The sequence below is a fragment of the Primulina huaijiensis genome, chromosome 18 (assembly GCF_012295235.1).
Source record: "Primulina huaijiensis isolate GDHJ02 chromosome 18, ASM1229523v2, whole genome shotgun sequence".
NCBI lineage: Eukaryota > Viridiplantae > Streptophyta > Magnoliopsida > Lamiales > Gesneriaceae > Primulina > Primulina huaijiensis.
In genome coordinates, this window is record NC_133323.1 from 19,333,399 (window position 1) to 19,397,862 (window position 64,464).

The 64,464-nt window shown below is 33.9% G+C and overlaps 1 protein-coding gene across 1 annotated transcript; it reads right to left on the reverse strand.

Annotated features, from left to right (window-relative positions):
- Window positions 1-20,986: 20,986 nt before the first annotated feature.
- On the reverse strand, window positions 20,987-49,724 carry LOC140964301 (THO complex subunit 2). Its single transcript, XM_073423952.1, has 34 exons — window positions 49,360-49,724; window positions 49,048-49,173; window positions 48,215-48,256; window positions 47,506-47,565; window positions 47,350-47,412; window positions 47,165-47,245; window positions 43,377-43,448; window positions 43,253-43,300; window positions 43,084-43,152; window positions 42,792-42,925; window positions 40,974-41,049; window positions 40,469-40,662; window positions 40,184-40,264; window positions 39,787-39,994; window positions 39,451-39,693; window positions 39,277-39,357; window positions 39,074-39,193; window positions 38,926-38,985; window positions 38,176-38,303; window positions 35,006-35,102; window positions 34,794-34,922; window positions 29,478-29,581; window positions 29,131-29,311; window positions 28,776-28,957; window positions 28,033-28,639; window positions 27,778-27,882; window positions 26,713-26,868; window positions 26,536-26,616; window positions 25,695-25,911; window positions 25,475-25,581; window positions 24,327-24,438; window positions 23,258-24,237; window positions 21,556-21,848; window positions 20,987-21,400 (listed from the first exon to the last, which is right to left on the reverse strand). Exons 1-34 carry the CDS (start codon window positions 49,486-49,488, stop codon window positions 21,331-21,333), a joined length of 5,436 nt encoding a protein of 1,811 aa, XP_073280053.1. The 5' UTR covers window positions 49,489-49,724; the 3' UTR covers window positions 20,987-21,330.
- Window positions 49,725-64,464: the final 14,740 nt, after the last annotated feature.

Sequence of the window (64,464 nt, forward strand, 5' to 3'; positions counted from 1 at the left end):
TTGAAATTCATAAGAAACTTGAGATTAAGTGGATATGTGTGTTGAAATTATGTTATCTAAGACTATTTGGGTTGTGTAAGCTTGAATTACAAGTTTATGAGATATGTGTTTATATGAAAATTTTAGGCGAAATAAAAACAAAAAAGAATTAACTGTGTTCAAAATAGGTTACCAATGAACAAATATGAAGATTTTTATCGAGTAAGTAATTTAAAATCTCGATAAGTTGATTCTAGAATGCTATGGATTATAAGTGAAGTCAAATTATTTGAGTTAGTCCAACATTAACAAGAGAGAACTTATTAAGTTTTATGCGCTATTGTTAATTAAGCATTAATGATACGTCAGAATACGACATTCGTTCCAATGAGGAAAGTCCAAGTGTCTTAGGCCCCAACTAAATTATAATTGAGAAGAAAATAGTTTAAGCATGTTATTGATGCTAGAAGTGGTTTTATTATATAAGTAGAATATCGATGTTGTATATTTTGGGTGTTATGGATTAACATTACTCGAAATTTGAGATTTGCAACAATTTTATATTTTGGATGTATTTGTAAATAGTTAAATTACGTTAGTTTGGTGCCGTAAGATAAAGGTTCGATTCAAGAATCTTATACTAATATTATTATAGGGTTGAGATAGGGTTTAATTATTAAGTATATTACACAAGATAGAAGTCGATTACTAAATTTTAGAGCTAAGACCTCTTAAGTTGAATTGCATAAATGCTAATATAATATGTTGATGAACATCTTGGGTATAGTATAAGGAAAGTAAGATACGATAAGTTTGGACCTCCATTTCTAATACTAGGAATTGTGAGAAAAGTCAAATTTTGAGGTTATAATAAAATAAAACTAAATCACCATAGGTCGTTTTAAGTTGTTATTCGCAAACGAGGATTTTGAAGGCAAATTTAATTTGGATTGAGGAGACATAAGGACAGCCTAAAACTTATTTTATCAGAGTGGCGCAGCGGAATCTCACAATACCCCATACTTCATTCATCCTGGAAGTACGAAGATGTATAATGATCTGCAGTCATTGTATTGGTGGCCAGACATGAAGCGAGACATCTTGTGTTTTGTGTCCGAGTGTTTGACATGCCAGCAAATTAAGGCAGACAATCAAAGGCCAGCAGAAAAGCTTAAGCCACTTCCTATTCTTGAGTAAAACTGAGAAAATATTACCATGAACTTTGTAGCAGGATTGCCAAGGACTATCAAGCAGTTCAATGCTATTTGGGTGATAGTTGTCCTTCTTACGAAATCAGCGCACTTTCTACCTATTAAGACGACATTCACCATGACACAGTATGCCGAGCTGTATATTCGAGAGATAATTCGACTGCAAAAGATTCAATTCAATACAAGTAAAATTGTAAATTTAAGTGGTTTCAATTATCATACGTGAAAGGGGAAAATTAAAGAACTTTGTATATGAAGGATTATTATTTGCATATATTTGAAAGTACAAATATATTTGATCGAGTTTTTCTTGCACTAAGAATTATCAGTAAAAATAATAATAAAGCTTATGCTCGAATGAATAGCAAGTGCACGAGTTAAGTTATAATATAGTGTATAAAATACTAGTATCGTTCTAACACATATTGATTAGAATTTTCCTCAAACACAATTCTTTAGTTAATTAAAACGTTAAATGAATTAATTAATAAACTAAATTAACATTGAAATAACAAAATGAAACATAAACAATTTAAATAATATAAATTAAAATAATATATAAACAATTATTAAGATATAGGTTCATTTAACCCCCTTAATTTTCATAAATTATTGAATTTCAATTCTTAAGTCATGATTTTGACGAAATTCTTTAATATATCAATATACTACGTCAATTTATATTAATATAATTAACAAAATTCAATAACCAAGTGTCTTTATGTTATTTAACAATTGAATCGCATTAACGATCCGTGTAACCCTCTAGCTTTTGATTTTCAATATATGACTATCAACATGTACATAAACCATATGTCTGTGCAAGTTCTATATCTACGAATTATGTTCTTTGTTCCTTTGTTTGAAATATTCTCTCACAATATTAATCATTGAAGAATTTATCTACGCTTCAACAACCCGAATAAAATCAATAACACAATTAATAATGCTCAAAAACCAAATTCAATCTTTAAAAATAAATCACAACATAAATGTTTGGGTAGGATCCTCTAAATCCTCAATCGATTTCTAGTTGCAGCTCCTTAAGTTCACTATCTGAAGCTTTAGTGTAATTCCTCCTTTTCTTCCAACAACTGCCTCCTCCCCTTCTAGGTTTTTCATTTTTCCCTATTTAATATCTCCGCTCATTGAATCAAATCAAATTACTTTTCACAAAAGTTTTCTTCGCATAAAAGCTTGTCTCCCATGTATTAAGGCTTAACAAAGCATCTTCAGCCTTTTTCATCGTGCAACTCCTTTTTTTACTCAAAATATTCTTTCATCTTTTTGGCTAAAGATTCGCATACATGGTTTTATATTTCATGTGTCACACTAGGTCACGCTGGGACAGTATTTTTTGACCACCCTAGTGCGACCGTTTCTGTCAAGTGCTATTGTTTTCTTAATTCTCGCTGTAACGTCCAAAATGCAATAACATAATATAACTGTATGAAAATATAAAGAAAAGAGAAAATGACTAACTAAATAGTTTTAATTGCATAAATTAATTATGGTGTGCATGTTTACATGTTTAAAATATGGTTCATATTAGAATGCATAAAACTGTGTTTTAAAGATTATTCGAGACACGATCGAGGAACGGAGACCGGGGACCATAGGAGGGAAAATATTTTTTTAGATAATTATTTTTAATTGTTTAATATATGGTATATTTTAATGGATATTTTCCAAAATGAGGTATTTTGAGATGTTTTCACGCGCCAAGTCGATTTTAAACCGGTAATAAATTTTTGATGAAAATAGGGGCTTTTTGAGAACTCGGCTAATATTTTCACAAACTTTCCTAAGCAAAATATTTTAATTATTATCTAATGGGCCTAATGGACGTACTATACTAGGTTAATGGGCCTAAGCTTGCACCATGTGTTTTATATCAAGCTTTAAGCTAATAAACCCTCACCTAAACACACATAACTCATGCACACATCACAAAAACAGAAACTAGGAATCTTCATCATCCAAGCACCACACACACATTTTTTTTAAGGGTCATGAAGTTCATGTTTAAGGGATGGACAAGATAGGGTAGCAATATGAACAAAAATTTGAGTTTCTATGGGCTAGGGTTCCTTGAAGGACACAGATCTTAGCTACTGTTAGAGGCATGTTCAAGGGTCCTAAGAGAGGCTAGTAAAGGTCCCAGGTTGATCGCATGAGGGCTGGTTCGAAGGCTATGGCTGAACCGTGATCATGGGAGAGTCGCACATGGCTTCTTGTGCACGGATGAGGCTGGGCTTGCGTGGGTCGTTATGTCCGGTTCAGTAGCTTGTCTAGGGTTCAATCATGATCCTAGGAAGGGTTCATAAGGGCTGGCCTGGTTGTTGGAGGGCTAGGGTCGAAGGGGATGCATGGCAAGTTAGATTAAGGTTTTCGAAAAATAGGGGAAAAATTCAGTAGCTGTTCTAGGAATTTTCTGTGGTTATAATGGGCCTGATTTGGATTGTATATGGTATGGTTAGGTGTTAATAAGTTTTGGTTCAAGTTTGGTAAGGTTTGGTTAAGTTTCAAGTCAATTCGGGTTAAAACCGGGATGTATGTTAAAGTTTTAAATATGAATTGGGAAATTAATCGAGAAGCTTAAGTTCACAACTAAGAAATACTTATGGGTGTATTTTAAGATGTTGCGTTAAGTTTGGATGGATTTGCGTCGTCGTTTTAAGGTATAAGGATAAATTGGGAAAGTTAGGGTTTCAAGGGCAAAACAGTCATTTTACACCTGAAAAATATTAGACGTCCTGGCAGTGCCCTGAATGCTGTAATGAATGTTAAAACGTTTATTTTGAATGTATATGGGATCTTATGATGAAACGTTAATGCTAAAAGACATGTTGCATGCTTGGTTTAAAAGAAAAATGATTTATATATGCATGATTTTTTATAAGTGATGTAAATATGAAAGGTTGAAAAAGGTCAATTGTGAGGCACGAGGCCGAAGAGGGTGGGGGGTGATCGCCGGTGCCATGAGGTTGCACGAATAATGAGGGCCATGAGGTTGCACGAATAATGAGGGGCTCCTGGTAGGCTTCTAGGCGAAGAAAACATGAATGAACCGATCTTACACCGGAAGAAAAAGGATTCCAAAACTGTTCAGGTATGAGACTATGCAGTTGAGTAGGGCTTAAAAGATTTGATAGGTAGTACTCATATCAAGAATGTGCATCTTCTTTTTGGGATCTCATCACATAAGAACTTCAAAGTTAAGCATGCTTGACTTGGAGCAATTCTGAGATGGGTAACCTCCTAGAAAGTTTCTTGGGGTGCGTTTGATTGATGATATAAGCACACTGGAAAGACTCGTCTTGGTACAGTGTGGACAGTCTTCTAATCTGGGGCATTACATGAATTGATTGTGACTAATATGATAATATGATGATACGATGATATGTAAGGGCAATGCTCAGTTGACGGGTGAGAGTGTCGCTGATGTCCCCACTGCCCGGTACTGTGGTTATACGTAGATGGATCCATCGGCCTACAGATGATACGAAAGTCACAATTGAGGATCTGAATTCAATAAAAAGGGAAACATATACGTATATGATGAAAGGAAAGAAATATATAAGATGAATGGAAAAGTTTATGATGAAAGCAAAATTTTTTAAGTTTATGCATATTCCTGAAAAGTTATTTTATTAAAAGTATTTTTTTTATTGCATGTGGATGTATATGTATTACTTGCTATCATGGTTAAGGTTTGCTGAGTCATTAGACTCACTAGGTGTGATCGATGCAGGTGAGTATGATGTTGATGTTAATAGAGGATTTGATGGTTGAACTAGCTGAACTGAAGGTGCACACAATCCGACGACCGTCACTAGTTTTTCGCAAAATTACGTTTATGATTTAAGTTTACTTTAAAGATTTTATGACTTATGATTGTTTGAGTGGTTTTGAGAGATTTAAGAGTTTATGCCTTATTTTGAAAAATGCTAGTTTTATGTTTGGTTGGATGATTTATGATTTCACGTTTTGAATTGCATTTTTGGGATTTTCAAACAATAGGTTAGTTGGTATTTAAATAGCGAAAATATTTATATATATATGTGTGTGTGTGTGTGTGTGTGTGTGTGTGTGTGTGTGTAGTGTTTAATCTACTTAACTTAAGTCAATAGCATAATAACTTCCTGAATAAAGTAGGTTAATTCCAACATACAATAAAAACAATTTCTGTATATTTCGTATTCTATTGGGTACATAAATCGAGAATTTGTGCATATATTCCGAGCGAAACCACTATAATAAAAATGCAAACTCATATCTCAATTTAATGAGTAAGAGTTGGAAAACCAACTTCTGACCATTATTTTAATCTACTTAACAAAAGTCAATATCATAATAATATATAACATAAAATAGGTTAATTACAACATACAATCAAAACAATTTCAGTATATTTCGTATTATATTTCGTACATAAATTGAGAATTTGAGCATATATTATGAGAAGAGCCATTATCATAAAAATGAAAACTCATATCTCAATTTAATGAGTAAGAGTTGGGAAACCAATTCCTTACTATGATTTTAATAAACCTAACAAAAGTGAATAACATAATAATTTCTTGTATAAAATAGATTAATTCCAGCATACAACAAAAAATATTTCAATATATTTTTTATTTTATTGAGTACATAAATCGAGAATTGGAGCATATATTATGATGAAATCAAAAGCATAAAAAAATAAACTTATATATCAATTTAGTGAGTAATGATATGAATCTTCATACGAAAGAAAGTCAAACAAGATTGATTGGAATCGCGCCCTCAATTCAATAATGTTTAAAAGATCCATGTTGTGTTATCCAGATCTTTTGAATCAAGTATTACGTGATATTCATATCTAAACTACGAAAAGCTTAGCAACAAATAATCATAAAAAAAACAACCGACACTCGAATGAACGTTCAAAGAACTCGCCTTTGACAATCTGCGTAAGAACGATCGACAAACACCGCAAAGCATAAACTTTGATGAGTTCGATTTTTGATACAAAGCAAGAAGTTTTTTTGTTGTTTGATAGAAAACTCAAGAACAAAGTAATTCAATCTTCAATAATCTGAAAAGTTGTGCCAAATTTCGTCAAAATATGCTTACAAAATCAAAAGATATCAAAAGATAAGTTCTCAAATTATCTAGGACTCAAAATAAGATAAATCTCTATTTTTCTACAGGCAGAGCGCCGCGACGCTGATCTAGTAGAGCCTAGGCGCTGAACCTTCGGCAAAGACAGCGCCTAGGCGCCTAGTCGCTACAATTCTAGCACCTAGGCGCTAGGTAACTTTCACCTAGCACGGCGGCGCTTCTTCCAGGGCACCGTGGTGCTGGTCCACCCACATTACTCTGCACTTAATAGCATCCGTTTGGATTTCAAGCTCACTTCTATGCATCAATACTTGCAAGTCCTTGAATCTATTCATCCGCCCCTCGTGATTGGTCCTTCCGACAACTCTAAAGGACCTCACGCTTCCCTCGGAGCTTGACCTACCATGATCGCATCATCCTCCCCTTCTTGAAAATGATTTGTCCTCAAATCTTTGCTACTTACACAAAAATGAAGCAAGTTAGTAATAACAAGTATTTTATGATTAACATGCTTACCTTTAAGCTCAAGTTTGTAGGTGATATCGCCCCCGTGCTCCATTAACGCTTTGAACCCTAACTCCATGGTTGCTTTCACTATCAACTCATCAACTTCAACATACACCAAATAACAAATGACACAAAATGATAAAATATCATTAACTATCACAAATATCAGATTCCTCCCCTTCTTAGACCTAGTTAACATAAAAATAAAATCCATACATGTGTACAACCATAGTTCACTAGGAATAAGAATTATCCTATGCAATATACAAGACTTTAGCCTACAAGCTATTTTCCTATATGCAATGCATGTTTCACAATCCCACTCAATATGCTCCTTGATATGCAACCAACACATATAATCATGCATTATGTCAATTATCAAACCACCAAAATAATCCTCACTATCACATAGCTCATGCAATGAATATAGAATGAAAAATTTATTCTCTCTAAACATATATTCATCATGAATGAAGAAATTATCATATTCTATCATGCACCTTTCAAACCATCACCAACCAAGTATAAATCTTGCAACTAGGACCCACTAAATGTAATATACATGCATGCTATCATTTCTCAGATCACACGAGTTTAATTCCAATGCATTCAATTCATTTCCATGACAATGTCTCATCAATTTGACAGTTTTTGAAAACTCAAAATCAATATCAGCTGAATTTGATTAATGCAATATATCATCATCCTCAATTCTATGATACTTAGGCAAAAAAGATAAATCACAGTCATACCTCCTAAATATCACATGTTCAACACGTTCTCCAAACCCTCAAAAACGACAACACAAGGAACTAAGGTAATGAAGAAAGTCATACTTCATAGTCGTTGCGGTGGCAACTACTCTTACCTCACGATGATTGCTCTCAATGTCATATGAATCATCCCATTGCATTTTTATACCATCAACATTTGATTGCCTCTTCAGCACAACTTCATCAAAATCCTGTAAAGGAAAAATAATAATGCTCGGGATTGAACCGGCTATATCATCACAATGAGAATAAACCACGTTGTACAAAGGTACATGAAAGGGCTTATGCAAGAATAAATAACTCTCTAACTCACTCTTTTGAGTCATCAAATTATTTTTCTTTTTGCCTCTTTTTCTTTTTTTTTTTCTTTCCTCTCATCATTTTCTTCTATTTTTCTTTCTATGGTCATCTCACTCTCTTGTTCACTCTTTCTTTCGACCATATCTTTTTCTTTTTCTAAGGTCATCTCACTTTTTTGAACGCTCTTTTTTTCGACCTCATCTCTTTTTCTTTTCTTTAATTAGTCTTGCAATATTTGTTTTGGGGACAAAGGAAGTAGTACAATCGGTTCTGTGTTTAGGAAAAATAAGTACTTATTCTTGTAACCATCATGCGTCACTTTTCTATTGTATTGCCAAGGTCTACTTAACAAAATATGGCATGCATGCATTGGCACAACATCACATAACATCTCATCCACGTATTTCTCAATCGAAAAAGAAACCAAGACTAGCTTGTTCACTTTCACTTCCGCACAATCATTCAACCATTGTAGCCTATATGGTTGAGGATGCTTCAACGTAGCTAAACCCAATTTCTCCACCATCTCAACACTAGCCACATTATCACAACTCCCTCCGTCTATAATAAGATTGCACTTTTGATTTACAAAAAACCTAGTATGGAACAAGTTCTCCCTCTTATTGGTATCCTCCTCCTAGACTTGGGTACTCATGATACGCCTAGTCACTAATGCTTCACCTACAACAGCCTCATACCCCTCATCAGGATCCTCCAAATCCGGTATCTTATCATCATCACCATTGTCATCTCCATCACTCTGAGATTCATAATCCCCATACGCATTCATTATCATTACCCTCTTGTTAGGACATTGGCTAGCGATATGGCCAACTCCTTGACACCTAAAACACTTGATATCTCTGGAACGATTAATAAGAGTTTCAGATTTACCTTGTACTCCTTGTTTAGGTGCCTCTTACTTAATTTGTGCTTTGAGCTTGTCCATTACCTTTCCTTCTTCAAGTGTAACAACGTTGGAATGCCATGACGTTGATACATTATCCCCTTGAGTGGTGCGGCCAACTCCTCGCTTCTTAAGTTGTTGCTCCACCTTTATCGCCATCTACATCATCTCATCTATATCCAAGTAGTGTCGAAGCTCCACTTGGTCTTGAATTTCCTTGTTTAAACCACATAGAAAACGAGCCATAGTAGCCTCACTATCCTCCTCTATATTTTCCCTAATCATGACTACTTCCAACTCTATATAGTAGTCTTCGACACTCTTTACTCCATGCCTCAAAGTTTGCAGCCTCTTAAACATCTCTCTATAGTAGTAACTGGGCACAAACCTCTTTCTCGTGACGCTTTTCATCTCCGCCCAAGTTTCTATAGGTCTCTCATTGTATCTTCTCTTTGTGGTCACTAATTGATCCCACCAAATAAGTGCATAATCTAAAAACTCAACCACCGTCAACCTAACCTTTTTAAGCTTGGAGTAGTGGTGACATTCAAACACAAACACTACCCTTTTTTTCCAGTCTAAGTATGCCTCCAGGTCAGATTTATCATGGAACTATGAAATTTTCATCTTAATACTATCCATATTATCATTCTCCCTATTGTCATCATTGTATCTACTCCGTATGGCTTCTCTTCTTCCTCTATCAAACCCTCTATCTCGTCTGTTCCTACCCAATTCTCGCTTTGGCTCTCCTCGTCTCCTCCCAAATCATATTTCTCCTCTTCTTCTCCTCTACCCAAATCTTTAGGCTTAGATTTATTTCAACTAGTACTAACTTTAAGCCTACTCATCCTCTCATGTAACGGCTCCAAATCGGCCCTCATCATCCTAGAGAAATGACCGAAAAACACCTCCATTTGAACCTTAGACAACCTTTGGTTCGAACTATCTCATACCTCTCTCTCCATTTTCCTTTCGGACTTTGTACCTGCAAGAAAACGTTAGTAGAAAACAAAATATTCCTCACCTGAATCCTCACGATCACTCCAAAGAAAATTCACTCGTCTCTCTTTTTTTTGTCCTCTCCTCACTTCAAATACTCACCAGTCACTCCAAAGAAATAACGCTCACACTCAAGAATTTCACTCGAATTTGAGAGTTCTCTCGAAGATGTGCTCAAGATTTGTATTTTTATATATATCAAACAATAAAGTTCAACTCGTGAACAATAGTGATCGACTCACTTAGAATGGGTAGACAAGTAATTTGAAATTTTTTTTGACTGTGAGAGACTATTGAATATGACTCACAATAGAGAATAGAACAAAATATCAAAATCAAATTATTGCCATACTTCGAAATTTTTGTACTATTTTTTTTTGTCACAAGGATGATTGTGCACTCGAAATTCCAAAGAACAACCACAAAATTCTTAGAATCACAGATTCACGAAAGACGAAAAATGATAGAAAGCATATCTGGAAACAAACGAAGGATAACACAAATCTGAGAATTAAGAACGAGATACTTGAATTCAATGAGCCAAAGCTTGGATACCAAATGATATGAATCCTCGTACGAAAGAAAGACAGACACGATTATTTGGAATCGCGCCCTCGATTCAATAACGTTTAAAGGATCCGTGTTGTGTTGTCCCGACCTTGTGAATCAAGTATTGTGTGATATTCACCTTGAAATACGAAAAGCTTATCAACAAATAATCACAAAGAAAACAACCGTCACTCGAACAAACCTTCAAAGAACTTGTCTTTGACAATCCGCGTAAGAACATTTGACAAACACCACAAAACATAAACTTTGATAAGTTTGATTTTTGATACAAAACAAGAAGCTTTTTTGTTGTTTGAGAGAAAACTCAAGAACAAGGTAATTCAATTTTCAATAATCTGAAAAGTTGTGCCAAATTTCGTCCAAATATGCTTACAAAATCAAAAGATAAGTTCTCAAATTTTCTAGAACTCAAAATAAGGTAAATCTCTATTTTTCCGCAAGCGGAGTGCCGCGGCGCTACAGGCACTCAAAACTAGCGCTTAGGCGCTTAGGTGCTAGGAAACTTTCACCTAGCACTACGACGTTTCTTCCTGGGCGTTGTGGCGCCGGTCCTATGCATCACGACTCCTTTGAAGCTTGGAACCTTGCTTGCAAGTCCTTGAATCTATTCATCCGCTCCCTCTTGATTGGTCTTTCCGACAACTCTAAATGATCCCACGCTTCTCTCGGAGCTTGACTTATCATGATCACATCAAGTAAGAGTTGGGAAACTAAATACTTACTATGATTTTAATCTATCTAACACAAGTCAATAACATAATAATTTCTGGTGTAAAATATACTAATTCCAGCATACAACAAAAACATTTCAGTAGTATTCTATTAGGTACATAAATCGGGAATTTGAGCATATATTCTGAGGAAGGGTATTTTTTTTAAAAAGGATTTTATTAGGTATTTTTACCCGCATGATTTTATTTTAAACGGTACGTAAATTTTATCGAATCGGGGGACTTTTTGAGGGTTCAACTAATATTTTCAAAAACTTTCCAACACAAAATATTTTTCAGGAGTGTGTTTGGACTTAATGGGCCTACTTTTAAGCTTAGTGGGTTTAAATCTCTTTCTAAATTCTTAAATGACAATTTAGACTCATTAGTTTATTTGTTAACTATATAATTATTAGCTTGGCTCCACCAAACCTAATAATTCCCCCCACCACCGACACAACTCTTTCAGCATCTCATTTTTGTGAGAAAACCTCCAGCAACCATCGGCCACCCTCCCCTCTTCAAGAAAAGATTATCTCCACCTCTCCGGTGACTCCTCGGCGCGTGTTTTCTCCAAGTTTTCGTTAAAATAAATCCAAGGCACGCCATGTATCCTTATTTCTGCATTATTCACGCCATTATATGCTGTTACATGTGTGCTCGCATACGAAAAATGTTTAAACCAGTTGTTGCTTCGTCTTGTTCGTGAAAAACCGTATCTTATGCATTTAACTCACGTGTTTGATGTTTGGGTGCAAGGGGCTGCCGATCTAGGGTCCTAAGGGGCTGTACATGTCGAGGTTTATGTTAGAATTGTAAGAAATACGACATATATTAAAAGAGGCGTGGCGTGTAGGAATTGGCGACGGCCAAGAATTCTACCATTTTTTTACGAACAGCACATGCAGCCTCAAATTTTAGAAAATTGAGACGTGCACGCACCTCTTCCTTTGACAATCAAGCTCCCACAATAAACTCGTTGATGGTATGAGATGCCTATAAATAGCAGCGATTAAAGTCCCTAAACATACAATCTCATGCAGAATAATACACCATCTATAGAGAGATTGGAGTGTTTAGAAGGCTTCAATCGGAGGAAAATCAGAATACTTAAAGATGATTCAATGGCTGGAGGTAACGCTCGATTTAGGTTCCGCATATTTGTTTATCATGTTTATATACGTGCAGAAACATGATTTTTGAGAAAATTTCTAACATTTGGTATCAGAGCCGTGATACCTTTGCCTTGAAAATATTTGTTTCATTTTATGTGAAATTATGATATCATGAGCTCTTCCGAAAAATTGGTTTACAAAATTTTCGATACGAGAAGAGTAAAAATTTTTTTAATAGTTTGAATTGAGGATCTTTGTTCGCAAAGTGGACAAAGAAACATGCTAAAATTAAGAAATTGATTTTTGAAAGTTTTGCGTAAGAAATTTCAATACTTGAAGTTCGTATATCACAATAATGAGAAATTTACATGGAAATTCTTCTAAGTAAAACTCGTAGAAGAACTGGTAGAAGAACTTTGTTCTCGATTGAAGTTCTTTGTTGAACTATGAACTCTTGAAGATCGGATGAAATAATCATTTTGAGAATGTATGAATCAAAGATGTTAACTATTCAGAGAACTTTGCTAGGAGGTTGAAGAACATGATAAATGTTATCAAAATGATAAATGATAGTTGTCTGTTGATATAGTATTATTACATTCGACAAAATTCAAACGATCACATGAAGCCTTAAAATATCATTTATTGAGATGATGAATTGAATGAAATAAATAGACATTCAACCAACTCAAATTAATTGGATCATGTTTTATTCAATTGAAGGAAAATAAATAAATATATATTTATTAAAAAGTTGACCGACCCATACTTTGCAAGTTGTCTACACAAATATGATATATATGTGTGTCTATATATATTATATATGTCAATTTGTCAAAGAAATGGATGGAATTCACTGTGTAACATTAATCAACCTATTGTCCATGATATTATTTTGACAAAATTGTCTGGATTTCATTCGGAACATTGTAGCATAAATGTTGAATGAATTTATGTTATTTATTTTGCTTGATTATGTCCACTAATGTACAGTTTTGGCATTAGTTGAAAATTGGGGCTAATACTGTAATGGTGACATTCGGTGATTGTGGTGACAATTGGTGACTTGATTTTAAAATCAAGGGGTTGATTTTGAAATATCCTGAAAATATGGAAAATAATTTTCAGATCCAAAACAATGATAAAAGTTGGTTTGGGAACAAAAATTTGGATATGTATATATATGTATGCATATAATTCTGAAAATCCAATCCAAATTAATAAATTTGACTTGAAATTAAAGTATATTAAATTTTCAAGTTCAATGTGATTTCCAAAACATGTTTATAAATTATTTTTGCATGTTATATAATATGTCAAATATTACGGGTATTTATTTGATAAACATGCAAATTTAATATTTTGATTGAATTTATTCATGATATTTAAAATACAAATTGTATTGAAAAATATTTTGGTACTTCAATATTCACATTATGTTCATATTAAATTATATTAAGTTGTTTATAATTTGAAATGAACATATCAAGTAAGATGTGAATATAAAATTATAAAATAAAATATTTCAGATGTTCACAAATGAACAAATAATCCTCACTTTATCACTACTCTGATAAAAGAGAAAAACTGATGAGGAGCCCACATTTTCACGTAAATGTGATCTTCACTTTATCATTACTCTGATTGAAGAGAAAAACTGATGGGGAACGTATTTGTTCATATTAAGTAAAAATGTGAATATAAAGCTATTTAATGAAAGATTTTGGCTTATTAAGATTCACATAAATGTGGATAATTAAGTTGAATAATAATTATAAGGTGACATAAGAAAACATGATCTGAGGGAGTTCTTCATAGATCGGTTTAAACTGCCTTGACTTGCCACTGGTCTCCTTGAGGAATGTTGCTCTGACTAGGAGTTAAGTATTTAAAGGGCCTTAGCACTACCTATCTTTCCTGGGAGCACTCTTGGAAAGTGTTGATTGTGTTACTAAATATTATTATATACAGATTTAAGTAAAGCCAAAATTTTTTGTCTAGTGATCCGTATAATTTTAAATAATTAAAGTTTAGCCACAACACCCTTAATTATGAGAAATTATACATTAAGTCAGATTTAGATCACATTAAGGGCATTTATTAAGTATAAAAAATAAATAAATAAATAAATTTGTCCAGTGATCTGTATAATTTTTAATAATTAAGGTTTAGCCACAGCACCCTTAATTATGAGAAATTATACATTAAGTCGGTTAAGGATCACATAAAGGACATTTATAAAATAAAAATTTATGTCTAGCGAACCGTCTAATTTTAAATAATTAAGGTTTGACCACAGCACCCTTAATTATGCACAATTATACATTAAGTGGGCTGAGAATCACATGAAAGACATTTATTAAGAGCATAAATATTTAAAAATTTGTGATTTAATGTCTTAGTGATTCGTATAATTTTAATTTATTAAAGAATATCTATGGCATCTTTAATTGAATTAAAATTATACATTAATTTTTAAATCACATTTAGTAGTAACAGACATAAATTACATAAAATTATTCTATCATTTTGATAATTCTTTGAGATGAATAATTATGAAGAATAAATATTTTATGCATAAAGAATTTAATATCCTAGTGATTCGTATGATTTTAATTAATTGAAGAGTAGCCACAACATTTTTGATTGAATTAAAATTATACATAAATTATGAGGATCACATTTGGTTATAAGGGATATAAATTGTAATTAATTTTATTTGAACATTGAAATTTATCCCACAAGAAATTTCGTTATGTTAAATATAATTAATTAGGGTACAATATTGAATTATTTTCTTAATTTATCAACAAGGATTAAGAATTAAATATAATTCAATAGTTATGTCATTAAATTGTATGAATCTAATTAAATTAAAAATTCAGTCCACAGACAATTTTTATGTTAGTGATTCATATGTAGATCATGATTTACATAGGTAAAACATGAAATATGGTTTATTGCTTCATTTAATAACATTAGCATGTATTCATTAATTTTGCAACATATTGCTATTACTCTGATATTAATTTTTAAAATTCAAGTTTATAATTTTAAAGTGTGAAATTGAATATTATTCTTCATACAGGCTTAATGAACACTATTAATATGAGATGATGTAGGGTACAAGGTACTATGACAGATACATGTTCATCACAAATCATGAGGTTGTGGAATCAAGAGATTCAAATTTTTTTGAGAATGACTTGATTAGTGGGAGTGATCAAATTCAGAATATTGATCATTATGATGCTCATTCATCCACACAAATTATATGTATTGATTGCTATTCACAACATCCTCCAATTAAAAACTTTGTTGTGAAATCAATCATATAAATTCCACAAATTGTTGATCATGATCTTGTAGTTCTTAATGCTCATAAAAATATTAAATGATAAAAGAATTTAACAGCAAGTAATGAAGTCTGAAAGTTGGTTCAATTGTCATTCATTTTTAGATGAGTCTTCAAAACAAATAAAGTCTCATTAGGCAACATCGAAAGACATAAAGAATTCTTCTCTAGTAATGATGAACATTTAATATTTCAAGATTAAGAAAAAGATATGGATTGAAACATATCTCACATTAGTGATATTTCAGATTTTACAATGTTATCTTTTCATTAAGTTTTCTTGAGAATATTGTGGGCCATTATGAATACCAGAAGGTTAGTGGGAGCTTAATTATTATCAAAGTAATATAAGTATTTGACCACTAAGAAACTGCAAAAATGTTTTGGGATACCTTTATGGTATTAAAGTTTTACATGTTTATGTGAGACGAATTGACAATTTGGAAAGTGATTTGCTACTTCCACTATTGAGTCAAAATTCGTCATTGAAGCACTATTGTGTGGTGTATTTTAAGAAGTTTCATTATGGGCTTAGAATTATGAATTCTATGTCTAAGCCATTAAGATTATATTACTGCAATTTAGTTATGGTCTTTGTGACTAAAGTGGTGGTCGAATTAAGTATATCGACATAATGTATTTTAAACCATTGGAGAACGTGTTAATAAAGTGGTCATTGAACACGTTAACACTGAATTGATGATCGTTTAACCTAAAGCCATGCAAATTTCAGATGCTAAACGATCATATGGTAATTATTGATGGATTTGATTCCATAATAAATTTATGTTATATACATTTGGTTTTGATAATGAAACGCATTCAGTTATGATATTTCTCATATTCAGTTATGTACATATTCAGTTATCTTGAGAAAAATATCAATAAAGTTGGACCTCGAATAAACATTGGGTTTATTCATTAAGTTATACAGATTTGAGAGATATAATGCATTGTGATACATGGAAGATCATACTCGCTTTTAGAGAACCGGTCGCCATGATTCATGTATTTTGTTTTCTCCTATTGTGAATTAGATGTATATGTGTCAAGTGGAGAATGTAAGAAATACGACACATATTAAAAGAGGCGTGGCGTGTAGGAATTGGCGACGGCCAAGAAGTCTACCATTTTTTTACGAACAGCACATGCAGCCTCAAATTTTAGAAAATTGAGACGTGTACGCACCTCTTCCTTTGACAATCAAGCTCTCACAATAAACTCGTTGATGGTATGAGATGTCTATAAATAGCAGCGATTGAGGTCCCTAAACATACATTCTCATACAAAATAATACACCATCTATAGAGAGATTGGAGTGTTTAGAAGGCTTCAATCGCAGGAAAATCAGAATACTTAAAGATGATTCAATGGCTGGAGGTAACGCTCGATTTAGATTCCGCATATTTGTTTATCATGTTTATATACGTGCAGAAACATGATTTTTGAGAAAATTTCTAACAAGAATAACCTGAGAGGGCCTCGGTTCAGGTCTATGCCGGGAGAAGCCGTTCGTTCGGGCGCTAGTGTGCGCATAAGGGCTACATCGAGGATCGGTTTGGTCTCGACTGTGCAAGGGGCGTCCCTAGCTCTGGAACAGATCATAAAGGGTCTGAACCATGGCCTAGGGTGGTTAAAACGTGGCTGAGACGAGGATAGGAGCCGCTTGAGAGTTGGGCGTTTGGGTGATGTTCGAGTGCACTTCGTAGGGAGCTAGCGGTGGTGTGTGCTGTGTTTGTTGCTTGGGGCTGGGTCAGGGGGTTCCATAGGTCCAGTAGGGTACCAAGGCGTACTAGGAGGGGCTGGTATGGTGCTGGTCCCATTCGTGGTAGGCTAGGATCGAAGAAGGGGAAGATGGGACAACTAGGATTTTTGATCGGCAACTTGCAGAATTTTTCAGTAGCTTTAGAGGTATGTTCAGAAAGGTTTAGGGGCTGAGTCTTCATGGTTTTAGGGCCTTTTAGGTGTTTATAAGGTGTGGTAAAGAGTTGGAAAAATTTTGGTTAAGTTTCGAGTCGATTCGGATTAAAACCGGGACTCCAGTCCAAGTTTTAAAACGAATTAGTTAAGTTTGTTATTTAGCTCGAGGTTAAGTCTAGGAACGCTTTTAAATATGTTTTGGGATATTTTAAGGAATTTGGTAAGTTTCGGGTCAATTTTAGAGGTCCAGGGGTGAAACGGAAATTTTTGGGTTTCCAAGGGCAAAATGGTCATTTTGCACCTGGGGTGAGATTTTTGTCCTGGATGCGCTCTGAGCACAAATTTATGATATTTTAAATGTTTATGCATCATGATCACGATTTTAAGATCTTATGAAAGTATACGTCGCATGCTTGAATTTAAAGAAAAATGACATTTGTGCATGATTTTTATAAGTGATGAAAATGATGATGTTTTGAATGATGAGAATTAGTTGTGGCTTTCAAGTATATGTAAATGATGATGATGAGGCCTAGGCACAGTGGATGGGTGATCTTGTCACTGATGTCCGATAGCCGTCGGGTACCGCGGTTCTATGTATGATGGATCCATCGTAAATGATGAATGATGTATGATAGTCACTTATAATGAACTGAATTGACTAAAGGAAATGATAAATGATGAACGATGAATGATGAACGATAAAGGATAATGATGAATGATGAATGACACGTCATGATTTTACACGACACGTTTATGTTACACTTTTAAAGTTCATGAAAGGTATGTTGAGTATGATATTTTTCACTGCTGTGTGCTATGTATATGTATTTGTTATTAACGGTACAGGTGTGTTGAGTCTTTAGACTCACTAGACGTGTATTATGCATGTGAGATTAATGATGAGGAGACTGGAGGTACCGAACTCTGAGTAGCCAGGCCTGGTGCAGTAACACGACCCGATGACCGCATATTTTCCGCATTATAATTTATGAGATTGAGTGGAGATGAACATTTTCCTACGTTAATGATTTTTAAGATTTTGATTGGTTCATGTTTACATATGATTTTGGGATGAGTTTGTTTATTTTAAACTGCACAATTTTTACTGTCAAATATTTAATATCATTTTTAAATGTTATATTTTTCTGTACAGCGCATGCATGCGAAACGTTTAAATGTTATTTCGAAAATGTGAACTTTAAAAAAAATATATTTTCGCACTTTTAAAATTAGTAGACGTTACAATATTAGTTGTTTTCATATCAACCATAACCTTGTAAGACACAAATATACAAGTGTAAGATTTTTATTTGTAAGTTATATAGCACAAAACTTCATATTAATTATAGTCAGTCTCATAGAGGTATGGAGATGGGTCATAATACAGACATCATCATCTTCATCCAATGTTACATACTTCATCAGACAGGGGGCTAAATATTGCAAGGTTACAGTTTGTGGATCAATTTTCTTACATTCTCTTTCAAAATTAAGAAAAAACTCCATTCGTTTGAAGCCATTAAAAATTGAAATCATATATAGCTCATCTTTATACTCGCAGTTACCAAAAAATGAAAATTTTTATGATCCAGATCCAGATTTCATTTCTCCAAGAAATCGAACAAAAACATGTGTTACCTATGAGGTTGAAAAATTGCAATGGAAAATACAATTTAACAACACATCATATAATGAAAAAAATTGTTATGAATATAACATTTGAGATTCTAACATCTTACATTATTTTCAAGCTAAGTTTTTGCTACTCAAATAACTCATTTTTTCTACTTTTGTTGATGTTAATTTATCTCATCGTTGGATGGAAGTCGTCTATCGGAAGATGGTCCAGGGTTCATATACGAGAGGAGATTTGGTCAAACTTCGTGAACTTTTATTCCAAAATTCATGAATACATTGTCAAAAAAAGTTAGTAGATTTCTAGGCAATTGACATATTATCTGAAATGTTGAAAATCTTGTTTTTTAGGCTCATCCCAAATTTTAGCTTCTCATATCAATATAACCCGAACAAAGGTCTTTAAAATATGAAAAAATTTATTCAAATCCCAACATAACCTAGTGGCCATGAAAAAAAGCGGTCTTGGCTTTTACATTGATGTCTAGTGAACTAGTTCGTTACTTGGTTCATATATCTTTTTTGTGTCCTCTTGCACTCGTAAACACACTCTTTCAACTTCCATCCAACAATAGCATGAATTAACACCACATACACTAAACACAATTAGAAAAAAAAAAATTACACAAAAAACGAATAAAGAACTATAAATCAACAAAAAAAAGCGACAAAAAATAAGACAATCGAGCACAAATCGCAGGAAAAAATCAACCACAACAAGATATTATTTTACCCCAATTTGGAGCAGATCTCCAACCCAACTGGATCTGCGTAAATGTGGACGGTAAAAAGTCCCTAATCAAACCGACAAACACCCTTATAAACATGCTTAAACGTACCTTATCAATGTCCTAATAAAAATAAATTCTCTTCAGCTTCTTGCTCAATCTCTGGAATGGAATCTTGAATCTGTCAATGTTCATGTTTTCATGTCTTTCCCTATTTTATTATATAAGGATTAGGAATGATTAGGCAACAAAAATGGCTTTTGTTTCTTTCAAAATCAGGGATGTAACAAGAAGATTAAAGAGGACGTCTGTTTGTTCCTCAGCAGGTGGTTGATTTCGTTGGCATAAGTTTATGATTTGAGAGAATGGGCATAAATTTATCATGTTAGGGAATACAAATTAGAGTTAAATACCAGGAAAAATAAAATAAAGGAGAAAATGATTAAATATGTGAGTTGGGGAGTGTGAATTTTTTTTCCTTTCATCAGATAGTGCAGAATAAGATTCTATGACATACTGAACATGAACTTATTGTTTTGATTAAGTATTATCACCAAATTCCCCTTATTATTTTTGAAATGCTTTTTTTTTTTTTACTAATTTGGTTTATCTTAATTGTCAGAAACAGCAACGACGTGAACTTATTATTTATCACCAAATTCCCCTTATTAACATAAATGCCCCGCCTGCTATATTTGTCATTAATAAAGGGGGAATACATTAAAAAAACACCAAAACAAAAAGCAGGTGCAAGGAAAAATTTAAGATATTAATCCTCGCCGCTGTCAAGGTGGGGGTGTACGTATGTACAATGGGCGTGGGAGTCAAATTTCATGCCTTCTAACACATGCAAAATTTTGTTTTTTTAATATTAAAAAAATTTCTCACGCTTTGAACCACATTATTTTTTTACAAATTTTACCACCTTACCATGTTCTGATAAATGGATTTGAGAGGGACCGTAAACTGTTAAAAAACATACATACACCCAGAACATTTAATCATTTTTCTGCAAAACGGGTGGAAATANAAAATACCACACGGCTCCAAGTTCAAATTCTACAGGAGTTTTTCTTGCTACCTGTGTATTTACAGCGCTACAATCTCTCAAATTTGCTTTTTACACACGAAATAAGTTTTCAATCGGGAATACATTTTTTCAAAGAAACATATTATTCCTCAAATATGCCAAGGAAAAATCAAACTACAAGCTCGATTATGATAAACAACGTACAGGAACTAAAAGTCGAGACAATTTGTCGCAGACACACTGACCATATAGCATCAAAGGGGAGTTGCAGAATGAATAGATCAAAATACAAGCTCGATAGCGATTAACAATGTGGAGGAACTACGAGCGGAGACCAAATCAGCAGCGAAGAAACTGAACAAATATCATGAAAGGGTGCAGAGCAGATATCGGTATCAAGCAGAGATTCCAGAAAAGTTTTTCTTCGGATAATTTTGTTGTCAACTGACAAGTTCCACTCTGATATATTAGTCTCTCTTTTACTTGCGATGTCTTCTCTTTGGTTCGACTCTCTGCCTCTTGTCATCATCCCAATCTCTGTCGTACATTCTAAAGCAATAGTTAAGGATGCAGCATAACAATAATATCAATACTCAAATGACAACACCAGTAAATTTTTAGAGTGACGGTGCAAAAAATGCAGAAGAAAATTACAAGATTGAGTTAAATGGATTGATAATGAAAGCACGATTTTCTAAGGATACAGATCGACATCACGCCTTGTTGTCTTGCTGACTGCTTCTTTGCCATGTATCCTCATGCCCGACTCATCTATATAACCCGGGCGTTGGACCATTATGCCCTTATGATCACCTCGCTCTCTTCCATCATGTTGCTCTGACAGATTAATTGACAGAGGTGGTGGTGCCGGTGCCAGAGCCGGTAAAAATTCTCCAGGCTCTGACAAAATGTGCTCTCGTTTGAGTTTACGCCTCTTAGAAGTTGAGTTCACATCATCCTTGTTAATGTTCGTTTTATCCCTCTCCCTATCCTCCACCTACGAAGGAAATCATGGTCGGTTAGAAAAGTATGTGTATCCAATGCAACTATAACATGTAAAGAATGATTACCCATCATACCCCTCAGATTTTAGTAAACTTGCAAGGAAAATACACTTTGAAATAGTATGCAAAGGATGACACCAATTTTATTTTTTTCCACGGGTTCGCTTTATGCTTCCAACAAAAACCAAAAAATATGAAGTCCTTTTCCCTCTATAATGAACCTTCGAACACCTTCAACGACAAACTTACTGTTAACATTGGGAAATAGGTCCTCCGGCTAGGCTGAACCAGCATAAAAGCCATCAATGCTAATAATAATTACCATTCCATCAACCTTTTTACTTGTCGTCTGCATTAAATCTGAATGCATTTCTCCTAAAAGAATTGTCATATAAATCATTTGTAACTTAAATACAAAGGGACTCTAATGAAACGTTGAAGCCAAAGATGTCTCTTCAACAACATTAACAAGGAAAGAAAGGTAAGCAGCTCTTGACTCAAAGAATTACGGTAAATTGTTCTAAAATCTTCCACAACAGCATCCTCACTTCCCACTCCTTAAAATGCTATTTTGTCATGTTTTCTCCAAACCAGATGCACCAACAGATAAAGCTCCAAGGGATTGTATAAAATATCTTGTATGAACAGCAAACCCTAAAAAGACTGACTAGACGAGCATTGACCAAGGTTGACGAAAGCCTCAACCACTAGTCAATCCATACATTGTACTGTTAGTGCCATTGACCTAGCGGAAGAGTATCGACTATCGAGCTGCTCACTCTCAAGTAGAGTTGCCTAAAACTTGATTCACTCGTGAGAAGCTCGCATATGGTTAACTCAAAGCTAATCCCACCATTGATTTCGATTAAGCTAATATATTTTGCTTGAGACGAGCTCAAATAATTTTCACTATATTTTTACAGTCGAGAAACTCAAGCTCGACTCATAATGTAGCCATTACAATGTCAAATCACTCAAATTAATTTTATCAATCGAGCTCTATAGTATTCAAAAAATTGAACTTGTCAAGTCCCAGCACCAGTAATGAGATGAGATCAATCTCAAAATTGACATCAATTGGTTTTCGATTTTACAGATTTGAGCTTGAGAAAAAGAATACTTGAGCTTGACATGACATATTCGCACCTGCGCATACAGCCCATGAGTTGCATGCTACCACCAATCTAGATCTCAAATTTTACTGAGCATGCGGATGCACTCAAGGATATAAAGAGAACAAGGTAGATTGGTTGACAGCAAGCAGCTTTAGTCATACAGACAAATATGGAGTCAATAAATCAAGCAAGAAAAGAATGTGCATAAAAGCAACTGGCCAGGCTTGCCAATTAAGTTTATCATAAAAAGGCAGAGAGATAATAGTAAAAGAAACGCATTCAGCTACCTTGATAGTTGATGCATCCCTTTCATCACGTTTTCTATCTCGAAATTCATCTTCTCTTCGCCGTTTTGAATCATCTTGCAATAATAACGTATTCTCTTCAGATCTTCTGCGTTCTCTCTCTTCATGCCTAGGAGAAAGCTTTTGTGGATGTCTGGCATTTCCAAATCGTCTATCAGCATCTTCATCCTTCCTACTGGCATTAACTGAATGGGGAATGACGTGTGGAGGGAGAGGTGGTGGTGGAGGCAAGCTTTGGCCAAGAAATTTATCATCTACATGTGATTTATCTGCAGATGCTTCACTGTACCGCACTTTGCTTCTTTCATCTTTATTTTTATCATCCTTACCTAGCCTATCAAAATTCCTATCAGTACCTTTCTCTTGGACTTTTTCAAGGGATCGTTCTCTTCCATGCTTTTCCAATGACCTGTCTCTCAATTTTTCAGACAACAAATCATCACCACGTGACTTTTCAGGACGCTCCAACCGATCCTTGTAATCCCTATCATATCTTTCACTACTCTTATCTTTTGACCTATCCACAGATTTATCCATGACCCTGCTAATGCTAAGTTCATCGGGGACTGCCTTTTCAAAAGTTATTGGTTGAAGTTTATCAGCAGATCGTGCATCACTTGGCCTCTCTTTCTCAAATATTCTAATGTCACTCCCATCTAAGTCTCTCATATCACTTTCCCCTTTCCGACGTTTATTTAGCCTGTCATGCTCTCCGGCTGGACTGAGTCTCTTCAGCGGTTTCTCAGACTTCGCATTATTTTCCTGCCTGGGAGAGTGAATAGACCAAGACATAGGCTGTTTGTTCACTTCTGTAGATTCAGTATCATCATCCTTTCCACCAGAAACCCTTGAATCAGATAACTTGGAATTCACAATATCTGGTTTTGTTTCGGTGTTAGGATCAGAAGATCGTGTAGACGAGTTTGTTCCTTTAGCTGAAGCAACACTCATGCTTGCATTTCCTGAAATTTCATGAAAAAAACATCAGCAATCCACAACATGCCTGCCATGAATGGGATAAGTGGACGAATTTTAGCATCGGAGGAAGAACCTGAAGTTTTGCCAACAACTTTTCCAGATCTACCATCTTCTTTGGTAAGATCATGCTTTGTTTGCTTTCCAAGAGATCCTGCTGTTGCAGATCTTTTTACCAGAGGCCGAACCTACATTGCACGAAAACATTCCAAAATGTTCAGCTTAACAGGTTTGAGAAAATAAATTTGAGGCAAGACAAAAGATGCATCTATTAGGAAGATAAATTCAGTAATAATAAATGTGACTTCATCATCCATGATAACATGGATAATATACTAAGAGTGTGTTCAGATATAAAACTTATCTAATTAAAATCACATTTTAAAAAGATCACTTTAAAAATATATTTTTTTGACAAAAAAGTCACTTTTCTTTTAAAAGAAAGCCTTTTTTTAAAATGATGGTATTTGAATGCAAAGGCTGCTTTAGAATAATGCTCAAGAAAGCACTCTTCCAGAAGCCTAACGATGTGGTTTTGGGGGATCCACCTTCAGTTTCTCCATACATAATTAAAAAACGCTTTTTCCATTTTACTACTGAATCCTAATACTAAAGCTTTTGTATCCAAATTGAACCCAAGTAAATAAAACAGAGTGCAGTGGACCTGATGACACTAAAATTTCAGAGGATAAAATGATAATTAGACCATTGTTAAAATAGATTTTTACAGAGTACGCAAAACTGATCAATGTGAACTCCAACTTGAAATTTTTGCGAACCAGACTGGCTAGTTACCTCACCAATACTATCAGGTTCAGAGTCCAAGAATGTCAGCCAAAAACTAAAAAAAATAAAAATAACCGATTAAAGAGCCAAATGAAGCAACGGATGGATTCTAAATACTCTTCACACCTTTCCAAAAATATTTCTTACCTAAAAAATGCCCCGTAATTGTTAATAGATGCAATTAATTTAATTTCAGTATCAACTATCAAGCATAACACTCCAACTAAATAGAAACAAAGACTGTTATGGCATAAAAAGGACTGTAAATTTAATTGTCACAACCACCATATTTTTTAAATTCTGAATATCCAGTTAAGGATATGTGAAATGCACTTGAGCAATCAAACAAAATTTGTAATTACAAACAACAAATATAATCAGAAAATTCAGCTCGTATTCTCATTCATAGTTCAAAATAAAAATATATTAATTCCATACCTCAGTGTCCACAGAGGACTTGGTATTAACTTTTGCGGCTTCTTCGAAATGTTTACTTGCAGATTCTTCCACCTGTTTTAGAACATCGACTGTGTTCGAAGTTCCAGCTTGTGAACCATTGACGACACAGAAGATTGATCAGAACCATTGAAAGAAACATTCAATTTCAAATGCTGCAGCTCAGATTTCAACAAGGTACTTTCTGTTCTTTCTTTCTTACCATCGGGTCTTCTCGAGTCTTTGGTGGAATTGCCAGAATCTAAATGTAAGCTTCCTACAGAAACTGCTCTACCCCCAATTTGCTCAATCTGAGAAAGGTTTCCAGTACCATTTTGCACAGTTGTAGCATTACCCGATAAAAGCTTGGGAGCAGGTGCTGGAGCAGGCTTTATGTCCAGATAACCCATGCCAAATTCTTCATCTGTCACCCATGAAGGCTGCCAATAAAAAATATGGTAGATTAAACAAGTTTCTTGGTCTATATAATAAATTAATCATTTCATACAAAAATATCCACACAATACAATTACGGACTAAATCCAGATGGCAACTATTAGACATGAAATATATAATTAAATCAGCTAATCTTAATAAAGTTGCAATATACATGACAGTTGTGACATGGATTTCCACATAGCAAACAAAAACCATTTGCAACTACTTGTCTTTGATGACAGTGGCTGCTTTTAAGTAAAAATTTCCGTAACCCCAAAATCAAGCCTAGAAGCAGCTCGCTCTAATTAGCTTTCAAAATTATCTGTCAACCACTTTCAGTCTCAATTTGCTCTCATTATCATTAAATTATTAACATTACATATTTACCCACAAAAATATTCTACATTTGTAAAGTATATAAACACTTTCTAAAACCTTCATGAACACACGTCTAATAACAGAAAATTGTCACATCAACTTCCATGATTCCTTATCAAACATACTTAAAAAGAAAAATCAAACTATCTTCAAACATTTCTGCTACAAATAACAGAAAGCCTCACTTAACACCACTGAGGTAACTGATTTCTTGCAAAGAATGAAAGGAACTTTCATTTCACAGTTACCTTTCTAGCAGCCAAAGCTGCAGAAACACCAGTAGCCAAAACTTTGAGATCCTCTCTGTCATCATTTTTAATTTTAGCCACCTGTTCAAAGGGAAATGGAATAAGCAATTTGTGAAAACTAAAAGCAAATCCAACAATAAGTTGATCAAGATTTTTTTTTCCATTCAAACATGTTACCCGCTTTTCAAGATTGATACCACTCTTCCGAGTAACAGGAAAAACGCTTGATATTTTAGTTAACATAATAAGAGAATTGCGAATCTCCATGTACTCTGTCGATTCCAAGCACTGAATAAGTAGTCTAGTGATCCTCTGGCTCCACTTCCAGTGCACCTTCAAGAATAGAGAGCAATTAGCAAATAAGAAACTGGGAAACTATAGCTATAAAATTTCGGATAGATATCCCAGAAAGGAGGACAACTTATGTTATACCTGGTCTGCCAATCACATCACTTACACAAATTTTTGAAGGGAAGAGGAATCGGATAAGCAGAGAAAAATATTTTAATATGGTGTTCAGTCGTTTTTCAAGCAGATGTTATAGGTCATGATTGATGAATTATGATCGATCGGAAAAATTTGGATTTTTTGAGAAAAACATGAGGTGAAACACAATTGAATAAACAAGTGAGGTAAAGGGTTTTGAGCCTGGGATGGAGCCTAAATCATGTTTGGAGCATAAATGAAGTATATATTGCATCATATTAGGAATAACATATGTTAATTCAATCAACATGGACCTCACGAAATATTCGAATGCCCACTATATCTTTGAAAGCTACCAGAGGCCAGTGCTTTTGTATTGTCATCATCAGTTATATCTACCAGTGAGATATCATGTTGCTAGTTTTGCATATTCGTTCTCTTTGCTTCCCATCTGCTTTTCTCACTAACATGCCCGCACCCAAATCAATTGATTGTTCATAAATATGCCCCACCTATCGACAGAATGTTTGTTATCTTTACATGGTGGGGTAGTGATTGTCCAAAGAGATGGTAGTAGGTGGAGTAGAAGAATCTGTGTATGAATTTGGTAGTTGAAAAATAAAAGATGATCATGGTGCGTTGTTTACAAGAACGGCCCTTGCATTTATAAAATTACAAAGTCCACACCTACTCGCAAAGATGTAAGGTTTATGATAAAAATTTAAGCTCCATTTGTGATGGATCTACTAAATGCGTTTGTAGTCTATGAATAAAATTTTGGAAACATGATAAAGGTAATTGTGTCCATTAACTTACCTTGATAAATTGACCATATGTGACACGTTGGCTGTTTGGATATCTGTAATAAACAGCAAATCCTGGCATGTTTCCACATTCTCTTTCATAAACTGTTTCATCACTCTATAAAACAAAGGTACAATTTGTAAAATCAAGTTCATGTAAAACAGGGGGAAAGATCTAAAAGAGAAAAAAAATGTGATATTATCTAATAAAACAATTGCAAGGAAAGTTATGGGACTGTCGCTGAAAACACCATTTGAAAATTCTCACCTTCCAATGATAAGCAGTTTTCAGTGTCTCAAATAGAAACCTTCCAAGTCGAGCCACTTCATACTCAGTGCAGCAGCATATCATTGGTTGTAAGGTTTTACAGATCAGAACGTCTATATGGTTAACTGTGTTGAAGAACGGGGTTCCCAAGGAATGGAGCGTATTTACGAAAATTGCGCAATATACAGCATCGGGCATACTGAAAGTACAACGGGGAAAAACACAGCGCTGCAGAAATTCCATGTTTATTTTTAAAGTATCGGGGCAAGAACTCAACCATGTATCCTTTTCGTGAGCAAGCCTTCGATGTACAGATTTAACATGTTCTTCATGCTTCTGGAGCTCCATAATCAACCGATCTAGAGACTCCTGGATTCTTTCTTTATCTTTCTTCCTTTTAGCAATTGCAGAACTGGAATTATCAGAAAGTTCTTCGAGAGCTTTAAGAGCAGCATGCTGCTTTGTAATTTCAGATTCATAACGATTTCTGGGTACATGGAGATCATAGAGAGTGAGACCCCAAAATGTCGCATACAAATCAGGAGACAAGCTATTCCACGCTTTTGAGGGCAACATTGTTCTGATAGTTTCAAGAAGATTAAACCATCTGCATGGTAATTAATGGGCAAGCAGTTAGAGAAGAGACTGAGTGCTACATCGGGTGCTGCATAGAGTTCTGTGCAGATAAATATTTCGCAAACTGATTAAATAGTGAATAATAGAAGGAATGGCAATAAGTTTACGAGAAAGTCTTGAGACAAGATCCAAGATCTAGAACCAATTTGGTGGATAAATCTGAGGCCTCGGACTCCTTTTCTGCAGTAGCAGGGTTCACTGCTTCATTACAGTCTAATGGCCAGAAGGAGCTGGAAGTATTTTGACACCTAAAGAGTCTCATCACCGGTCGATATACCAAAAAGGCCACCTAAACAGAAATACAAGGGACATTATTCAGCAATTATTAGATACATTACCTAGCTTCCAGTGTATACCATTGTTGTTTGGGATTATGAAACTATAAAGATCCAACCGAGCGTAAATATAACAGAAAGCAAGAAAGAAAAAAACTCAAAAGGTTCGAACAAGAGAGAATAGGACCTCAGGATCGAGATGATATTTATGTACAAGTTCATCAAGAGTGGGAATCAGCAAAGCATAACTTGATGCAGGAGTCACCGCACAACAAAGAAATTCCACATACTGAAGGAGGGTCCCGTGACATCTGTCAAACTGTTCACAGACCATTTTGATGTACGGCACATCTGCTTTTATGACAACCCTACATAATGAATGCACATTAGATAAACTTTACAAATGTTTACTGAAAATTTAAAAGCGGTTGTTCGCAAAAATCACATAATTTGGACCACCCACTGTAAACTAGTATCAAGTAAAATCTCAAATCTGGTAAAAAAAACACTGATTTCAACAGCCATGGAGCATACACAGAACGATGCTGGGCAATGAGTAGCAAAAGAGGAATCGCCAATTTGTTTTCCTCCTTCGGGAGCAAAGCATCTCTAAGCCTGTTAGTGGACTTGATCAAAGCCTGAAGAAAATAAAACACCTTAAAACTCTAGCAAAGTTTCTGGGTTGTCCAACGACTGCATTTGATACTTTGCAATAGCAAGCTCACATACAGTTTGATAGAGAATGCATATTCACAGACATAATCTAAGTGAGAAAGAACAAATAGAGAGAACTAAACGAAGTAATTAGAATCAATGATTTAAACTAAACCCATCATCATCATAGTATAAGACTTAGTCCAAAGTTACACCACTACCATAGATCGATAATCTCCACTATGCTCCATTTGAATTTAAGGTCCAAGTAAATAATTCAATTCATGTTCAATGGTTTCATGCCACATTAAATTTCAACATTCATCTCGTTTTCATTGAGTTAACACTAGTGTCTTTCCCGCTTCCACAGAGGTACCTGAAATGGTTCACATCGACAATTTTAACCATCTCACGCGTACAACGTCGATAACACTTTTAACCACCACAACTCAATCTTTTATCTAATATGGTAATTAATAATTTCTCATTTAAAGAATCCATTCATCCAACAAATAGTTTGAATTTTCCTTGCTCGTTTTCTAAATATATTATCTTTCATAATCTAAGTATCGAACAGTGACAACATATAGCATAGCCGGACAAATAATTATCATTAAAACTCTATATTATTTTCAACAAAGTAAACCTAAACTTCATATTCATTTATCCAGAGGAAAAAAGGAGTTGCAGATAACAAGGTATCAGCGATGAAACAAACGCAAAAATTCAGGTCAAAAGTGGTGAAACATCGAGTGCAGAAATGAAACGAAATATAACACAATATACAAAGCAACAAGTGAAAAGGCCAGTACAACTATCAAAAACAGAAGATATTAGATGTGTGAAAAAGTAAAAAGGTAAAGACATAAATAGAAACTGCAGATTTGTATCAACTAACACAAGCTATATGTCAAACACTAACTCTCTCATCTAGAGAGATTAGCTCAGACACAGGTTTTAAGTTCACTTAGAGAAATGCAAGCGTATATACAAGCTTCACAGTCCTGCGGGTGAATACAGATGCAATGTTCCAGAGTAAATCAGACAATAACATATAAAATTTCAATACGGAACACAAATGAAAAAGAATCTGAAAGAAAGCGAAAGATGATTCATTTGGAGAACTAATGGTTTATTTAGTTTTTGTTTGTCCTGGGAGAATTTTTTGAGGAAATAAGATGTATATTTGGTTTCATTCCAAGATATAAATTTGTTAAAGTAGATGTCAAATTATCTCAGAATTATCTTTATAGTTATGTCGCATCATATTTAGACACTTCGATTCTGGCCCCCACAACCATGGCTCCTCTGATTCGCAGCAACTCGTTTTCCCACAAATATTCATGTTTAGATCTTCCCGGGTATGACGAGCAATCAAACCCGCTCGCATGATCCCTCATTTAGAACATTTTTTTCGGCATCAACGTATCCAGCAGCTGGGTTCATCGAGATTGCATCCTTCCATCTTGATATAGATGTAAAACTTTAGTTCTTGAAGCAAGACGGGGACTTTCCAAATCTCACATGGGAGGAGTTCAAACATCACTGCCACCTACGATTTGGACCTCCGCTCAGTTGCAATAGTTTAGGAGAATTATCCTGCTTATGAAAAGAAGCCCATCGGCCTCGTCAAAGCCGTTCGTCACTGGCATGCCAACTCTTGCGGGCATCCATTTGTCGTCAAAACGGACAATTATAGCCTTAAATTACTCCTGGAAAACCGCATGACCTCTCCCCAGCAGCATTGAAACAGTAAATCATTGGGTTACTATTTCCGTGTGGAATATAGGGCGGGAAAATCTTATGTTGTCACAGATGCCTTATCTCGCCAATTCAACGAGCTGGATATATTGGCTGCCATTTAGATGCCTACTTCGGACTTTCTATCTTCCATCGAAGCTGAGCACGCACACTATGCAGACAAATTCAGAATTTAATTCAGCAATTGCCAAGTGATGGTGCATCAGCCACATGGGTCTTGAAAGATGGCATTTTTGTTCCACAAAGACCGCATTTATCTTCCATCTGACTCTTCACTACTTCCGTCCACCATTGCAATGGTTCATGACGCACACCATTAAGGCTACCAGAAAACTCTCCATCGCATCATTGCCAAGGACTTCTTTTGGCATGGGATGCATCATCTTGTGCAAGAATATGTGACTTCTTGTCTCACCTGCCAGAACAACAAAATCAAGACTTTAACTGGATGGGTTTTTGCAACCCCTTCCCATCCCAAACCAAATTTGTGTTGATATCTCGATGGACTTCATCAGGGGACTACCTTCCTCCCATGTGAAATCGGTAATTTCATTGTGGGGGATCGTTTTTCTAAACATGCCCACTTTTTGCCATTATCACGTCCAAACTCGACGGTCTCAGTTGCGAGTAATTTCTTTAATAATATCGACAAGCTTCATGGCTTACCAGAAACGATTGCAAGCGATCGTGACGTTACATTCACGATTTCTTTTGGAAGAAACGTATCTCCAAAGTGGCTGGATTGGTTATATTGGGAAGAATATTCCTAATACACAAGCTTCTATTCTTCGCTCCTCTCAACCCCCTTCGAAGTTGTCTATGGCAGGCCACCACCACGCCTAATCACGCCCTGGGCTTTCCCATCTTGTTGCGGTTGACATTGATCTTCAAAAACGAGATAAAACGTTATCTGAACTCCGGGGTCGTCTCAAACATGCTCAAAATCTCATGAAACAGAATTATGATTCTTCTCATCGGGACGTCAACTTTGTAATTAGGGACCTGGTACTTCTCCAGTTACAGCCCTGTCGCCAATTGAACGTGGCCACCAGATATAACAGGAAGTTTTGTACCTCGCTACTTCCGCCCATTCAAAGTATCGGAACGCATCGGCCACACTGCTTACAAGCTGGAACTTCCGCCCTCTGCAAAACATTACCCAGTCTTCCATTTGTCTACCATAAAAAAATTAAATGGCAATTGTCCCAGCACTCCTACTCTCCCACCAATCAATCAGGAAGAATTCTGTCCACTTCCCCGAGCTGTGCTGGATGAACGCACCCATCAAGGACGAACGTTGGCTGGAACTTTCACTGGCTGGACTCTGGAGTTTCTTGGGAGGACGAACTTGAACTGCCAGCCAAGTTAATTTCCTTCATGTTTGAGAACAACCACGGTTCTCCACGGGAAAATGATGTAATGAACTCGACGGCCCAATACGAACCCACGATTCCGGAGTACTATAGAGTAGATCCAGCTCATGGGAAGGATTTGATTTATAAGAGATATATGCATTGGAAATATAAAACTACAAATTAGGACTTTCTTTGGATTCTAAGTTTGTTTCTTATTATTGTTAGCAGCTTATCATCTTTTGAATAAATATTATCCCATGTGGATAATTCTGAGAGCTGGATTGAGTCAGGATTTTTAGCATTTGCATAGAATTTTACCTTGTATTTATATGGCAGACTTGCGAATAAAAATCAAGTTTTCTCCGAAAATTCCACTACAATTAAGAGATCGTTTTGTTCTATTTCGAGCCAATAATTTTCAATTGATAACCACAGGGAAGCAGGGACAAAAAACGCTGAAAAAAGAAGAAATCACATATATGAGTGATTGCCCCAAACTCAGTCCTACGCTCGTAACAAGTAGATTTCAGATTTCTGGCAACCATGCACTTGAAAGAATGAGATCAGAGAAAAAAGAACACTAATCAACAGGGTATCATCAAGCTGCACCAACAAACATTCGAGAGGACGACTACGAGGTAGCAGCGATGGCCATCTATATGTCCCCCAGTATTCAAAACTTTATTTTCCCTGGTATAATATCCAATCAGATCTGTTGGGAAGGTTCAGTCGATGCAAAAAAAAAAAATTCAACATCAACACATCATTGGAGGATAACAAGGGTTGGGCTCTTTCTACCGTGAGAGCAGGATCCAACTCTGGTTTCTAAAATTGGAACAAGGTCGTCCACAGTCTTGTTCGTCCACAATTATGGTGTGAGGAATTTAAGAACCAACGCCGCCGGTACTTAATCTTTGAAACACTCCAACGGCAATAGCCATTCTTCAAGAGATCCAAGTAGTTCTTGAGCGGAATGAGGTTGCATACACTTCTGTTTGTGTTTGAAAAAAAAATTGAAAGGGGGTTTTCATTTTCTTCATTGTTAGTTAATTAATGTTGTTATTTTGTTATACATACAGAATTCTCAACCTCACTTGCCGCGCATCTGGTCATGAACGAAACTGGAGTGTGTTTGAGCATGTAAGTATTTAATATTTGATAGTTGATAACTTGATATAATATGAACAATTCATAAAAGTTTTCTTTTAAAAATTTTAAAATTTCATTCAAAAAGAAGAAATAGGTTGGTGCAAAAACGTCTGAATGATCTTGCATGTATTAAATACAATAGAGCATTGAGACATCGATATAATTTGCGAAACAAATTGATCATATTTCATTGAATGATATCGATGATAGCAATGAATGATTGATGGAAGGATTTGACAATGAAGAAGAAAATAATCTAGTTTTTGGGGATGATAGCTTGACACGAGGTGATGTTGCTCATGCTTCCAGGGTTAATGAGCATTTTTAAGATTTTAGGTCTCGTGTATCGTCTTCTTCAGATGAGGCAAGTGTATCTATGTCCAAAACAACCAGAAAAAGAATGATTTCACGTATTTTGGACGAAGAGGAAGAAGAAATGGACATTGATCATGAAACTGGTGAAAGAAGAATACAAGTCCGAAATATATGAGGATTGTGACGAGTCAATGGAAGAAGACGAATATGATTTAGATGATCGAGGAATTTTTATATTATGATTAATGAACTTTTGTTTTGAGTGCTTAATTCTAGAGCTGAAAAATTAAGCGAAAAATTAAGCAGTCAAAACAAAAGTGCATTAATCATACTATAAAAATTCCTCAATCATATATATATATATATATATTAAAAAAATAAAAGTGTGTCTTGCTTCGTTAACTTGTGTCTCAGGCTCCAGGATCCCTTTGTGTCTTGGCGCCTTGCACCTTTAACAACTACTTGTAACGACATGAACGAAGAAAAAAGCAATTGATATTCTTACACAGTATTTTACCAGTTTTATTTTTATCAAGGAGAACTAAAAAAACCAACATGTTAATTGATTCTACTAAAGCTTACTCCTATTTTTTCAAGCGAGCACAAAATAAAGCACCTTGTTGTTCCTGGTAATGCCAAATGACGTAGCCTGATATCGAAGAGTGTCACTTCCAGCCATGGCATCCAATTGTTCTTCTGTCATATTTTCTGTATACTGTACATTCGCCATCTGCTGTATCAGCTCCTAAAGAGGACCCACAAAATTTCAAACACAAACATTTAGAAGTAGAAGTGCAGAAACTAACAATATACTCGGGTGGAAACAACCTGAAGGAGAACGAGCTCAATTCCATGTCCCTTTTTCAACTGATTTACAAGATACTGAAAAAGACCCCTGAGTTCCATTGATGGATATTTTTTACACCTAGAAACAGGATAACATGTCATGATCCCAAGCATAATCAACTGAAACTCCGGAATAGTTGACCAAAACTGTAACTTTGATTGCATGTTAGCTTATAAGAAAATTATTTAGCAGCAGGAATTCCAAAAGGATTTGTAAACTTCACCAAAACAAACATAATAAAAGTTTAGATGCCGACTAGGATGACCAAATTTTAATGCTCACTAAATCAAAGCGATGTTATGTGTCCGTACTTCATTTTCTTTAAAACTTTAATTTGAAACGACAAAGATGTTGCAATTTTTATAAGTTTTCTTTATTTCACATTGGAGCATTCCCTATTCGAAGATAATTCTAACATTACAACTTTTGCTTTATTTAAAGCACAGCTCAAAATTTGACATGTTTGACTTATTAAAAAAATCATTATGACCGAAACTTTAAGCAAAATAAGTTGGTCCAAAAGAGGACTTTTCTGGTATTGACGATTAAATTGATGTGTCAGATTATTTCAATTATCTACTCTGTAGGTTTCAACCAAAGGATTTCACCTTTTATCGTATATATGTTACGGTATCCAAAACCAAACCATATATCATCCAATAAGATTACTTCCAATAACACAGTAATCGCAAAATTAAACATCTAAATGGAAACACCACTTGAATAGATCATCTGCACGTACGGTCAACATCAACTATAACCTATACAGAAACCCAAGAATTTCACGACCAGTATGCTTCTTTCTAGTAATATTTCATTGTACAGACTACGTATTATATATTCCAGACTCATCCTAGACTGGTGCACCTTGGAGTAAATGTGCAATTAAAGAATTACTAAAAGCAGATTGAAATAAGCAGGAAAAAATGACATGTTCCCTTCCTTAACTAATAGGGATCTAAACTAAATCAGAGAAAAATAACTAACAGAATTTTGAAAAATGAACAAGTAGCGAGTGATAAATAGAAATAATAAAAGAAGCAGTACTTAGCTACATATAATCAATGGAATCCCCATGGAATACTCTCTTGCAGATAATTCATTGAAGGAATCACAATAAAAAACTTACAGATCAAAAAATAAAATTATCGCAATAAATCAAGAATTTAAACTTTAATATCATATTTCCTGAATACATGAACACGAGTTAAGATACAAAACTCACCACAATTTCAAATGAAAGACCAGTTAACTAAACTTCGACATCATATTGTACGTGCATAAAAAGATGTCACAAAGAAAATACCCACGACTTCAGGAATAACAGACTTCTTCCTTCAATCAAAAGCTGGAAAATCTGATGATGCACCATGCTCACACTAGATGGGTAGAATAACAACCCTGAGTTCTTTGGCTATAGCTTGATTAAAGTGTACCCGTTCTTTGAAAATTAACTCATCATAACATGCAGACTCAACAAAACCACATTGGATAGGTGCAGGCAACACAATTGATACTGAGCATCGAACCCTCCATTTCAAAGCATAAGGTGCGAGCACCTGATGGCACAATATTCTTATAATTTTAACAATGGAGTCAAATTCATGCTTAGTTAAATCCTTCTCAGTCATCTTACATGCAAGCGGAAATAGCAAACTTGAGAGCTAATGCGGAGAAATCAAGATCAAGTTTCTCTTGATCTTCGAAACATTGCTCCAGAATGAAATTGAATTGGCCTTCCCAAGTACCACAAGATTCTCACTTCGAAGATGAACCAAATAGTAAAGACGTGTCTTCCAGGACGATCCAAAATAAACCGCTCAGTTAAAGAATTGCATGCTGGTAAAATACTCCTGATGCTAATAACACCAATGATGTCAACCTAATAATTCTGATAGATTTACCATTCCTTGTCATTAAGTCCAAGCAACAGTTCGTAGTGTCAAGATCATTGACAATGCTCATGATTAGTCAAGAGGCCAACCTAAAATGTCAAATAACTTAAATGCCAAGTTCCAGGATACATGCAATTGAGGAGTTCAGAGGGCGACAAATCCAGAGGAAAATGATAGAGAGTATACAATAAATAACAAATCTGATCTTCAACTCAAACTCAACACTGACTTGGACAAGAATTCCACAGCTCGAGCATACAGCAGAAAATGGGCATCAATAATTACATCACCCCAATGAGATGGTACCCTTGTCTCAGTACTCAAGACAATCCCCCAAAAAAGTCAGACAATACCAATCCTCATAGCATTCACATATTGGCCTTATTTTCTAAGATTAGTTCTGTGATACCAAACGAACTTGTGTTCTAAAGGCCATTCCAGAACAAAAGGCAGAGTTTCATTTAAGATGTCAACAAAACATATCTCCCCCCATTAAAGAAGTTCATTATACTAGATCGTCCAGCATTAAACATATAGGAATGTAATGTTTCTTTTTGCAAGGGAAATCTTCTGGAGAGCAGTTGATGTGTCCAATATTCATAGAAAGTAAAATCCTTAACTACCCAAAAGTTACTAACAATTACAGCCTCCTTATCAACCAAACAGGGCAGATGTATTTAGTGTATTATGCCCGCCCATAGACTGGCTTCTTTACAACCAAATTACATGAGTATTCCCCATACAAAGACAGATCTGATTCAGCCCAACATTCCCATGAACAGGCTAAACGGGAGCCATCAATCAGCCCGAACTGCAAGGTCCAATAAATCTGCAGCTTCAACAACCAGCTTCTCCAGAGGACATCACACAACCCGCAAACTGGGTAAAGCATCCCCGGGAAATCTGATTCTATTTAAAAGAGACTGATTCATTATTATTTAACACCTTTGTGTGGTTAAAAGGACCAGAAGTTCAATAACAAATGCATTGACAAAAATGAATAAAAGGCTAGGATTAATAAAAAAGCTAAAGACCCATGTGAATTTCAAGTGCTAATCTCACTTCATAAAGGTCAAGTAAAAGATTATTTCAGTAACACGTGTGGCTACATGTTAAATCAATATACACAATAAATCAAAATTCCAAGGCAAGACACCCACATACTCACACAATGAACAAGGAATATAAGAAGTTCGAACAATAAACATCCGAAATGATAAGTAACCAAAGAAATTTCATGGCGTAAGGGTACATACAAGTGACCCCAAAATGATGCCAGTGATTGGAGCCAGTCTGACAAATTAAGACCATCCTCTTTAAGCTTCTCGCGTCCACCTTGAGCCAAGCGTTCGATGACAACATATTCCAGGATATCATACTCAAGCTGTTAAAGGCATGCATTGGACATAAACAAAAAGTAGAGACACGTTACATAAGAGTACAACTTGATTGCTCAAAATTTTAACTATAATCATTGTACAATGAAGACAGTCATCAACTAAGTAGAACATAAATAATGGTCGCCCCCACCATTTTAATGACAAATAGTTGAATCGTTTTTTCCTGCCTCGCTAGTGACAGAACAACAATAGGCACGACAATGCAAATAAGCCAAAACGCTTGCAATACACTCCGCTGAAATTATCCAGGTACACATGCAAATAAAACTAAAATATAACTAAAAGAAATCAAATATGAAACTCTGTATAAATTCTTGTAGAAGTAGCCAAAAATCTCACATATCATGCCCACGTTACACAGAATAATCATGCAAACATGACAAGAGGAAATGATTTTTAATTAATCTTATGACTTCATGCCAATGCAATCCTAAAGTGTGAACAAATACTAGTTAATTTAGAAAATCCGTCCGTGAACCTTCAACGGATCTAATTTCATACCAGGGAAAAGAAAGACCGAATAAACTTTATTCAACTACAGAAATTTAATCTGGCGGAAAGTATTCATGAATCTTACAATCTAAAGGGCACAAAATATTAAAAGACCTGCGTCAAATACTTGAAAGCATCCACAACTGGAGCAATCATATCCCTGTACGCCTCAATCTACAGATGAAAGAGGCTAGATAAGTCTTTCAGCTAGAGGTCCAGTTATCAAGTAGAATAATGTATTCTTTGACAAAAAAAAACTTACCTGATGAACAATTGTTCGAAGCACTGTCATTGGATTTGCATGAGCTAGTTTGGCAACCATTCTACCAAGCTGCTTTAAATTTTCTTTGGCGAGGCGTTTTAAAATCCTACGAGTATCCAACTGTAAAAGACCAACAGAAAACAAATTAAAGAATAAGTGGTACAAATAATAAAGAAACAGTCTCATAAACAGTAGAGACATACCCTCGCTGTTTGCCTTGCTGCCAAAACCATTGGAAAACGCTCGTCATCCTTTTCCCATTCACCATACAAACGGTATCGCACCTGTAGAAAGTAGAAACAGTTTACAAAATTATCATTTTGCTGAATACAATTGATACTAATGTGCTATCATAGAGAATCAGTTGGAAAAGCTACCTCGTACGGAAGAAGGGACATTAGTTCCCATATCTCCTGTCCAATTGCAGGATTAGCAGGAATCAACTGCAAAGAAGGAAGAAGACATGTACCAAGTGCTTCCTCAATTTTTAATCTTGCATCTTTCAGGTGAAGGCGAGGATTCAGATTTTCGAAAGAAGCAGTACGAGTACAAAATGCCCCATCGGCATCGTTAACAAGCTCAACGGCACAAAGAAAATAAGCTCTCAACACTCTAGTGGTCTGCATGTCAATCATGGCCATCAGTAAAAGGGGTGGATATTTCATAATAAAAAGCAAAAGAACAATAAGTCATAAAAGACGAGAACGTTAGACCTTCTGCAGTAATAATGTGTCACGGTAAAGATAAGGTCCAGCAGAAGCAAGCATCTCAAACAGTTCATTAGGTAGATTGATGAAGGATTTTTTGAGGTATGAATTTGCTGCCTCTGAATCAACACCAGTACCATAGGATGCATCACAAATTGAAACTCTCAATTGGCACACGACTTTGTAAGCCGAGGAAACTTGTTTTTCAATAAGCCTGGACAAATAAGCATAGAAATGTTAGAAAGTCTTAGTGATGAATTTGGAGAAGAATGAACACCAAGGAAGAAAAAGAAAGGATGTAGAGGGAAAAGACGAAAGAATGAGACAAATCAATATAAGACATCTAGCATTATTTCCCATTAAAAAAATTTCACATCTAATTACACGGGATAATCTGAATTACCGAAACAACCCCTGACAAATTTGGTCATGTTCCACAGGATTGAGAGGTAAGAGACGCTCCAAAAGCTGATGAGCATGAAACCTGAGAAATCAAAAAGTAAATTCAAATGAAATAAAGTTCCTCAAATCTTAATTTTCAACAAGACCAAAACTACTCTAGTACCATTGTATATAGTGTTTTTTTCAAGGAAAGTGAGAGAATCAGAACAATGATGATGATGTTAATGATATTTAAAGCAACAATGCGACACAGCACTAGAATTTTAAGATGATGATTCAAGTCTACCAATCATCTACGGCAAGGAAGCCAATCAGTAGACCTAGGGCTTGATTATTTGCAAGCTCTGAAGATCTTTCAGCAACTGCCACTTTTTCCATGTCCAAAGCAGTAAAAAGATCTACAGTCACATCTCCTTGTTTCTCGTCATCCATGAGGTCCTTCCCAGTGGCTGCAAGGTTAATTTTCCCAATTTTATTGGCCTGCTCATCCCAAGGAAATAAGAAATAAGATCATGAAATAATAAAAAGTAGAGAAGATTAAAAATGTAAAATATGGAAAATCTTAAGGTACATTTGCAAAAATAAACAACTGTTTAATGTCAAAAGTATTCAATCAATCAAATCACATATTAGCGGGTGCGTTCATGTGTGTGCGCATTTAACAGTCAATAACTAGTGAGGAAAGAACCAAATATTCAGCGAAAATTACTTGAATGATATAACATCTTAACAAGTGCAGGAAGTGGTCATAACATAAAAGCAACTTACAGAAAATAAATAAATAGAATCACCTCATCAAGTCTCTTTACAGAAAAAGCATTATATTGCTCAAATGCCTCTTCGTCCTTGGGACGTAAATGGGCATATCTGAATGAAATACAAAATCACATGTGAATATCAACATGCAAAAATAAGTTTATACCGAGCATATTCAAAAAATAAATATGTAGCAGTGATAAACGTGTGAGAGAATTGTCACAGCTGTAGTAGATCTAGATGAGGAATAAGTGACAAAAAAAGGTGGGGAAAAAATTCAAACAGAAAGTTAAATTTTTGAAAAAGTACTGCATAGCACAAAAGGTTCTCTACCTCCAAAGTCAAACAGTGCTAAGCACCACTAGAGTACACCAAGATTACAACGGAAACACTGTTAAGTAGCAACACATTAATCATTCCCATTGCTTTGTAGGTCCACAGCCTCTAGTCTATACTTCAAAAACAAACGAGTTCATTTCACACAAAAAAATCACGCATGAGTTGAGAACTATATTCCTTTTAAACATTTATATTATCTTTGTTGCTAGTTAAAAACAAAAAAGAGGACCTCTACACTCATTAAACTAACAGGAGCTAGGTAAAAAAAGCACCTTAGATTTTATCAGTTCATAGAAACAATAATTCAAAACTCAGTAACTCGGGAATGTTCATTCGTTCTACTTCATTGACAAAACTATGCCAGGGATAAGCCCTCCTCGTAAATCCCATGACTTTTTTCAACTCTTTGGATGAGTTACATAAAACCAAGCACAGAAGACGCTGAAAATTAAATAGTTACTCTAAAGAATCAGAATACGTGTTCAACATGACATGCATTCAAGCGTGTAAATGGAATAGCTTGTCCCAATTGTAAGCTTCCTTTCGTGGATTACAGTGCTTAAAAAATTACCACCGCCTGAGATGTTGGCAAAAAAGTTTTCTTGTTCTTTTTGTCAAATTGGTGTGTATTATGTCGGAAAGAGGTGGAGACTCAGGACCATTTGATCATTCATTGTCCTTTTTTATGTTGTCTTTCGTTTAAAGCTTTGACGGAGTTCGGCCTGATTTGAGTACCGAGATCAACTTGGGATTTATTAAAGTCGGATCTCAGAGGAGATTTGGGGAGATGGGGCAGAAATTTTTTGGAATATGGTAGTTCACTGTTTAAACTAATCTATGTGAATGGAGAGGAATAAGAGGATCTTTGAAGATCAAGAAGACATAATTGAGGAGTGATGGAACAATGAAGATCAAGAAGACTCAATTGAGGAGTATTGGAACAAGATTAAATTCAGGGTTTTGGGCTGGAGTTTGATGATTGTAGAGTTTAAATCATTCTCGTTCTCAGAGTTGTATATGAATTGGGGACTAGTATTATGTTAATTTATTTTGACTATGGGTTTTTTATGTGGACCTTTGGTTCACTTTTTGTAATTAATTTTATTAATCAATATATTATCGATTGTTATCAAAAAAAAAATTTGTAAGCTTCCTTTCCTCCAATCTTTCAAGACCCAAGGTGTCATTTTTGTTTTCTGATGTTAATCCATAGATTTAATTGGTTACTCTCCGAATTCGATGAGAAATAAATGCAGGTAACAGGAACAACAAATATTCGAATTTAGATCTTGTTAAAGTCTTGAAAGAGAGAACTAAATTGAGGCCACAGTTCAACAGTTACCATATCTCCTGGAACCAGAAATCTGAAGTGCAATAGTAACGAAAAACATAAAATATGTGTTACCAGATTAAATCATTAAATGATTTACCCAACAAAGTGCCTGTGTAGAAACACAGAGCACCAAAACCAGCTTGCAACTTAAATAAAACACCTAGAATGCAAGCTTACTCACATGCTTTCAACATCAATGAAGTCTTTCTTTACCAACAATGCAGCAAGTTGATAAAGTCCATTTGGTACAGAACTGTTAATTTCCGTGTGCTGATAATATTGAAACTTGAACCCAAGAATTTGTGAAGCAGGGGACTGCACAACATGAAAAAAGCATTAACACCACAAATTTCCGTTCTCATAGAAGCACCAAGAACATGTCGAAGAGAAACAATATACACACAATAGGGCATCAGTGGATACATTCAAAATCAAGGTACAAAGGGTACATTGCACGTCATCAGCTTCAATACCTTGGGAAACATCGGAATTAATTCCAAAAAAATACTGTTATCAAGCTGAAGCTCGAAGCATTCCAACACCTTTAACAAACAAAACTCCAGTAAGAATAAATTGTATAGAGTGAAGAAACAGTATAACTATATAAGAAGAATTAATTTGAAAATTAGATATCCAACTTACAATATCGAAAACTCGGTTTGGATCAAGATCAAAGTGACCAATCAATGACTGTAAAGGATTAAAAAATTAGAAAAATACATGAAAGAAAAATCCCCATTAAACTAAACCTCATATTAGTTTGAACCTTGATAATGCCAATTGTTGCAGCTGATGCATTTTCGGTTGATGCTTTAGGAACTTGAGAGAGGAGGGTGACCTAAAATCCGAGAACAAGCTGATTAATTTATTGATTGACTGCTTGATCAATCTATCGAGTGGATGTATCCTTCAATATGAGAAAAATACGAGAACTAATCTGATATATTCTACACATTGGAATCCCATTAAAAAGAATAAAATTTATTCAGATGAACGGATATATCCAGCAAAAACAAACCAGAGGAAAACATGATAATTTATTCCAGCATGTTTCTTCAAACTCTCAATTATTAATACTTATTCAACACAACAGAAATTCAATAAAAGTATTCAGTTCTTCAGAGGCGACTTATTGGAATCCCATTAAAATGAATAAAGTGGGGATAATCAGATGAATAACTATATCCTCACGGAATCAAGAAAAAGGGTGAACGGATTTACAGGCATGCAAGTTACTTGAGGCTAAGATGTGAGAACTATGTATTTACATCCAAGTTTAATGACTTTATGCATATTTATGTCTATCCTTCGGTTCTACTTCTCTACAACTAGCTTCTCTGTCACAAATTATCGAAACAAAAGAGAAAAAAGATATCGCTAAAATCCCAACAAAACAAAAGTACGAAATCGGGAAATTGGGATTGCATGATCCGCCATTATTGAACGCAAAGTACACTTGGTCTAATTTTAGGGTCAACCCGATATGCAGCCGTTTAGACAGATATCTATTCTCCGGGGTATGGATGGACATTTTCCCTACCTTCAAACAAACGATGTTACACAGAATTACTTCAGACCATTATCCAGTATTGTTTGATACAACTAAACTCAGTTGGGGTCCTGTGCCGTTCAGGTTCGAGAATGCTCGGCTGTCCCACAAAAATTTTAAAGAATCAATCTTGTCATGGTGGAACAAAGGGGTCGGCCAAGGGTGGGAAGGATATAAGTTTATGAAGTAACTCAAAGGAGTTAAAGTCACTTAGAAGGTACCAAATGGATAATCAAAAAGCTAAAATCAGATGGCTGAATGATGGGGATCAGAATTCAAAATTTTTCACGCTTTAATGAATAATCGAAGGAACAGATCGACGATAGATAAAGTGGAACGGGAGGATGGGTCTGTGGTTCCAGAGGAGAGTCAGATTGAAGAAACAATCATCGGTTTTTACAGAAATCTTTATAGTAAATCGGATGGCGAGGGGAGGATTCAAAGGATTGGAATGGAGTCCTTTAGCTAGACTTGAAGGTGAGGAGTTGGAGATACAATTGGCGGAAGAAAAGATTAAAAAAACAGTGTTTGAGAGTGATGGATCCAAAGCACCAGGACCGGACGGGTTTACAATGGCTTTTTTCTGTCAAAAATGTTGGGATACGGTCAAAGCGGATTTAATGAAGGTGTTCGCTGAATTTTATCATAGAGGCATTGTCAATGGCATCACCAACGAAACTTACATTTGCCTTATCCCAAAGAAACAGGAAGCGATCAAGGTTAAAGACTTTAGACCTATCAGTTTGATAACGAGTATGTACAAGATATTGGCTAAAGTCTTAACAAACAGGTTGAAGAAAATATTGAGTGATACAATTGTTGAGAACCAGTGCGCTTTTATTCAAGGAAGATTGATCACGGATTGTTGTCTTACTGCGAATGAAATAGCAGAGGAATACAGAATGAAAAAGAAGAAAGGGTTGGCGCTCAAAGTCGATTTGGAAATGGCATAAGATAACGTGGATTGGAGGTTTCTGGACTTCGTGCTACAAAAGAAAGGGTTTGGTGTTAGATGGAGAAAGTGGATCAAGGGGTGTCTCCAATGTTTCCTTCTCAATTTTTATTAACGAACAGCCACGGGGGAAATTTAAAGATGAGAGAGGTCTAAGGCAAGGGGACCCATTATCCCCTTTTCTTTTCAACCTATTGATCGATGGACTGGGGCATTTGGTAGACAGGGCTAAGATAGCGAATGAGGTGAGAAGGCCGGTAGCTGGGAGATATATGATTGAAATTTCACACATTCAATTCGCGTATGACACTTTGTTCTTTGTCCAATCTGAGAGGCATTTGATGGCTTTGGTGGAAATTTTAAATTCATTCAGCCTCAAATCGGGGATGAAAATCAATTTGGAAAAAATCGTTTTGCTGGGAATTAATTTTACGGAAGAGGAGGTCTAAGGTTTGGCGTTAGCAATTGGGTGTAAAGAGGATAAATGGCCAATAAAATATCTCGGGCCACCGTTGGGTGGCAATCCTACGAAAATCGATTTTTGGGAACCCGTGATATCCAAAATGTCCAAGAAACTGGCAAGCTGGAAAAAGGCGTTTCTATCAAGGGGAGGTCGACTTAAGATGATAAACTCGATGTTAAATGCAATGCCAACATATTTCATGTCTCTATTTGAAGTGCCAATTTGTGTGGTAAAAAGGATGGAAAAATTAACGAGGGATTTTACGTGGGACGGAACCGACGAGGACACGCATTGTCATGTAGTAGCTTCGGATCAAATTTGTAAACCAATAGACAGGGGGGCTGGGCTTGGGGAATATTTGTTTGAGGAATAAGGCAATCCTAGGTAAATGGGTGGAACGTGGGGTTGGCCAGGACCTCGACATTTAGAAGCCCTTGGAAATTTATCTCGCGCTTGTACCCGGCTTCTTATCGGTTAATTAGGGTGGTGCTCAAAGGATGTAATCTCATACGGTTTTGGGAAGACATTTTTTTTTTTTTGGGGGGGGGGGTGAGTGGGGGTTTTGTCATTTAAAGAGCGGTTCTCATCTTTGTTTCAGATTTCTACATCGTTTAACAAACCAATCTCTAACTTCATCAATGTTGACAATCTCCCGATTAACTGGACTTTTGATTGGCATGTGCGCTTTAGAAGAGATTTAAATGAGGTCGAATTGGGAGAGTTTAGCTCGTTATTAGGGGTCTTAGATTCTGTTAATATGGAGTTGGGCACAGAGGATTTTCGGGTTTGGCAGGGGATCCTTCAGGTTCTTTTTCTGTTAGGTCTTTCTACGACTCTTTTTTCCCGATTAGTATCTTTCCTTCATTCCCATATCATCATAATATCTGGAAAGTACCTATCCCGCTCAAGGTTCAAATTTTCTCGTGGATCGTGGCTTTGGGAAAAGTGTCGACTTGCGATGCGTTGCAGAGAAGATGGCTTGTATGTGTTTTATGCCCGCATTGGTGCAGTTTATGCCGGAAACAAGAGGAGGACCAAGATCACCTATTGTTGCACTGCTCCTTCACGAGGGGGATATGGATAAAAGTGTTGAAAGACAGAAAGAGTTGGGTTTCGAGTGGACATTTTCAAGAAAAGCGAAGAACTTGTTTCTTTTCGAGCCAGGCTTACTTCCCGGGAAAGGGACTAGGACATTTTGGTATTCATTGTATCTTTTGGTCAATTTGGCTAGAACGGAACAAAAGAATTTTCACAGACGCAGAACAATCTGGAGACGAGATCTGGGAGATGATCAAATTCAGAATTGCCAGTTGGTCGACTAGGTTGCCAGAGTTTAGTCACCTATTCATATCAGATATAGTTAGAGATTGGAAATTTATTTACAGTTAAAAATTGTGTAGTAGTCGTTATAGTGTGCTTAGCGAACTTCGCATCCGCCCTTTTGTAACTTTTTCTACTATTATATTAACATTATCGTTTCATATAAAAAAAAAAGTACGAAATCAGTCAAATCCTGATGTGAATTATCATATTTGGCGATTAATCAACGGAAAATTGAAAAATAAATATACAAGGTACAAATGTTAATACCAGCTTAGCATAGCCCTCACTTTCTTCTCGGAGCAAGTTAAACTTGGTTTGTTGGTATAGAAGACGAGTATTTACTCTAACCTAAAATACAAAACGTGATACTTAAGTAAATGGTTAAAAATAAAGCCTTAAACACAATAGCAAAAAATTATGATAATTATAGAGTAATCATAGTACCACAATACCTCTTTTGATTTAAGATCTGCAGCCTTTATCTTGATCATTTCAGTCTCCCCCAAAAACTCTTCCTGCAATATCAGACAAAATCAACAGATAAGTTAGACATAAGCGTTCACATTAAAATATAGAACAAAGGTCAGACTCTTTAACAAAATTCTCACCTCACAGCGCTCTTGAAAAAACCTCAAAGGAACCAGGGTAGATTCCACCAGCCATTTAGCCTGTAAGAAACAAGAAAAATATCTCAAAGATTAACAAATAGTACATAACACCACCTCACGTCTGGATACTCTTCAACAATGTTTACTAAAAATCCTAAACCATATAATAGCTTAGATATTCACCTTTATCAGTTAGTACTTAACTGCATCATTTTTTATGTGGACCCAATAATATTTCCAAGTTCATCATTTAAGTAATCTGTTAAAATTAGACTATCCATTTGATCAAAATAAATGAGCCAAGTCCAAAATTAAATATGTCCCAGTTAATTGATTCAACTTCAACTATTAGATTAGCAATAGCTAAATTAGGTTTGAACTATGGTGTAAATATCATGCTGGCCATATGTAGTCCTTATCATTCAGGCAGTTATTAACGAAATAAGCCAACAAAAATTCCTTACAAATAACCAAATTTAGAAGTATATCTTACAGACGACATTTACCATGGTATTGTGTAAATCTTGACAAATTAGCAAAACAGAACTTTCAGAGCTGAGTTCTCAAATTATCACTGATAGGAAATCAAAACCAGAGTTCGGATGGTTAAGCCACCATGACAAACAGGTCTAATTGGCAAGAATTTTGTCAACGAACTAGAAAAACTAATGCAATGCACGATTAAAAGGATTTCCACGATGGTACCAACCAGTTTTATAAGGCGAGAACGATAATCACCAAGCATGGAAAGCTGCAACACAAGATACCACATAATCATTAAGCAGCTGTAATCATACCGAAGAGCTTGAAAAAACAATGCAATAAAACATTCGCTATTTGCTTAAGAAAAGGAGTTCAATTAAGCTGACAGCCTGACATCAAGTGCGGGGAATTATCACAGTATAACAGAACCAAGTCTCTGCCTTCTAATAAAATGTGGTTTTATATTCCATAATCGATAGCAGAACAAAACGATCAATAAAACATTAAGCACTAATATTTTAAGAAATTACACATGCCAGTCTAGAATCAGCCACCAAGCATGAAAAAAAGTGGTCATGCTTCAAAGAAGAGCATGAGACAAAAAAAGGCCTCGCTCTGTAGGTAAATGACAATTAGTTATTAGTTAAAGCCTAAAAGAATCAGAGAGTGCAGGATTGTTAAAGTCCAATCTTTCAAAGTATAATCTGTCACCTTATAAATAAACTCCATAAATTTAACTTTTATATTATTTCTACAGGGTAAAACTAAACAATAAGGAGAAGGCTTATCCATGCTTTTGCAAATCTTCACCTACCTTGTTTAACCCACTTTATGATCTTACCCTAAGAGATATAGAGAGTTCTCACAGATTGAAAAGCTCATCTTTACACACTGACAAAGATCCATACCATTATTCAAGAAATATTCAAAAAAGCTCATCTTTAGATAAAGCCAACACGAATAACAAATAGAGAGAGAGAGAGAGAGAGAGACTAATTACATTCACCTAAGATGGGCAGAACTAAGTATGCAGTTAAATAAAATCTTGAAAAAACTCACATCTTGCGCCATTTGGGATACGACATCGGCAAAATATGATCCAACATCCCCTTCAGGACCACAATCAGAAAACTCTACAGCCTCCAAAGCCACTTTACATTTCTGTAAGGGCAAGTCCCCTCGAACCTATCAACCAAATGAAAATAAATAAATAAATGTCAGCTTCCAAATAAGCGAAATAGAAAAAGGGAAATTACAAAACCCCGCCTGTGAAAATGCTAATGCTAAAATTCTTAAAAAGAACGTTCTTATAGATCAAGGAAGGAATCTGAACATAAGATTTAAAGTGAAGGAAGAAATTAAGCTATTCACCACTGTCCAGCAGAGTTCATAAAGAAAGCGAAGAACTGGAGCTGGGGAAGGGAACTTGAAATTCGAATTCTTTAGCTCTCTAATGGAGTCTTCGGTGAAGTATATGCACTCAAGAGAAGGCAGAGACATTATATTTTTGTTTATTTCGGATAATCAAACGAATCTTGAAGAATTTGGGGATATTGAATTCAGAAAGAGTGGAGAAAATGAAGTCGTCCTCGGCTCTCCTTGGGTCCAAATTCGATATTGGTGTTGCCTAGGGTTTCAGATTGTGCCTAAAAGGGTTTGGGCGAAGAAGAAACGCTTCTCGCTGCTCATCATTTTCTGTTCTTCCCACGCGCCTCGGGGATTAATTGTGCCAAAATAAATAAATTAAATGTGGGTATCTGAATTTTCAACAAAAGGAGAATTTGATATATAAACTATTGAAAAAAAATTAATATAAATTACTTTTAAACAGTGTTCTAAAAAACGCGTTTAAGTTTGAAGCTCGTCAAAAACGCCCCGCTTCGGAGAAAGCGGAAAAAAGCGGTCAACCTGTAGTTTGATCGAATTAAGCATAATTAAGGTGTTTAATTGAGTGTGCTTAAGTACAATTAATCGTATCTATTTATTTTTTAATTTTTTTATTTTGAATGTATGTCTTTTTATTTTAAAATAATAAATTAGGTTTATAATTTAGATGTTCATTTTTTAATTTTAATTATGATTAAGTGTTTCTGATAATGATTTGACAAATATTTAACATTTTTAATGTGGTCTAGTTGCAAAAACAAATAAAGATTGTAATTTTGATATTTTTATAATTTTATAAATATAAGAATTAATGCATCAGACTTAAATTTATCATATTCATGTATTATTTTATCTATTTATTGATTTGAGATAATTATAATTACACTAAAAATAAAAAACGCTTTTTCACGTTTAAGCCTATGCTAATCTCGCTTAAGATTGAAAAGCTTGGAGCTCGACATCCGCGCTTCGGGACGCTTCACGCTTTTTAGAACCTTGCTTTTAAATTCAATTATTTACCAATTCACTCGGAATTCAAAATGATTTATTATGTATGGATTTTTATATAATAATCAAATATTTTTATCAAAGTCTACCTCAGAAAATATAGTTCATAAAAATCGCTTCTAAAATCTTTCACGAGCCATATCTTGGCAAAACAAGTAAAGGACTACACCATGAAATTCTAACTTCTTGGTTAAACTCGAACATTATATTTTAATCAATAATATTTCATTCTGAATTTATTCTAAATCATATTATAGTAAGGCTATGATCTAACACGTACAAATGATTTAGCATGTTACACACACTGAAAATAAAAACTTAATACACATAAACTAAAATTAAGAAAATAAATAAAACTTACAATTTGTACACCAAAAATTGAGAGCTTCATTATTCAAGCAAGGAGATTTTTTTACAAAAAGAGAAGAGATAAGGAAGCAACTCGACCATGCCTTCAAATGACACAAACGTAACAAATATAATGACGATGGAATCGGACCTCAAACTCTGGATTCCAAAACAAAATATAAACAGTAAATGCTTTATAAAAGAAAACAGTGAATGTGTTTCAAAATTCAAAAAGATCATAGTGATATGTCACTCATCACATGGTTGTAAACCTCCTTGTTATATAATATTGTTTCCCATGATATTGTCTTTCAACGAATCTTTTAATTTTCAAATACTTTTTCAAATACTTCATCAACAGAGAATTCTGGAATATCTTCTTCAGGTTATTGAGCACCTTGCATTTGTATATGATTAATGAACTGAGTATCACTTGGTTCAAAATCCATATATTTATCATATTTTGAATCTGAATAATCTATATTTTATAAATATCATTCTTCATTTATTCAATATATAAATCAATCATTTTCTCCTTAAAATAAATTCTTGTACAGTTCTGAGTGATTATTTTAAAAAGACTAAGGGGGCGTTTGGTTCATGTGATAAGGTGTGTTTATTTTTTTTTAACCAACTTTATCCCTCGTTTGGTACGCGTGATTATTTAACCCAGTCAATCCCTCCTATGAATGATTAAGTTATATTAGGTAGGTTAAAATAATACATCCTCACCCCCTAGGATTATTTATCCCACTCTTAATACATCCTATTTTTCCAATTTTACCCTTCTTCTAAATTCAAACTCACCACCACTTCCTTCCACCGACCGTCCCTGGCAACCCCCGCCGCCGGCCACCGTCGGCCACCGCCGACAACCGTCGGCCACTGCCGGCCACCACCGCAGGCCACCTCCGGCCGCCGCCGACCATCTCCGCCGCCGCTTCCGACCGACCGACCGCCGCCGACCCCCGCTGCCGCTTCCGGCCGACCACCGCCAGCCGCCGACAACCCTTGGCCGACCCCGTCGCCGCTGACCACCGCCGCCGTCTCCGGCTGACCGCCGCCGCCGCCTCTGTCGGACCGTCGCCGCCGGAGTGGAAAAATAAAAAAAAAAAAAAAAAAGGGCAATTTTGTCATTTTATCAAAAAATTCAAAATTATCCCACACTTAAAAATCATACCAAACATAATACAATTTTACATTATATATTAAATTTCTATCACAATCATTTCTTTTATTATTTACATATTAATCATTAGTTTATTCTATCCTTCAAACCAAACGTAGCCTAAGAGAATCTTGTCCTTGTTATCTGTCATACGCTTGTTTATAAGATGCAATCTTTTTCAAAGCCATAGATCTTTCTTATTTTTGGATCATCTCTTAACATTTTTACCCAAAATTTTATGATTCTAACCCGCCATAGATAAGGAATACCATTTTCAGTATAACCAAATTCAAGTTTCAATCTCTAGATTCTTGGAATACCAAATTTCATAAAGAATAAACATAAAGTTTTTTCATCCAATTTTTTGAAAATTACTTTTGAAAACTTGAAAAAATGATATTCATTCTTCTATAGATTTTTAAAGGGTTATGGTAAAAAAAATTGCTGAAACATCAAATATTTTCCACTTTATAAAAAAACCAATTAGGAACTTCACATATTTTAAGAAACCAAGAATGTTACTTTTTTTATTCTCATAAAATAGATTTTTATTAAAACTTTCAATATAATCCCAATAATTGAACTAAAAGTTCATTTCAAGGTTTTGAGAATAAAATTTTTTCTCAACTAACGGAGTTATAGATCATTCTTCAATAGATGTAACTTTTTATATAATGAATTTCGAGAAGTTATAACTTCTTTGTTGCTGAATATTACTAAAAAAAATGAGTAATTTCAACATTTTTAGTATATAATAATAAAAGATTTTCATAAAATCATCGTTGTTTGTATAAGCCATTTACATATGATGTATTGGTCAAATATCTTTCCACGATAGTCAATATAGTTTTTCCCACTGAATATCTCTTTCTTCTATAAAAAGAATAAGATCACGATTTTTTGCTTTCTATATATAGAGTTGAATCACTATCATCTTCTTTGACAATATTGACATATGATGTCTTAGAATCAGAATTGATATTCTCATCTTTTTTTGTTTTTGTTTAGAGACATCATGTTTAAAATATTTTTGAAACATAAACTTTGTAGATTTACAATCTTTTTTTATAATAGTTTTTTATTATATAAATCATCTTGAAATTTTAATACATATATAACAATAGCAAGAATTTCTTTAGCTACCGCTGAATAATTTTTCCTGATATTATTTCATTTTTTCAGAATAAACCTTATGAGATATTCTTGTTTTTAATTATCAATTTGTTTTAAAATTCTTCCAAAACCTCTATAAGATATATTTGTTTCAATATTTTTCTCCATTGGGAATTAGCAAGAAGACATGGGAGCTTTTTTACTTTATCCGTAATTTTTCTAACAACCTCAATATGATTATTAGTCCATGGTGAAGGATTTTCTAAAGCCTATCATATAAAATAGCAGAATCTTCATTTAAATTTTTTAATATAAAGAGATATATAATTTAAACTTCCTAAAAGTCTTGTAACTGAATTTTATTAATTATAATATCAGGGAATTTAGAACCAAATTCAATACTTCTTTAATATGAATAATTTTTCTTTTTTCAATTATATGACCAAGAAATCTAATATTATTCTAAAACAAAGACATTTTGGGTTTTGATATAACAAAACCATTTTGAACAGTTTTTTTAAAAAATTTCTAAATGTTTAAAATGTGTTTCAATATCATTAGAAAATACTATAATATCATTTAAATATACAATAATAAAATTACTTTAAGTATAAAAAATATTATTCATGATTTGTTGAAATTATAAAAGAATATTATTCATACAAAAATGCAAAAATGTTCATTCATATAGTCAAATTGAGACATTAAAAACAGTTTTGTATCTATCAGATTTTTTAATTTGAAATTTGTTATAATTATGACTCTAAATCAAACTTTGAAAAAAATTAAAGCATGAATAAGTTTATCCAGTAAATCTTTCTCATTAGGAATGAGATGCTTATCCATTTTAAAATTTTATTAAGTGGTTTATATTTTATAGATACCACACACGCACAAAGTAGCCTTTTAGGCTTATTATAACTAATCAACCTTAGTTTAAGGTTTAACAGGAGATCTTCAAATCTTCTCCTTTAAGCGGCTAGCTGTGAGCTCTGTTTTTCGTAAGCTTTTAAGGTAATTCTGGATCTTTCCAGGTGTGGATAAACAAACCACTGTTTATAAACAGGATTTACTTCTAGATCTTTTAAACAATTTTCAAGAACTTCAATTTGAGTTTTTATTGGTTTAATTTTCTTTTTTAAAATTATAAAATAATTTGCAGATGGCATGATATAATCGAAGGGAGGATCATAAATGTAATCGTAAGACATATACTTACATATTGAAATTCTAGAATCGGAAAGATGAAACTAGAACTTGAAGAGATTGCTCGCAAACTTCTTTTATTTAAAGAGAAGCTAAAGAGGTTTTTTGGTGTGTGGTTCACAGAGGGCAACCACTTCTCTTATAGACATAAAAAGCAAACAGTACTCCCACTATTAAACAAATACAATAAAGACACGTACAATAAAAGATAAGGTTACAAACACAATAATGTAACCCAATAATATAAACCTTTTTGACAAAAGACTTTTAGTCGGTGGTGATATCCAGCTCATTCTCTACTGTCTCCAGCTCATTTTCTACCGGCTTATGCATTTAGTAATGCAAAAAGATCATCCCCATCATATGGGTCCTGTGCATCTTGATCTTGATCATCATTTTCTGTCATAGTTGTGTCTTCTTCCATTTTCTCTTTTCCTTTTGAGGAGGAAGATGCTTGTGTAGATAAATTTGATTTTTCACCGAATACTTCTGAAAACATAGAAGTAATGGTATCTTTATCCAAATGTTGGAAAAGTTCTTTGAGTAATGTGGTCTGAGTTGGGGTATCATGATTCATTTTTCTCATAGTTTCTCTGGCCGGTCCAAGAGCTATTACCCCTTGTCTATCATAGACTTTTCCTTCTCCGAAAAAGTCCTCTTTGCCCCACCATTTTATTAAAATTTTTCTGATTAATATAGTAGAGGCAAAATTAATTTCAAACATCTCTTTAGTCATGTCTTGAAGTCCATATTCCCATCTTATAATACAGGGAACATTATAATTTATAGCGAATTGGATCATGGCGGTCATTCCATCAAAATGTGGATTAGCCTGTTGGAATTTAATCCATATGTTTTTAACATTTTTAGGAAGAATAGATGGCATTACCCCCCATGAGAAAAAGAAAGTTTTGAACCATGTAGGTATAAATTGATGAACATCATCTAATTGAAATTTTATCCACCAAGAGTGTTTACGTTGAGAATTCTCATATATAAGAGTTGTATCCCATTCCATGATATAATCATGATAATTAAACATATTTGGCATTGCCTGAGAAGTGTTTAATTGCCTGGCTTGACCAAGAGATAAACCCCAATTAGCTGCTGGGATAATTTTCTTTATAATCATTTTAGAAAATGCAAAATCGCGATTTCGATCCATATGTTGTATTTCAACTGAACCAGTTTCTACTAAAATAGTTTCAAAATAGTCACGAGTTTTTCTCCCCAATATGGGTTATAAATCTTTGATTAAATAGCTTTGAGCTATATGGATTGGTGATAAACCTTTTAGGTCTTTGTCAATAGGACAGCAATTAAGACATCCTGAAATTAAGTAGGGATATTTTAATTCCTCTTTGGAGCCTTTTAAGGCAAATATAGCATTATTATAATAATGAATTTCATATGCAGTTGGATCATCTGTGAATTCTTTAATAGGATCGAATTTCTCTTCTTTGTTAGTATCCGTATTAGGCTGAGGAACAGTAGTGGCACCTCTTTTAAAAGGTGGTTTATTCATCGGCTTCTTTCCGGTCGCTGGTCTTGTTAGAACCGTTTTCCAAGGTTGATCCCTGCAAAAATTCTCTGGTTAGAAAATCTGGTAAAGAATTAGATTTTCCAGAGATATGTTCAATATCAAAATCAAAACATGATAATATAGCTTGCCATCTAGCAAAAATTTGTTTAGATGCTATTATTTTAACATCTTTCAAAAGAATATCTTTAGCAGATTTGCAATCTACTCTTAAAAGAAATTTCTTATTTAAAAGATCACTTTCAAATTTTGTAATACATTTAACAATTGAAAGAATTTCTTTCTTTATTATTGAATAATTTTTCTGAGTGTTATTCCAAGTTCCAGAAGTGTATCTAACAAGAATTTCTTTAGATGTATTATCTATTTTTTGTTTAAGTATTCCTCCATATCCAATATCAGAGGCGTCTCTGTTTCAACTATTTTAAATGCTTCAGGATTAGCAATAGATAAACAAGGGAGTTCTTTAACTCTTTCTTTTATTTTTTGAATTGCTAAAGTATGACTATCAGTCCATGGTTGAGGATTTTTCTTTAACCTTTGAAAAAATAATTTACAATCTTGAGCGAGATCTTTATAAAAATCTCCTATATAATTAAGACTTCCAAGAAATCTTTGTAATTGATNTTTAGGCTACGTTTGGTTTGGAGGATGAAATAAACTAATGATTAATATGTAAATGATAAAAGAAATGATTGTGACAGAAATGTTCTAAGAATTTTATCTTAGTTTGAAAAAGTTTTACTTTTTTCTGATTTACAGCTAAACCAGCCCTTTTTGTAGCTTGAATAAATATATTGAGATGCTTAAAATGCTGATCTATATTGTCAGAATAAATAAGAACATCATCAATATAAACTATGATATAATCTATATATAAATTATAAATTTCATTCATTATATTTTGAAATTCCATTGGAGCATTTTTAAAACCAAATGGCATAACATTCCATTCGTAATGTCCGAATGGTACAGTAAAAGCAGTTTTATATTTATCTTCTTCTTTTAGAAGAATTTGATAAAATCCTGATTTTAAATCAAAAGAAGAGAATATTTTCCCTTTAAATAATCTATTTAATAAGTCTCTTTTATTTGGTAATGGATGTTTTATCCATTTTAATGCTTTATTAAGCGGTTTATAATTAATAACAAGTCTTGGAGCTCCTCTTTCAATTTCTGCTGCATTTTCTACATAAAATGCTGGAAAACTCCAAGAACTATTACTTGGTCTAATTAATTCCTTTTTAAGAAGACTATCAATTTCTTCTTTACAATATTTTAAAAGTCTAGGCCCCATAGCTATAGGCCTAGCTTTTGTAGGAATTTTATCCTCCGTAAAATCATCTGTATAAGGAAGACTAACTTGATGTTTTTTCCTATTCCAAAAAGCATTAGGGACATCGGCACAAATTTCTTTAGAAATATTTTCTGAAATAATTTTTATTTTTTCTTGATTTTTTTCAGAATTTATTTTTTCTTTAATATTTTTAAAAAGAATTTCTTCTTTTAATGAAGTAACAAAATTTTCCTTATTATTTACTATTTTTTGTAAAATATTAATAGATTTTGAAACAGGTATTGGGGTGAATGGAAAAAATAAATTATTTCCTTTAATATTGGTATATAAACCCTTTTCATTAATTTTATTAATTGGAAACAACATTTGGAAAAATGGAGTTCCTAAAATCACATGAGTATATATATTTTTAATGAGAATAAAAGTTGTATTTAAACAAACTCCAGAATTACATATTGCTACATCAGACAATTTGTAATTAACTATGAGATGTTGCTTATTAGCAGCTGTTATAAATTGAGTGGTCTTTTTGTAATATTTGGAAGGAACAATTCCTTCACTGATGCAATTTACATCAGCTCCTGTATCTAATAATGCTTCAATAGTAATTTTAAATTTTTTATTAATATTTAATGTTACTTTTGAGTACCATTTTTGAGAAATAATTTGATCAATTTTATTAACTCATACCATTTGATTTATTTCATTATTATTTTCATCTTTAGTTAAAATATCTTCTTCTTCTTCATCAGAAGTAGAATCTTTTTCCCAAATGTGATTATTAATACTAAGAGTATTTACTCTTTCTTTTAAATATTTTATCTCAGATTTTATCTGATCTATTTCTCCTTTTAATTCAGAAATAGTAGGCTCTCTTTCTTGTTGTTTAGCCTTTTCTAGTATTTTATTATAAGAATATAATTCATGTTATTGTACAGTATTTTGTACAAGTTTAGTAGGTTTATGATTTGCCATATTCAAATAATGTTCTATAGCTTTTATTTTTTCTATAGGATATTTTATTTGATCTATAAGATCTAAAATTAAAGTTTCTTCATTTGATATAACATTTATTTCTAATCCCATAAAATTTATGAGACAAGTATCACAATCACAATCTGGGTCACAAATTTTATTTTCTGATATATCAGAATCATTATCTGAACTACTATTAGAATATTCAGAGAATTCATGATCAATAATATTGATATAGAAATCTTTTTGTTTTAAATCTTCTTCTTTATTAAGAAAAATATTTATTAATGATTCTTTTAAATCATTATTTATATTAAGATTATTAATCTTTTTCTTGACATAACACTTATTAGCCTTATGTCCAATTTTTCCACATTTCCAGCATACTGGAACTCAAGACATGAGTAGAATCATTTTTTATAGGTTTTTTAAACCTTTTCTTAGAATATTTTTTAGATTTCTCTTTATCTTTTAAATAATGTTTCTTTCTTTTAAAAGGAAATCTTTTCTTTTTCTTATCCCTTTTAGGATATTGTATTGGTTGAAAACCTATTTGCTCACAAAAGTTACCAATAATATTTCTATTTTCTTCTTTTTGCATATCAAGTTGTCTTTTTAACTTGATGTCATTGCAAAGAGTAATTCCTTCTGCAGTTATTTCTGCGGATAAATCACCATAAGTGAGTGAATTCCAATCTATAGAGTTTGTTGGAGATTTTGATTTTAACCTATTTTTAACTCTTTCAGCAAATAGAACTGGAAGTCCGGAAATAAATTTTTCTTTCCAAAAATTTGCATTGCAATCATTTCTAGTTAAGACTTTGGTCATAAAAACATCTTTATACCATCTGAATTCAGATAATGTTGGACATCTCAAATTCATCAATTGCTCTTGAGATCTATCTAATTGAAGTTCATTAGCTCCAATAAAATTAGATAAAATTGTATAAATAAGTGTATTAACAGCATCAAATTCTTCTCTTCCATTAAGATCAATTATAGAAGAGTTAAGAATTTGATTCTTTGAATCTTTAGAATGATAAAAGTCCCACCAACCTTGAAGTTGGCCTGTGAAACCAGTAATAATGGCTTGAGCAATTTGCCTATCATTATTACCTTTTATCTTTGCGGCATAAGAGTATATTAACATTTGTTTAATAACAGTTTTAATCTGATATTCAGATTTTCCATCTATATTCCATTCAGTAATGGCTTCTCCATTAAACTGAACGTAATCTTTCTTTTCTTCAATTTGAAGATCTATAGGTGTTGCCTTTTTATAAAAAGGTTTTACAATTGATACTTTATGCATTTTGTTAATCTGCATTTCATCTTCTGACGAACTAGAAAGATTTTCAATTTGTTCAGATTTAGTAATGACAGAAATAGAACATTTTTCTTTAATGTTGATTTTTTGTAATCTGTCTATTAGGCCTTCCATAAAATCTTCATCTTTTTTGGAACTTAAAAGAAAATTTTCTTTTTTAAGATTAGGAGGAGGTTTTATCATTAAAGTTTTTGAACTTTCACCACTAGAAAATCCTTGTTTAGATTTAGATAAAATTTCTTCAATTCGGGTAGTCTGATTTCTTAAAGAATGTAAAGTAAGATTAGTAAAATTATTCTGTTGAATTATATGATCAAAATTACTCTGTCCTAGTTCAGATTTTATAGGAGCATCGTAAATTTCTTTATTACCTTTTTTAATTTGTAATGTAGTGAATGAACGATGAATATCAAAAGATTCTTCTCCAGTTTTATGAACATATAATTTATATGTTGATTCAAGAGTGTTTATGAAAGACTCATCTGTAAAATTTGGAAATATTTTATTTCTTGCTGAAAAATATAAATTTTTTAGCCATTTGAAAAAAATCTAAATTTGAGTTAGTTTCTTTAACCCAATCTAAATATCTTGAAGAATATAAAGTTTGTTGTTTTGAATTTAAACAACTTAAAAACCATTTTTTCTTATTTAGATTTTTAATCTTTTCTAAACTTTTCTGAATAGAATCGTTATTATTAATAACCTTAACATTATATCTCATATCAGAAAAAGTAGGAGACTTAGATTTTCTATTATTAACAGAATAACTTCTTTGAAATCGAGAAGTACTTGATTCAGGAATATCAACTTTGTATTCAGGATGAGAAACATTATCATTTGTCTTTTGAAGACCAGATATACTAATTTTTCAAAATCAGATATAGAAGAAGTAGAATTTCAATGGAATGAAAATTTTATTTCAACATCCCCATCAACATATTGAACTATAATTTCTAGTTTTCTAGATTCTTCTTTTAGAGAAGGAGCTATATTCTCCATTTTCCAGATTCCTGGTAAAGTAACTTGACTCCAATTAATTGTTCTAGGAATCATGATATTGCTTTTAGTAATATCAGTTATAAAAAGAGTATTTTCTCCTCTTTTTGAACTAATTTGATTGGTATTGATTCTAAAATTAGATATTGTTGAATTCATAACTTTATAACAAATTCTATATAATAGAACAACATTTTCTGTACCATCTATCATGTCAAAACCTTCAGTCTTTATATTTAGAGTGAGGGCTTTCATGATATTTGGATCAGAAAGAGAAATTGGAAAATTAGGAAAACAACTAAAATGTATTGGTCATTCGCATAATGAGGATTCTACTATTCCTAATAAGGAATCTTCGAATTTATTATGTCTTTGATCTCGTACTAGGATTAAAGCTGAAGTATTTAAACCTAATCTGGTAAGAGGTTTTAAACCTATTTGTATCATTCCCAGATGCATAAATTTGTAAGATTGCTTGTGAATATTAACAAGATTTTGAGATAATAGACTAAATGAGTCGTATCCTCCTTTTAAAGGAATCGCTTCTTCTATAGTTTTAATTATATAATAAGATTTAAAATTAAATCCATTAGATCTATAAATCTTCATATTAGAAGATGCTGGTATTTTCCAGTTTTGAATATTTTTTTCGAAATTTTTGGAAATAATCAATTCTTTATTTTTAGTATTACTACTTGAAGATTTATTCTTAGTAAAAGATCTTATTAATTTATACATCAGAATTTAAGTAGATACTGTCAAGGATTTACACCTACCTTGCTCTTTGGCCTTACAGGATTTGCGGAACCTGACTTAAGGATTTCTCCCGGGTATAACTACTAATTTCTTTGCAGAATAAAAAAATTCAGATCTTTAATAAAAATAAAATATTTATAGAAGAATTTCTTCAATTACAATGGCTCTGATACCACACACGCACAAAGTAGCCTTTTAGGTAGAGATGTCAATGGGACGGGTATGGGGCGGGTATGACTAAACCCAAGATCCGCCCCATGAAGAAAACTTGGACCCATTACCCGCCCCACCCCGGTTAAATATTCTTCAGACCCGCCCCACCCCGAATACGAAACGGGGCCGGGTAGACCCGTGAGACCCGAATTTTTTTAAAATAAAAACAATAATCTTCTTCTCATATGACTGAATTATGAAACAGACAAGCCTCTAAGTACAACACAATAGAAAACTAATTTATGTCTTCGTCCATACTTAATAATAACAAACAAAATATTTTCACGACATAATGAATTACATAAAAAATTTGTTGGATTAAGCGTACTAAGATGAGGACCAACTATTCTTCCACTATTCCTAAAAACAGATTCAGATACAACAGTTGACATAGGAATAGCTAAGACCGTTATGGTTGAGGTAGGCTAATAAAAAAATGAAAATTAATAAAACTAAAACCCTAGAGTATTCATATCCACATATATGGAGAGGGTATGGGGAGGGTATTATAAGACCCAAGACCCGCCCCATACCCAGATGGGTCTGAAAAATTAGACCCGAGACCCGCCCCATGACCCATTTAGTATGCCCAAACCCGCTCCATACGGGGTGGGTCCATTGCGGGTCTGGGTAAAACCCGGACCCATTGACATCCCTACTTTTAGGCTTATTATAACTAATCAACCTTAGTTTAAGGTTTAACAGGAGATCTTCAAATCTTCTCCTTTAAGCGGCTAGCTGTGAGCTCTGTTTTTCGTAAGCTTTTAAGGTAATTCTGGATCTTTCCAGGTGTGGATAAACAAACCACTGTTTATAAACAGGATTTACTTCTAGATCTTTTAAACAATTTTCAAGAACTTCAATTTGAGTTTTTATTGGTTTAATTTTCTTTTTTAAAATTATAAAATAATTTGCAGATGGCATGATATAATCGAAGGGAGGATCATAAATGTAATCGTAAGACATATACTTACATATTGAAATTCTGGAATCGGAAAGATGAAACTAGAACTTGAAGAGATTGCTCGCAAACTTCTTTTATTTAAAGAGAAGCTAAAGAGGTTTTTTGGTGTGTGGTTCACAGAGGGCAACCACTTCTCTTATAGACATAAAAAGCAAACAGTACTCCCACTATTAAACAAATACAATAAAGACACGTACAATAAAAGATAAGGTTACAAACACAATAATGTAACCCAATAATATAAACCTTTTTGACAAAAGACTTTTAGTCGGTGGTGATATCCAGCTCATTCTCTACTGTCTCCAGCTCATTTTCTACCGGCTTATGCATTTAGTAATGCAAAAAGATCATCCCCATCATATGGGTCCTGTGCATCTTGATCTTGATCATCATTTTCTGTCATAGTTGTGTCTTCTTCCATTTTCTCTTTTCCTTTTGAGGAGGAAGATGCTTGTGTAGATAAATTTGATTTTTCACCGAATACTTCTGAAAACATAGAAGTAGTGGTATCTTTATCCAAATGTTGGAAAAGTTCTTTGAGTAATGTGGTCTGAGTTGGGGTATCATGATTCATTTTTCTCATAGTTTCTCTGGCCGGTCCAAGAGCTATTACCCCTTGTCTATCATAGACTTTTCCTTCTCCGAAAAAGTCCTCTTTGCCCCACCATTTTATTAAAATTTTTCTGATTAATATAGTAGAGGAAAAATTAATTTCAAACTTCTCTTTAGTCATGTCTTGAAGTCCATATTCCCATCTTATAATCCAGGGAACTAACTCAAATTTAGATTTTTTCAAATAACTAAAAAAATTTTTATTTTCCAGCAAGAAATAAAATATTTCCAAATTTTACAGATGAGTCTTTCATAAACACTCTTGAATCAACATATAAATTATATGTTCATGAAACTGTAGAAAAATCTTTTGATATTCATCATCCATTCACTACATTACAAATTAAAAAAGGTAATAAAGAAATTTACGATGCTCCTATAAAATCTGAACTAGGACAGAGTAATTTTGATCATATAATTCAACAGAATAATTTTACTAATCTTACTTTACATTCTTTAAGAAATCAGACTACCCGAATTGAAGAAATTTTATCTAAATCTAAACAAGGATTTTCTAGTGGTGAAAGTTAAAAAACTTTAATGATAAAACCTCCTCCTAATCTTAAAAAAGAAAATTTTCTTTTAAGTTCCAAAAAAGATGAAGATTTTATGGAAGGCCTAATAGACAGATTACAAAAAATCAACATTAAAGAAAAATGTTCTATTTCTGTCATTACTAAATCTGAACAAATTGAAAATCTTTCTAGTTCGTCAGAAGATGAAATGCAGATTAACAAAATGCATAAAGTATCAATTGTAAAACCTTTTTATAAAAAGGCAACACCTATAGATCTTCAAATTGAAGAAAAGAAAGATTACGTTCAGTTTAATGGAGAAGCCATTACTGAATGGAATATAGATGGAAAATCTGAATATCAGATTAAAACTGTTATTAAACAAATGTTAATATACTCTTCTGCCACAAAGATAAAAGGTAATAATGATAGGCAAATTGCTCAAGCCATTATTACTGGTTTCACAGGCCAACTTCAAGGTTGGTGGGACTTTTATCATTCTAAAGATACAAAGAATCAAATTCTTAACTCTTCTATAATTGATCTTAATGGAAGAGAAGAATTTGATGCTGTTAATACACTTATTTATACAATTTTATCTAATTTTATTGGAGCTAATGAACTTCAATTAGATAGATCTCAAGAGCAATTGATGAATTTGAGATGTCCAACATTATCTGAATTCAGATGGTATAAAGATGTTTTTATGACCAAAGTCTTAACTAGAAATGATTGCAATGCAAATTTTTGGAAAAAAAAATTTATTTCCGGACTTCCAGTTCTATTTGCTGAAAGAGTTAAAAATAGGTTAAAATCAAAATCTCCAACAAACTCTATAGATTGGAATTCACTCACTTATGGTGATTTATCCGCAGAAATAACTGCAGAAGGAATTACTCTTTACAATGACATCAAGTTAAAAAGACAACTTGATATGCAAAAAGAAGAAAATAAAAATATTATTGGTGACTTTTGTGAGCAAATAGGTTTTCAACCAATACAATATTCTAAAAGGGATAAGAAAAAGAAAAGATTTCCTTTTAAAAGAAAGA

Excerpts from the sequence above, each read along its gene's own strand:
- LOC140964301 (XM_073423952.1), bottom strand. The coding sequence starts at position 49,488 with ATGTCTCTGCCTTCTCTTGAGTGCATATACTTCACCGAAGACTCCATT. Across the intron at positions 28,958-29,130 it reads AATATCATCTCGATCCTGAG|GTGGCCTTTTTGGTATATCG; the intron begins GTCCTATTCTCT and ends ATTTCTGTTTAG. Across the intron at positions 25,912-26,535 it reads CAGCTTTGGCTGCTAGAAAG|CCTTCATGGGTGACAGATGA; the intron begins GTAACTGTGAAA and ends TTTTATTGGCAG.